We start from the raw sequence: 54,313 nt of genomic DNA on the forward strand, positions 1-54,313 counted from the left end.
GAAGTGCTTGCCTATGAATTATAGGGAAGTACCTGAACATATCTTTGAGTTGTGTCCTCATTCAGTGCATGCTTGTAGTTTCAGCCATTGCATTCCTTTAGGAATACAGGTTCCTCATTATGTTTTCCTTTCAAGCTATGCTACTTGTTACTTTTTAGTTGTAACAAGTTTTCTCTGCTTACCTCTCTCCTTATATAAGGAGGACAGAGTTCAAATAGGCTTTCCCCTATTTTTTTTAATATTACTATTTACTTGATTCCTCAGTGTTCGCTAAACATTCTGTAATTTATTAGCATGTGATGTGTCCTATGCCTCGTCTTATTGGTTTTTGTTAATAAATTATATGTAAGCTAGTTTGTCATTGTAACCTACTGTTTTATTGTTGTTGTGCTTTTTAATTAAGAATAACAATGAATCCATCTTTTGTTTTAGTCTTAAAAAGTGAAAGGTGTATAGATAAGCAAAACAGACAATTATCTTTTCTTGTAAAACGTGACACCAAGATCGCGAAGTGAAAGTTAAAGACATGAAAAGAATTCCTGTTCACAAAATTTAAATCTCAAATAATACTGATGAAAAAGAACGGGTTGAATGTTGAACACTTTCGTTACCATATAACTATAATATAAAATATGATAAAAGGTCATCAGCATGCATTGATTAATCAAATGTTGTAGCAAAAAAACAAAAACAAATTGTGACCAAATTATGTGCTAGTGAAGTATCCAGGGGTGTATTCCAGAAAGCAGGTTATGTGACATGCCCAGGTATGTTTGAGGATAAGTGAGCGGATAACCTCAGCTTTCGGTTCCAAAATCGGAGGTTACTTTCAGGGTAAGTAAGTAACCATAGCAACTTGCTCTCTGAAGATAACCTGCTCCGGAGCAGGTTATGTTCCAGGGTTAGTTCACTTCAGCGCTATCAGAGCATGTATGATCTACTGACGAGCCTTCAGTGGGCGTGACAGATAATATAAGTAATAAATAAGGTTAGCCTATATATTGCTCTAATATGGTTATTATATTTTATTGGCATATATAACAGTTATCTGTATAAATTATAAAACACTATTATGAAAATGTAATGTTTAATTTATTATATTAGCCTATATATATATATATATATATATATATATTACATTTTATATTATCATCTCATACATGGATCGGTATTTTCTATAATGTATTTCTATAATAAAAATACACATCTGATATGACTTAATATATAATTAGCATCAAATAAACAATATAATTCTTATTCTCAAGGATTAAAGATTAAATGGAAAAAAAAAAAAAAATGATTGCAAAACCATCAATTAGGTGGCGATATGCACTAAGCATAAGGCCTACATGACCTTTGAACAGAAGAAGAAGAAAGCAGTATGGCGCGCTTATTCTTAGCATCCGTTTCCATAGTGACTCGTCGATTCGTCGCTCTGTTGAGAATGTCTTGAGTCTTAACCAGGAACATACTCTGAGTTGAATGAACTTACTCCCGGACGCGTTTTTGGAACCACATACCTCGAGTAAGCAAGGTTTGGGGTTAATCAACCGAAAGTTCAGGGTTTATCTGACAGTAAGTTAACCATGCTTTCTGGAATACACCCAGTGTTTCCCCTACCATTATTTTAGGGGGGCGGCCCTAAAATAAATAAATAAATAATTGTATTTAATTTTATTTTCTCTATAGCGCCAGACCACAAAAGAAGTCATTCAGTGTTACCTTCCCTATAATACAGGTGTATACCTTGTTATTTTATTAAACAAACTAAATAGCCTTATGCTATTTATCTTATTTACACGACGGCGTGTCATTTTTGTCTCTGTTACATGGTCGCGCTCTCTGTATCGCTCGCACAGCGGAGTTCCGCCCCGTTTCGCACACACGTAACGTAAGCGCACACACAAGTGAGCACACTCCCAATCCTATTTGTAAATATTAAGCCGCAAAACGTCTATTTAAATATGACTTCTGCGTGTCTCTGTGTTAATGTATGGCGCAGACACGCGGGTTTGTTTACTCATACAGAAGCGCGCGACGCTTGCGGTGATATTAACGTCTGTCGTCTCACTAAATGAGGACATAAATACATGAACAACATCTCCAGAACTGCTCTGAGAGTCGCTTCATGAGCATTAGACAGTTTAATTTGAGGAAAAACTATCCTCATATATACACAGAAATGTAAAGGTATTCACGGCAACCCGTCAAAATAAAAGCATTATGTCTTGTGAGAGCAGAGCAGTTCACATGTCGCTTCTTTTGCGTGCTCAGGTACTTTATTTCAAATGTAGATGTGCCGCAAGCGCGGTCATTATGGAGGATTTTTCATATTATGCACACTATAGGTCAGCACAAACGTCTTTCATTGGCGCGTGAGGAGGGGGATAAGACAGTGAAATAAGACGTTTATTAGTATTGTTTAATAAATTACATCCATTTGGAAAATTACAAACTTCTTATTGGGTGGGCCACAGATGAAAGTGGGGGTAGCTACGCGACTGCTTCGGAGGGAAGAAGCTCGTTTTATCGCTTTCCTACTGATACAGAGATTCTGGGTTCAGACCATAAGGTAAACTCATATTACAATTATTACAGGTAAACGCCACATTTACCGGCTTTCGTGGTGAAAGTGAAACTTTAATGATGCCTAGTGCTTAAAGCCACGTTAAAATTAAATGTTTACGGCAAAATGAAGCTGTTAGAAAGCATATAGATTGAGGATTTTCTAGAAACAAGGATAAAATAACATTTTATGTACCCACCCTAACAAAATTATAGCTGAAATGTGGTACTTTGTTCACTAAAATAAGTTTAATCTTACCATATCCAAAAACTCGCTCACTCTGCTGTTATTTAAAAGATTAAATACGCCGGTATATGTTTTTTAATTAAAATATTCATATTAATCAAGGATTTATTGACTCTTAATGCACCTTATTTCGAAATGTACAGAAATACGTGCTTTAAATGTCCTTTTAGTTAAGATTATTTAATTTATTCACTATACTATTTATTACTAATGTCTCATTTCAGTTTTAGTTTGGCTCTTGTTTTGTATTTATTCCAGTTTATATGAAACTGTTCATGTAGCGTGGATTAAAATTCATATACAGAGTAAATCCTTCACTGAATGTTAAAAATAAGTTTGAAGCAGTTGTCGGGTTTTTTTGTTTTTTTTATTGCAAAAATTGTAGAAATATACAAGAACAGGGAAACAAGACATGAATGTATTCCTACAAAGAACAAACATTTTGGATTTGCGTACATCAAATTATGGAATTATCTATACAGAAAAGTGCAAAAGTAAAATTACATAATTTTAGAAAAACTGTCATAGTGCATCAAAATTTTGGCACTCTTTTTGTTATTTGTCAGTCTTAGAGATGAAACGAGAATCAAATTCAGAAAGAAAGAGGGGGAGAGACGAGAAATTTAAGCCACTTTTGCTTATGAATGAAGAATTTTGCATTCAATATAAGAAAATTAACAACATATTCAACAGGTAGCTTTGGATTTTCATAATAAAAAATAACATCTTTGAGGACGAAGGTATGGGTCACATTTGTAAGGTTAGAAACATAGGTGCTTAAGTCAACCTATAATTTGTTGGTGACACCACAATCAAAAAACAAATGGGAAGCTGTTTCTTCAACAAAACCACAAAACGAGCAAGACTCATGAACTGTTTCATGAACTATGATTGAACACAGAGCTTATTTTTTGCGACTATCCAAAAGCCTATGGAAAAATCCTATTGGCTTTTTGTAGAGGAACCATGCTAACAGCCAATCCGCCAACAGAGTGACGTCATAGTTCCTCCACTCTATTGAGTCTGTCCGGTTACTGCTGCGCAGCATGTTAGTGGAACACTAGGATCTTAGCCCCAAGTGATAGTGTTCAAAAGGGACGAGGCATCATCCTACTCTACATGCGCCACAAGAGACACGCCAAGAGTATACATTTATTAGTGTCACCAAAGACCAGAGATAAGACCCCAACAGGTATCAGGTGTGGAGGGAAGCATCTGACCGCAAATATCCCTGACAACTGATGATGTCATGGCTTCAGGTTTTTTCAATCTTTGTTTTTATGAGTCTTATGATAACTTTGTGTGGTGAATAAACCAAAATGTACATTGCTATTAACTAAAAATATTGACATCTGCACTAGGTTTTCTTGTGGTTTTCTTATGGAATGGATCACATTGTACTTTTAATGGTGCTTTTACATCCTCTTTTAAACTTGAAATCCTTTCATGGAAAAGAGCGACCGATACAATTATTCAGAATTTAAACACAAATTCAGGCAGATTTTGTCATGACATGAGGATAAGTAAATCAAGACAGAATTTCTATTTATGGGTGAACCATTCCTTTAACATCTGCTGTCAGGTTAAGAACGTAATGTTGATATAAAACGCATATTCAGAAACCAGTGTGTGCTGAAATGGCTCTTTTTCACCGAGCGGTACGGGTTGGGACCGAACACCCTGATCCAGCTTGCGTTTCCAATGCCAACAGTACCCTTACTTGATGTATGGCGTGGTGTATGCCGGAAGGTAGCAATTGACAAAGCGCGACGATAAGCACAACTCTTTTATGTCAGTTTTAATGAACAAATTAATAGCCATTATGTAATAGCCTCTGCTGCGCGTCGGGTGGTTCTTCGCCTCCATGTCGTGCATTCAAATCGTTTAATGCACAGCTAGCCGTTGATTATCCCGTTTATGCCATGGTCATTTGCCAGCATTCACATATTAAAGATGTTAATAATATTTGACCGGAACGATAAAAATGACAGTTATTTCGTCTGTATTACTATTCAACTGTAACTGTATGTTACTATGGTTACCAATGTTCATAGGAAGCGCATTAATATAGACCTTTTTCTGAACGCGGAAGTCTCCCCCGATTAGAATGGTGCTTTACATTTCCGGTTTCTAGTCACATTTACATATTTTCAGAACCGATAATATAATGTGAAACCTATGATTAAAATTTTTTTTTTTAAATCATGCGCCGCCATTGTTTCATCATTTTAGTGTCGCAATGACCGTCTTTTTGCAGTAAAGGACCAGTCATAGTTCAATGAGTGGGAAGATGACATGAAGCGATGCGAGGTTAAGCTGCATTGAAAACAGATCGAGTGCACATACAGCTCCCGATCGGGGTGAAGTTCATGGGATTTTGTACACAGAATGATAAGAGCAAACATTATTTTAACATGTATTATTATTTCACACTCAGTATTTTAACTTAAGCACTGCAAGCCATGTATACAGTGCCTGACAAGACAGATACGCAAAACAAGTAATTTAAAGGAATTCCTTAGCTTACTGCCGTTAATGTGGCAGCCAACAACAGCACAGCAACCCTCCGCACATTTTTATATGTAGTTATATTGAAAAAGTTTCAATTTAGTCTATCTTTTTTTTACCCCGTTTTAATGGATTTCTATGGAGACCGGAACACGAGAGCACCCAAACGGAAGTTAGAATCCATCATGGCGCCGCTCATCGGTTATTCAGGAAAAAGGTCTATAGAACGTGATTGAATTGACCTGGAACTACCTGTGCAGTTAAATTAATTTAATCAACACCTGCCAGCCAATCAGAATCGAGTATTCAGGCTGACTATGGCATAAAAAAGTATGTACAAAGTAAAAGAGGCTTATATAAGAGGAAATAAAGACAAAAGCAAACAATTCAGTCAAACGTATGCTACAAAGTCAGCGCTGTATGGTAAAGTTCAAAATAAATATAAAGTTAAACTTTGTGCTCAGTCAAAACGATATGACCAGGAACAAATAATAGATTCATGAGACCAGGAATGCCTGTTAAATATACACAAAACGAATTGTATCTCATGATTAATCACTATAGAGACATCAGAGCCAGCGGCAAATGGGAAGGACTAGCCGAGCGTAAGGCTGCTCGAGGCAGATACATGAGCACTGAGCGCCCGGTGATCGCATGGAGCTCCGAAATCGGCATGGCAAATTTTCAAATAGGCGCTATATCTTTATAAATAAACCGCAGATTTGAGTTTTAAACAACTACATTCTCGCCTGAAAAACTCTTAAAACTACATTTCATGACACAATAACAGTAATATTTTCAAAGTTACGCGGGTTTTTGGGCAATGACGTTTCACAAGTCCACAAGAACGCATATTGAGAAACGGCTATTTTTTGTGTTTGCGCACTCTGATGTAATAAGCCAAACACAGCAGAGCGGAATGAGTGAAGGAGAAGATTTATCCCCTTGTATCACGCACAAGTGACGATTCTAGTCAACCAATCAGCGTTCTGCAGTGAGTTTAACTCCACCCTGTTGGTACCCTTTGCGGTGCTAGGTACCCCAACGAAAGGGCACCAAAAAAGTGGTATGGTACGATTCGCTATTTTGGTACCATTCACAACTTTTGACAATGGAAACGGACATAATTGCGTACCGTACCGAACCGTACCGCTCAGTGGAAACGAGCCAATAGTCAATATCATCACCTCCTTTTTTCTTTGCCCCATCAATCATGTGTCATCAAATGTCAGTTGAAGAATTTTAACTAACATAAAATATAAGGAAGTGCTTGCCTATGAATTATAGGGAAGTAACTGAACATATCTTTGAGTTGTGTCCTCATTCAGTGCATGCTTGTAGTTTCAGCCATTGCATTCCTTTAGGAATACAGGTTCCTCATTATGTTTTCCTTTCAAGCTATGCTACTTGTTACTTTTTAGTTGTAACAAGTTTTCTGTTTACCTCTCTCCTTATATAAGGAGGACAGACTAACCTGTAAGACAGTCAATGAGATTGTGGCTAGTTTTTCAGAGTGTTTTATTAGTATAATTGTTTTACAGTACATACAATATTTACATACCATTTCTAAAATCTTTCTCTATAATGCTGAGCTACATAAACTATAGGCTTATTCTTTTAGATAGTTCATCTTTACTAGTGTAATGGGTTGAATTAATACATTACAAAATAATGAGCTGACCAACTTTTTCCCCAATGTAAAATGTACAGTCTGCCATGCAGAGATCTTAAAGAAATAAAGTGAGACAGAAATTGATATTATTGGATAGATCATTTTGCATGATAACTTTAACAATGCTCTTACAGAAGAAAGACTCCTACATTCCGGTTTTATCTCTGACTTAATCATCATGAGACAGTCTCCATATATCTGCTGCTGCTCATATCTGTCCTTGTCACTGTAGATTACTTTCTGTTGGATTATCAGTCTTAATGTGAAAAAGGCAATATAAGCAAATGCGTGTTTCTCATTCTATTTAACAGCCAGAGCACAAACAACATCTCCCTTAACAGTATCTGCAACAACAACATCTAATACTATTTTTATTATCAACATGTTTTAAATATTTAAAAATAAAACTATGAAAAATATTATCAATATAATAATTTCATATTATTATTATTATTATTATTATTAATTCTTCAAGGGTGTGTTGTCATATTTTAAACTTATTTTAACATGATTTTTCTAAACAATGATGTATGGATCAAGTAAATCTAAGTTGCTTTAGTTCAGTAAATGTTTCTTCAAAAAACAAAAAACAAACAAAAAATTATATATATATATATATATATATATATATATATATATATATATATATATATATATATATATATATATATATAATAAAAACCCTGTTTTTCTGTTTACTTTATACAAAATTGTAAAGATTCCACAGCAAAAAGGTGTGAACCACAAGGTGAAGAGGACATTTATGCAGTTATACTAAAATGCCTTTTACTTGCTATGAACTAGCCATCAGAAGACGTAGTAGATTTTGTACAATAGAGTTAACTGAACTTTACAGTCATTTAATTTAATGCTCTTTTTCTTTATCAGCCATTGCACAAACAACATCTCCAACAACAACAACACTGGCAGGTAATTATGCACTTTTGAATTAGAACCAGATCCATGGTGTGAATTGAACAAACCCTTGAATTGAATAACCCCCCTTTTTTTAAAAAAAATTGTCTACTCAAAACATCAGCTATTTGGATTCAGTTTCTCAGACTATTTCCCCATTAAATACTGTAAAGCTGCTTTGACACAATTTGCATTGTAAAAAGCGTTATATAAATAATGGTGACTAGCAATAGCAAGTATAGCAAATATATCAAAATTTTGGTTTGTCAAACAAAACCTGCAGTCCAAATTCAAAACTGAGGAGAGCTCTCGCAGGTTGCCAGATGGAGGACACATAACAGGAACGAGCACAATGATGAGCCTACGCTGTAAGTTGATGGGTTGATTTATCCGTGTTTTAATATGCCTCTGGTCATAGAGCTTATTAGATTGATACCAAAGCTTTTTTGCCAAGGTCGGGTAGAATCTGTGATCTCTGACCCAAATCGTTTGCAGGCTTTCGCTGTGTTTCCCAACAACTGGCAACCCAGGGAGTTGAAAAATGTTCAAAAGGGGTCCCCCTATACCTATGGTTTCACATAACCACCCCCAAATCCCTTAATGTACACACGGCCACTTTATTGCAAAGTTTTAGCAAATTGTCTTATTCAGTATATGTATATTTCAAGATAGAAATATGAAGATATACTGTATTTACTTAAGCACCCCCCCCCCCACATTTTAACCATTGCTTTCAGAGAAATGTATTAGTGAGAATAATGCATTAATTAATTAACATGCCAGCTGGCATGTTTCATTTCAGATTAAAATGCAAAAGTTGTTTAAAAAAATGTGTACAAATGTATATGTAAATGGTGCTTTTAAGTATTTGGTGTTGTTTGATAAACACCAAAGCAAGTACAAAAATTTGAATAACTGTTTGAAAACACAAATATTGCTTGACTTCCTTTCCTTCCATGACAAGCAGGTGACGAACTACTTTGCAATTTTGACTTCTTGTAATTTAAATTATGATATCTACAATGTGATTATGACTTCATATTTATCCAAAGATTTACACTGGAAAATATTTTCTGGTATTTTCTAGTAGAAATAAGTAAATAAAGATATTTATAAATTGATTTTGTTCTATCTTAATGAAACATTTAAGGATTTTAATAAGTGGATACAAATTGGAAAAATAATTATATAGCGTCTGAGAATATTTATATTTTGACACAAGTGAAGTGAAAACAGCTGTTCTCAAATACTGACTTCTACAACATTCATCCTACTCTTGACAGGTAAACCTTACAATCTATAATCTAAATGCCACATAATTTCTGCAGTCAAATATGTAGATTAACAGGTTATTTTTCTTCCTTCCAGGAGATGTTTTCTCATAAATGAGGGCCTGGGACACAATTAAAATCAGTGCAACTTCCTGCTAAACCACAGCAGGAGCAAGAGCAGCTTAGAAGCAGCTGTCTGAGGTAAGCAAAATCTTTCTCTTTAATGTTACGCTTCAAAAGCCTGTTATATCCTTGATGATTAAAAGTTATAATGTATTTAAAATAAAATCTTACTGACCCCTTAAATTCAATCAAGACTGGCTTTTACTGCTACGACAGATATCACCACAGTGTCTACCAGATGCTCAGAGCTCAAGTTGAGTGGATCATTTGACTGATGGCATGAAAACGTTGTTACAATGAATTTTATATAATTATTTCTCATCATACTTAGGTCAATTGAAGTTTATTGTACTATTTTACAGTAACTGAAGAGTTTTTATAAAGTTTTTAAAAGTCATTAGATAAAAAAAAAAAATCACTAATATTGTTTGATAACCTATTAAGGTGCTATTAATATAAGGAATATGTTTGTCAGATTCCTTATTATAATAGTATACGTTACTATACTTCATGGTGCAATTAAGATGCACATGTTCAATTGTACATACAGCAGTGTAGAGTGTAATGTATGCACAATGCGTACATCATAATCCATCATAAGGCAAACACATGTTCAAAAAATTTTCAGTAATTTAATAACAATTTAATATTGATTATTAGCTGTTTTTGAATGGCTGTAAATGACTCCAGTCAGAGCTGACTGAATTATCTGATTTGTCATAAAGGGTTTTTATTAAGCAGATTCTAGAGTGACACTGCTGTAACTGCATTTATAATAATGAATTATGCTTTAATTCTGTCTGATTACAGAAGAAGGACTCCTAACCTACATTCTGGTTTTATCTCTGACTTCTTCATCATGAGATTGTCTCTGGTTTCACAACATCTGCTGATGTTCATATCAGTCCTGTCACTCAGTAAGGCTTTGTTCCTGTTTGATTTTTAGTGTTAATGTGTTTGTAAAAATACACATATTTCTGAATTTAATAATCTCTCTTTCTCCTTAACAGTCACCGCACAAACATCATCTCCACCACCAACAACACCACCTGCTACAACAACAACATCTGCAACAACAACACTGGCAGGTAATTATGGACCTTTGAATTAGAATCAGATCCGTGGTGTGAACTGAACAAACCCAAGAAGAACCTCAACATTTTTTATGTATCCTTTTTTTATTTTTGGAAAAATGCTGGATTTTGACATCAAGATTTCAAAAGCTTGTGGCTTAAAAGGGCTTAAAGATAGAGATCTACTGTAAATTAGAAAAATGTTGGGCATGACCGAAAGTTCATGTGGGGTGTAAATATACTTATCTAATTTGCATATTATGACATCATCAGGGCGGCCATCTCGAATTTCATAATATTCAGGAAATAGTAGATATTGAATTGATGTTTGAACTTATTTGCATGGGTTTTTTTTTTGTCTTTTTATCCTCATTCCAAATGATCAGAAAAGAGGAAACCAACAATAAAACAGAAGAAAGTACTAATATTGATCTTTTTGATCAGTTCATCAGTAATATTCAGGAAATAATAGGTATTGAATGGTTGTTTGAACTTATTTGCATGTTTTTTTTTGTTTTGTTTTTTTGTCTTTTTATCCTCATTCCAAATGATCAGGAAAAGAGAAAACCAACAGTAAACCAGGAGAAAGTAGTAAATTATTACTATATTACTGTGCCATAGTAAAATGCATGTGCCTATTTTTTGATCAGTTGATCAGGTATCTAGGTGACACTTTTTATAGTTCTTGAGAATATGGTACCTCTCATTGCATGGCACAGCGCACAGACCTACCCCACACTGTCTGCACCTGTACTTTGACTGCCGGCGGCCCTTAGAGCGCGCACGATCAGAACGAAAGTGCTAGTGCTACTTCCAGCCCTATTTCTCCTACCCCTGCTGCCTCTACCTCTAGCAACAGCTCTCCTATGGACACTGCGACCACGTTCACCCCTGCCACCCCCATCCCCGTTGGGTAAAGGGTCGAAATGATCACTTGTTTGTGCTTTGTGAACACTCGCCGTTGCGCTGCAAAGATATACCGGGAGAAGTGCGATTTATTAGACGCCCGATCGTCATTTCCAAAAGGCATATATTCCCCTTCAGAGTCAGAATCGGCGAATAACATTTGCAACACATCCTCACGGTACAACTTTTTATTAACCATTTGGCGATTTTCTCTCACAAATCTCACAATTTACTCGCACGCTATGAACTTGATTGAAATTCATTGAAAAACTTGATTGAAATTCATCAAGATAAAACGTGGAGATAGCTTAATTCTTTACTGATGTGGTTCAGCGTCAGTAGTTAGTCAGTCCACAGGGATCTCTTCACTCAAACAAACCACTCAAATGTGCAATACTGTACATTTTTGGAGAGTTGATTTTGTTTTGACTGCTATTTATAAGATCATAAGTTTTGCGACTGTCAAACGAGATTTCTGCATACATGTTTTATTAACTTTATTTGACAATTTATAACTGTAACTGTACAATTTAACATAGGCTAATGTAATTATGGTAGGTTTGCATTAATTAAAAGATCGGCGTTTGCATTTCCCTGTGTGTTTTATTAATATTTATCTATTTTGTGAAAGATATGTTGCATAAATCATTATCTGTCTATAAGCAGCGCATGTATTTTACGTTTTCTTTTGCATTAATTATCAGATAAAACAAATCTTTAAAATAATCATGTATTAGTTGTATCCTTTTACAGCCCGTTTTTTTTTTCATTTAAAAAATATGTTTGATGCAAATTTAAAATATTAAAATATGTTGAGAAAATGATGATGGAACAAACTGATGTGCACAATTAAGAAATGAATATTTATTCAGACACCTGCGTGGGCCGCGAACGGCGGCTGGTCAGAGTGAGCCGCGGTCGGCGGCGGGCTTGCGTTGGCCGCGAACGGCGGCTGGCTTACGTGAGCTGCGGCTGGTGGCTGGTGAGGGGGGGCCGCGGATGGCGGGCTAGTTCCGGCTCGGGCCCGGACGCTTCCCAGACACCGGTAAATAGCCTCTCTCCAACACAGTCCCGTGGTGTCTGGGAGCTCCATGGGATGGTGGAGATTGGCTCCGAGCCGGAAAAGGTGGAGGATGCCCACGTCTTCCAGCGGCATTCCCCTCGCGAGCTTACAGAACTCGGCCGCATACTCATAGAAATGGAGATCCCGTTGGGCGAGTGCGAAGACCTGCGCGGCTACCTCCATCGCCGTGGGAAACAAAAAACAGGAACAAAAAACTGACAAAAACGTGGAAAACAAAACGGGGGGAAAACGGAAGAGGTTACGGTTTAGGTCAGCTGTTCTGTCACGGTCCTGCGGCCCACGAAGGCCCGCCGCCGTCCGCGGCTCCGTCCCACCAGCCGCCGTTCGCGGCTCTCCCTAGCCCGCCGCCGATCGCGGTCCAGGCAAGCCCGCCGGCAGAGAGTGTGGCAAGCCCGCCAGTGCCTGCCCCACGCAAGTGCCCGCCTGTGCCGGCCCCTCGCAAGTGCCCGCCAGAGCCGGCCCCTCGCAAGTGCCCGCCAGTGCCGGCCCCTCGCAAGTGCCCGCCAGTGCCGCGCTGCCAGAGCGCCCCCCAGTGCCTGCGCCACGAAGGCGCTCCCAAGAGTCCCCGCTGGTCCCGTCCAGCTCCATGCTGCCAGAGCGCCCCCCAGTGCCTGCGCCACGAAGGCGCTCCCAAGAGTCTCCGCTGGTCCCGTCCAGCACCGCGCTGCCAGAGCGCCCCCCAGTGCCTGCGCCACGAAGGCGCTCCCAAGAGTCCCCGCTGGTCCCGTCCAGCACCGCGCTGCCAGAGCGCCCCCCAGTGCCTGCGCCACGAAGACGCTCCCAAGAGTCTCCGCTGGTCCCATCCAGCTCCGCGCTGCCAGAGCGCCCCCCTGTGCCTCCGCCACGAAGGCGCTCCCAAGAATCCGCTTCCCCTGAACCCCAGCCCAAGACCACCTCTAATTTCCCCAGGAAAATTTTGGGGGGGGGTAGTAGGGCTCCTGCCAGAGAGGTCGAGGTGGGGGCTGGGGCCGAGGTCTCGGAGGCAGATCCGCCATGGCCGCCGGACTCCCCTGATCCGCCATGGCATCCCGATTCCCCTGATCCGCCATGGCCACCGGACTCCCCTGATCCACCATGGCATCCCGATTCCCCTGATCCGCCATGGCCGCCGGACTCCCCTGATCCGCCATGGCTCCTGGAACGGGCGCCGCCCTGGAGGCCGTCTGTGTCTCCTGGTCCCTAGAGGCCTCCAGAGCGCCCACCCCCCCTCCCCGTTGGATGTTGCAAGGCGCGGGACGCGCCTTGTGGGAGGGAGGAGTAATGTCAGTCCTGTCTTGTGTTTCCCCTCCTCTCGTGCCCATATTTGGTTTGTTCCTGTTCCTGTCATTATGAGTTGACTAGTCTCCATCCGTGTTTGATTTGCTCCCCACCTGTTTGAGTTCTCCTTGTCTGATTTCCTTGTGTTTATAAGCCCTGTGTTTCCCTGTCTCCGTGTCAGCTGTTAATTGTCATTCTTGTGTTCCGTGGGTCCTGCATTCCTGTTATTTAAAAAATAAAGTCTATGTTGGAAGAAACTCCTGGCCCCCGCGTTTCCCTGGCTCCAGCAGGACCGTGACAATAATCACAATAGAAAAGAGGAGTTTAGTTCTTTGAGCGTGTTCATAGTTCTGGTTGCTTTTCGAATTGAAAGTTTTGAAAGAGTTTTAAAATAAATCCTCAAATCAACTTTGAAGTGGGAGATACTGGGCTTCCTTTCTGACCATTTAAATTTGTGTATATAAAATTACCTAATAATATTAGAAGATTTAGCATAAAAATTTGACTCTTATCCATATATTTTCTACCAAAATAAAATATAACATATCTTTTTCTTATATTAATTTTAGATCCACTCAATCTAGTAAATAAAAATTCAACATCAATCCAGAAAAATTTAACATGCATACATTCAAAAAAAAGATGCATAACAGTCTCTACATCCATTCCACAAAAAAACACAACATTCAGAGAGATCAGCTCGGGATCTCTTGAGAAACTGGTTAGTTGGATAAATTATAGGTATAATTTTAAAGTAAACTTCATTAACTTTATTTGTGACACAGAATTTGTTATTATAAGTCCAAATCAGTTTCCAGTTGATATTCTCAAAATAATTATTCCAGAAGTACTTCCATCTAAATGTTTCAGGGCAATGAATCAAACATCTAAAAAAGTATTACATTTTCTATCTTTTGATATCAATACCGTCTAATAAGATCTCTTTTTTAAAATGTCGATTGTTTAGATTCACTGAAGCCCTTTAAAAGCCTCTCAAATCCTGCTGGAACTGCATCAATTACAATACAATATAGGTTTGAAAAGACTGGTCTGACACCTCACACCCGCTCTGACCGTCTCCGACAGCACAGCCATCCACACCCTCACCCTCCCTCGGGTTACTGCTTCTCAGCCTGTACTCAAGATCTGTGAAGATGATGTATGCAAAGTCTTCAGAAAGCAGAAGATAAGGAAAGCCAAAGGCCCAGACGGTGTCTCTCCAGCCTGCCTCAAAGCCTGTGCTGTCCAGCTATCATCCATCTTCACACTGATCTTCAACAGATCACTAGAGCTGTGTGAAGTCCCCTCCTGCTTCAAATGTTCCACCATCATCCCTGTACCCAAGAAACCAAAAATCACAGGACTTAATGACTACAGACCTGTTGCTCTAACATCTGTGGTCATGAAGTCATTTGAGAAACTGGTGTTGGCCCACCTGAAGGACATTACTGGACCCTTGCTGGACCCCCTACAGTTTGCTTACCGAGCAAACAGATCTGTGGATGATGCAGTTAATACTTTCAACACCATCATCCCGGACATCCTTCAGAACAAACTGACACAGCTCTCTGTACCCACCTCCATCTGTCAGTGGATTACCAGCTTCCTGACAGACAGGCAGCAGCTAGTGAGGCTGGGAAAACTCACATCCAACACCTGCACCATCAGCACTGGAGCTCCTCAGGGCTGCGTTCTCTCCCCACTGCTATTCTCCCTCTACACAAATGACTGCACCTCTAAAGACCCCTCTGTCAAACTCCTGAAGTTTGCAGATGACACTATAGTCATCGGCCTCATCCAGGACGGCGACGAGTCTGCTTACAGACAAGAGGTTGAGCAGCTGGTTGTCTGGTGCAGTCACAACAACCTGGAGCTAAACATGCTCAAAACTGTGGAGATGATAGTGGACTTCAGGAGAAACCCCCCTCCTCTCCCCCCACTCACCATCATGAACAGCACTGTGGCTGCAGTGGAGTCATTCAGGTTCCTGGGCACAACCATCTCTCAGGACCTGAAGTGGGACAAACACATTGACTCCATCGTGAAAAAGGTCCAGCAGAGGTTGTACTTCCTTCGTCAGCTGAAAAAGTTCAACCTGCCACAGGAGCTGCTGAAACAGTTTTATTCAGCTGTTATTGAGTCGGTTCTGTGCTCCTCTATAACTGTCTGGTTTGGGTCAGCCAGCAAATCAGATTTAAGAAGACTTCAACGGACTGTTAGGACAGCAGAAAAGATCATTGGTGTTCACCTGCCCAGCCTTCAGGACTTGTACAACTCCAGAGTGAAGAAACGGGCAGGTAACATCATCAAAGACCCCTCTCACCCCGGACACAACCTGTTTGCACTTCTCCCTTCAGCCAGACGCTACAGATCTCTGTGCACTAGAACATCTAGGCATACAAACAGTTTTTCCCCCCATGCCATCTCCAGCTTAAATAGCTAACACATGGATCATTACCTGTGTTCTGTAATTCATTCTCCATCTTTAATTATTGCCTCTTTCTCAAGTATCATGTAAATACATATACATATCTGTTTATTTATACAGCTGTATATAAAGTAAATAATGCACAAATCTGTACATAAATCTACTGTTCCAGATTCATACACATTATTATTATTATTATTATCTATTGTTAAGTCTTACTATTTAAATGTTTTTTTTTCTGTTCTCATGTCAGATGTGCATGTATGTACCAGGAGCACCTTAAAAAAACCACAACAAATTCCTTGTGTGTTTGCGCACATCTGGCGAATAAAGCTAATTCTGATTCTGATTCTGATATTAACGCGGAGGTATTGGAATACCAAATTTCTCTAAAAATTCAATATATGCAAGTAAATATCCTTCAATATTTATCAACTGTGAGACCATTAGAATATATATATTTTTTTTAACCCAATTAGTATAGAAAATTGATTTGTTCTCATATTTAACATATTTACTATTCCAAATGATCTGCCTATGGGGAGAAAAATTATGTTTGTATATTAGAATCCAATATAAAAGAGCCCGTCTATGAAAATTAGATAACTTAATGGGGAGTTTGTTGACCTAAAAATCACACTTCAAAAGAAACTCTATGCATCCAACTTTTTCAAAAATAAGATTTGGAATTATATACCATATCTCATCTTTGTTTAATATAATGTTTAATCCAGTTCAACTTAAAAAAAATTATTAGATGTAACAAAATCAATCACATTTAAACCTCCTTGATTATACGAATTACATAAATTATTTTTATTTAAATAGTGAGGCTTGTTTTTTTCCATATGAAATTAAATCGAGTTGAAGCAATTGTTTTAAGAAAAGATTTTGGTACATCTAATACTTCAGCAGGATAGACTAAACGAGATAGCCTCTTGGTTTTCGACAAAAGAATCTTACCTTTGAGTGATAAATCCCTCATGAGCCACATCAAATTTCTTTTTAATTTTCAACAAAAGGGGTTGGAAATTAGATGGTACTCTGTTTAACTGACCTTTGCAAATATTGATACCAAGATAAGTTACTTCCTCTCTAATTAGAATACCTTCAAATTGGGTAAAGGGAATACCATTCTCTTTAAGTGGAAAAAGGGTAAATTTTTTTATGTTTAAAAATAAACCTTACGCTTCAGAAAATATATTAAGGCACTTTATAGTTTTCTTAACCTGTGATATATCTTTCAAAAAGATAGCTGTATCATCAGCAAGCTGACAGCATTTAATTTCTCTGTCCCTTATTCAAGATGCCGGAGATATGCAACTAGCCCATAGGAACATTACGTACTTTTGGCCTAGAATCGAAGTACTACATGTCTACAATCTAGTGGTAGGGAATACATTTTATTAAGTATGACATCTTGTCGCAATTTTGCGACTTTCTGTCAGCATGAAACAGAAGTTACGATAGTCTTTCTTCTCTTTCACTCAACTGAGTATCTGAGTGCGTGAAATGGCTTCTCAAACAAGAAAAAATGTAGAGCGGGACTTGATTTTGTCCATTGGGAATTGATTGGATGGTTGTGGTTTGCTATTGGTCGATCTCATGTGAGTAGGCCTATATGAGTGACAGGTTGTTTCGCCCTCACACCTGTAAACGTCATCAGAGAAGAGAAGTTGCTGCTCAGTTAGAGCATTGAAGATGGGTCGAGGCTGGGTCTTCCAACATGACAATGACCCGACGCACACAGCCAGGATAACCAAGGAGTGGCTCTGTAAGAAGCATATCAAGGTTCTGGCGTGGCCTAGCCAGTCTCCAGACCTAAACCCAATAGAGAATCTTTGGAGGGAGCTCAAACTCCGTGTTTCTCAGCGACCGTCCAGAAACCTGACTGATCTAGAGAAGATCTGTGTGGAGGAGTGGGCCAAAATCCCTCCTGCAGTGTGTGCAAACCTGGTGAAAAACTACAGGAAACGTTTGACCTCTGTAATTGCAAACAAAGGCTACTGTACCAAATATTAACGTTGATTTTCTCAGGTGTTCAAATACTTATTTGCAGCTGTATCATACAAATAAATAGTTAAAAAATCATACATTGTGATTTCTGGATTTTTTTTTTTAGATTATGTCTCTCACAGTGGACATGCACCTACGATGACAATTTCAGACCCCTCCATGATTTCTAAGTGGGAGAACTTGCAAAATAGCAGGGTGTTCAAATACTTATTTTCCTCACTGTATATGTATGTATGTGTGTGTATATATATATAAGTATATAATATGAATAGTAATTTCTATTATTATTTTTTTTGTTTTCACAGCCCTCCCCAATGACCCCTGCTATAACTACACTGTTCTGGATGATTTACGGAGAGCCACCAGCAATCAATTACAATCATCATATTACGGACAATATACCTCTAAATTACTGTGTGACCAAAATGTCAACTGGGTCGGCTGGTACCGTCTCTTCATTCGGGGTCAGAGCGTTCAGATGCCAGACACATGTGTTAATCAGCTAAGCTGCGGCACTCATGCCCCACTGTGGCTGAACGGAGTACACCCACGAATTGAGGATGGAGTGGTGACCCGTAGTGTCTGCGGTCACTGGAACAATAACTGCTGTGGTTTCCAGTCGAATCCCATTAAAGTGAAAGCTTGTCCAGGAGGTTATTATGTCTATGAGTTTGTAAGGGCAGTTAACTGCTATTTGGCATACTGTGCAGGTAAGCATATTTAGCATTTGTGTAAAGTATTACATCTATGAGTTTGTTTGATCTGTCTGTTTTTGGCATACTGTGGAGGGAAATACATTAACATTTGCCTATTGTATATATGCAGTTCATGCATCTGTTAATTTTCTTCTTTTTTTTTTTTCCCCCAGACGTTAGGAACATTACTCTCAATAACGATACTGGAACTCCAGAGCCAACCTTGGCAGGTAAATGTAGCATGCTATACCTTCTACTGACTGCTGAAATTAGGATGGAATGTATCATGGAAATCTATCATTTAGTAGGGGTGTGTTTGTTTGTTTCTTTATGTCTTTTGTGTGTGACTTTGCTTATATACACTGTTACATCATTTTGTTCTCAACAAATTACACAATGGTCAATGGAAACCAAAATCATCAACCGATTGAGGGCTGGATTCAAAGTCACACAGAAAATCAAACTAAAAATTGAAAAGAATGTGCATGAATTTCATCAAACAACTCACAATGTAAGTCAGCAGTGTCTAGGCCCGCTCCTGATGAAACGGCAGATGGTGTCCTGGGGATCTCCTGCCAGATTTGAATTAGAGCATCAGAGCTCCTGGACAGTTTGTGGTGCAACTTATGGATGCTTTGATACATAATGTCCCAGAGGTGCTCAATTGGATTCAGGTCAGGGGAACATAAGGCCCTGTCGGTGGCATCACTGTCTTTGTAACTGCCTACACACTCTGGCCACATGGGGTCCAACACTAGGTCTGACAATAGCTCTGAGAATTTCTCCTCCTTGCTGTTGAAACTCTGCAGGGAGACACACCAAACCTCCTTATGATGGCATGTATGAATGGACTACCTGTGCAACCTGATCGGGTTGCAGGTACTGCCTCGTGCTACAAATAGTCACAAAGACCCTAACAAAACACAAAACTAGAGACAAATCAGTCAGGAAGGATAGGAAGAGAGCAATTGTCTGTGAGTGACCACTACTTACAAAACCGTTCAATTTTTATTTATTTATTTTTTTTGCCCCTCCAGGGCACCTGTTGTCACTTTCATTTGCACCAAAGCAGGAGGAACTGATTCAGAATTAGTAAGAGGCATAATGTACAGGTTCTGTATTTTCATTTAGATTTTTATTTCTTCAAGTCTTTAGTTTCATCGAAAAACATTAATATAAACATAATATAGAGAGTTATAGTGGTCAAAAAATGTATCGTCACATCTGACACCCCAAAGGTCATCCTCATCAAAATAAGCCTCACAAATCAGTGTGAAATAATATTTTTTGTTCATTCTATTGACAGCACCGGCAATATTCTACCCATTCGGCTCAGCGGCAGGAGACGCAAACAATACTGCTGTTGAAGACGGAAGCTCTTCTGTTATTCAGCTGTCAAGTCCATTTCTGTTCTTTGGCCGCACATACCGACAGATATATGTAAGAATTTGGTTCCATCTTCATTTTAAATCTAATTGTGAGTGGTGAATTCTTTATAAACTCATCTGCGATCAGTGATTTTGGCCGGCAACCATATCACCCTGTAGCCCAAGACTGGTCACCCACTGAAGCTAAGCAGAGTTGAGCCTGGTCAGTACCTGGATGGGAAACCTGCTGGAAGAGGTGTTAGTGAGACCAGCAGGGGGTACTCATCTTGCAGTCTGTGTGGGTCGTAACGCCCCAGTATAGTGGCCGGGGTCCTGACTCTCTGTCGTCATTAAAAATCCCAGGATCTCTTTCAAAGAGAGTAGAGGTGTGACCACGGCATCCTGACCAAATTTGCCCATTGTCCTCTGACCATCATGGCCTCCTAAGCATCCCCATATACTGATTGGCTTTATCACTCTGTCTCCTCTCCACCAAGCTGGTGTGTGGTGGGCATTCTGGCACACTATGGCTGCCGTTGCATCATCCAGATGGATGAGGAGATACCCCTCACAATGTAAAGCGCTTTGAGTGCTTAGAAAAGCACTATATAAATGTTATGAATTATTATTTGATTTTGACAGTGTTTCTCATGTTTCAGGTGAATAATAATGGATACCTCACATTCAACCAGGCTTCAAACGAATATGTTCCCTACTCATTTCCCACTGAGGGAAGCCAAGATATAATTGCTGGTCTCTGGACTGACCTTGACAACCGCCTCAGAGGTGTTGTTTCATATCGTCAGTACTCCAGTGGAAATGTTCTCACACGCGCCACTCAGGATATAAACACACATTTCCCATATTTGACCTTCACTGCTTCTTGGGTCTTTGTTGCAACGTGGAATAAAGTCGCTTACTATGCTTTGACCAGCACAGTAAGTTTGATATTCTTCTGAAATGTGAATGCTTTTACTATACAATTAAATTTTAAAACACATTATGTGTTCATTATCCAACTTACTACACGGCCTATTTGATTCTAGTGTATTCTGAAAAGGAATGTCACTCGACAGGAAGAACTCTTTGTTTAAATCCAACATCCATACACTTTAGTAAGGATCACTGATCCTCCTCTTTTCTTTGTCTCCTCATGCTCTGTATTTTCAAATGTCTGTAAGAGCTGCAGGAGTTTCAACTAACCAGATCTGTAGTGTGTGAAAAATGAAAGTAAACCTGTAAACTCCTTTTGCTTTAACCAAACTTAAGAAAAACATACTATTACATACTTTTACTTTTAAACACCTCAATATTTTCAGTGATGAGAACATTCAAAAGTAGATTACAATACATAATGTAAAATGTCTTTTAAACATCTTTGTAAAAAAAAAAAAAAAAAAACAGACACGAGGCTTGACATCACATAACCGACACTCAAATAATATCACAATATCATATACCTCATTCTGAAATGTTTAAAAGCATCTTAATACTTTATATGGGCTAATAAGTGCACATAAATGATTGCTAATTGCTAATCTGTTCCAACATGCTGATTTCCTTTTGAATTGCTGGTTACCATTTTTATGTCAAAAAAGCTTCAAATAATTTAATTAACTGTGAATTGTGCATTTCTGAGTAAAATGTTACTTTTATTTGTTTAGTGCACACCTGCTTCATTTAGAAATACAAGTAAAAATGGAATTATTTGCATGAAGTTTAAAACCAGGTAAATTAAATTGCAACATTTGTTTATTTTCTCGTTGTTATTTTTAATGTACTTGCCACATAAGTAAATAATTAGGCTAGATTAGATTTCAGCTCTTTAAACGCAAAGCTTCCGCAAAGAAAAATAGTTCCTAACAAATGGACAGACAAGATGGACAATTAAGGCATAATGCACTGTCATAATCACACAGCTTTTCACCACAATAATAAAGACTAGGACATAAAATGATATTTGAGAAGAAAGATTTTAAAATCTTAAATCCTTAAATTTATTACCGTGTGCAACAATTGTTCTGGCAAACTGATAACCTCAACAATAGTACTGCAGGCCTACTATTAATACTTAAGTTCTCATGTTTTAAGCTTACAGTAAATACAGTCAATTACTGAATTGCTGGCCTCAAATATCCAGATTATTGGTGTTATGCGATGTTGCTAATGATGACGGTTGTTATCAGGGAATAGCATGCCACGACTGACCAATCAGAATCAAGTTTTCTTGAGAGCTGTGTAATAATGCTCATAAACAGTGAACACTAGTGATTATTTTTTTCAATTTTTTCAGGAAACATCGTTTCAAGTGGTTTTAATTTCAGGACGTAATTTTTCATTTATTCTGATGAATTATGGTGATATTGCTGTAACTGGACATCCGGTGCAGGTAAAAGAAACTTTTCAATATTTCGAACAAAATGTTACTATTCACTACTGTTTAAACGTATATGTCCTCTATAAATACTGTTTATATGAATAATATTTTGACACACTTTTAGGCTGGTTATGACACAGCAAACTCCACGGAATACTTTGTGATTCCTGGATCAATCAATGGCAGCTCCATCTCAAACCTCAGGAACTCCAGTAATGTCAATGTTCCCGGTCGATGGGCCTTCAGGGTGGACGGTGGATCAGAGTCAAACAAAGGTAACCTTGCTACTCACTCAATTTGTTCATCGTAAAATGTGCTATACCCGGAAAAGATTATTTTACAAACCAATGTTATGACATGTCTCAACACAGCAAACACGTCAAACCTGATTTCACCCACATATAACTTGTTTCGTTAGGCCGTACTAGAAACCAGTCCATATGCACAACATGTAAACATTCAACAAATAATTCAACATTCTGTGTGTATGTGTTTTTCCCTTTAGAGTACATCATTGGACTTCAAGCAAAACTTTCCTCATTTTCTGACCTAACAGATACTGGAAACCTTCAGACAGTTTTACAGCAAGTAAGACACCAAGACGAATATTTATACAAAATGTGGTGCTAATAGACAACATGGGGAAAGTTTGATGTGTGTCCATTTCTGTATTTTCTTTTTTTTTTCTCCCCCAGATAAAACAGGAGCTGGTCAAGTACGGTCTGCCAAACAGCGTCGAGCTAAAGTTAAGAAAAGCACAAAAGATAAAGCCATAATATCATTCTCCTTCAGGCAAAGAAATAAAATATTTCTGCTCACTTTGCACCTGACAGCAAATATTTAGTAACAATTCAAGTGTGTACTGCCATGTTACTTTTGAAATACACTGGTTACATTTGATTAAACTGAAATTTAAAATGAAAATGTAATTTATTTTTTTGTTTTTTTGCAAAGATAAATGACAAAACATGTTTGCAGTTACATATTAACAAGGTCATAGTCAGGTATATTTAATAAAAACAAGAGTATCAAAACAAAAAGCTTGTATTGTTGTGTTACTTTTGACCCACCTGTGTTACTTTCGTCCCGACTGACGGGGTTCAAAGTAACAATGTGCAACTTATGTTCAAAGTAAAATTATACGGAAGTCATTTTACATTTGTACAAAATACCACCTGATATTGATAGACCACAATTGTAAGTTACTGACCACAGCAAAAATATATCTGTGTATAAAACAGTTTTGAAATGACACTTTTCTGAAAAATGGTACTTTCGTCCTCGCTCTCCACGTGAAGACTAATTAATGTTGTTTGTATTTGAATCTTTAAAAGGAACATAAAACAGCACAAAAGTGGTCTTACAGTAGCTTATAGTGGTTAAGATGTATAACATATTGACATCCACCCAGGATTCCTACGCTTATGAGAGTTCATTAATGTGACAATATCCATTCTGTACATAGTTTTAATGAATCAGTTGGTAGTTAATGACATTAAGTCAAGTCACTATTATTTGTATAGCGCTTTTAACAAGGCAAATTGTAATAAATTTAATTTGTATAGCGCCTTTCCCAAGCTCAAGGACACTTCACAATGACAAAACAATATAAGCAATCAGTACATAGATGGACAGTAGATATTTGCCACGTCTAGGACATGCAGTTGCAAACCATAGTAATAATATAGCAAACAATCAGATGCAGCATTAAACCATAACAGTTTAAGAGGAAACATAGGACCGATAGTATTGGTTGAACAAATATGTTTTGAGTTTCGACTTAAATTCGTGCAGTGGGGTTATTGACCGGAAACACAGGGGCAATGAATTCCAAAATTTAGGAGCCATAACAGAGAAAGTTCTCCCTCCCATAGATGAAAGGCGAGATCTTGGAAAACAAAGAATTTCCCCTTCAGATGATCGAAGTAGACGAGAAGGAGTGTATGGAGAAAGTAGGTCAGAGAGATAAGTAGGTGCAAGACCGTGAAGTGACTTAAAGGTAAGCAGAAGAATTTTATAAATGATACGAGAAGACACGGTAGCGAGTGGAGGTTAAAAAGAATAGGAGTAATATGAGCCGACTGTTTGAGCCGACTGTTTGATGTACGTTAACATTCTTGCAGCAGAGTTTTGAATGTATTGCAAACGGGAGATGGAGCATGCTGGTAATCCAGAAAAAAGAACGTTACAGTAGTCAATCCGAGATGTGATAAATGCATGTACTAGTGATTCAGCATCTTTTGGGCTCATGAAGGAACAGAGTTTGGCAATACGTCGAAGTTGAAAGAATGCAGCTTTGGAGAGTTTGCTAATATAAGCGTCCAGATTTAGTGAAGAGTCAAAAATGATACCTAAGTTCTTGACGGTGGCAGTTGGAAAAATCGATGTAGCTTCAAGGTAAATTTTAGGGGGTTAATTATGTTTTTTGTTAAAGTTGGGGGACCGACAAGTAAAACTTCTGTTTTTGTCAAGTTCAAACTGAGAGAGTTGGAGTTAAGCCAGGTTTTTAACTCGTTGACACATGTCAATAGAGTAGCAGTCTGGTGAATAGAGTCAGGTCGTCAAAAAGTATATATCTGAATATCGTCGGCATAGCAGTGATAATGAAAACCATGGCGGCGAATAATTTGTCCAAGGGGCATAATATAAATGATAAATAATAATGGCCCTAGAACTGAGCCCTGTGGCATACCCTGTTTAAGAGGGACAGTGGGAGATTTGTAATCATGCATGGTGATGTAGTATTGTCTGTCCGTCAAGTAGGAGGAAAACCAGGCTAACGCAGCTCCCGAGATTCCAATTTCTGAGAGGCGCATGAGTAGTAGATTATGAGACACAGTGTCAAAAGCTGAGCTAAGGTCGAGTAATAAGAGTATGGAAAGGTTGCCCGAATCACCAGAAAGGAGGTGGTCATTAGTAACCCTATTATTACAAACCTAATTTGGGTGATTTCTATTTTTGGACCATTTTAAAGACATGCTGCATATTTATGCTGCTTTTGCATTAATTAATTAATTTAAGCCTTAATTCTCATGTGTTTTTTAATTTTTTTTAAATGGGTCCTATTATGCTCTTTTACAAAGTCTTAATTTTGTTTTGGGGGTGTAAAAGAACATGCTCTCATGCTTGGTGGTTCGAAAATCGCATTATTTTTCACATAATTTACATTAGTACAATACCGACTCGATTTGTTTCCGGGTTTGATGAAGGCCCGCCTTCCGAAAAACTAAATGTGTTGTGATTGGTTAGCTGTCCCAGTGTGTTGTGATTGGCGAACAGCTAAAGCCGCGTATTTTTAATGACAAATGTCACCAGTGCATTATTACAAGGTGAGAGCACATTCATGTATTACGAGCGCGCAAATTTCTCGAGATGGGTATAAACGGAGGTCGGAGCCATCTGCAAATGGGTGGGCCAGCCGCAAGTGGGTGGGACTTAAGCTGAAAGTGGGCTGTACAAACCAACAGAATATTTTGATTGGTTTGTTTAATGTCATGTGGGTTGTAGACAGTATCGGTTCACGCTCCTGGTGGTGGTAGTGGGCAATTTTTTTTTTTTTTTTTTTTTTTGCGGTCTGTCAAAAAAACGATCAAGGCGACTTTCAGCGGAGGCATGGTAGATGAGTGGAAGAGATAAGCATGTACAATTTTTGTTTATTTTGTAAAAAGTATTACAAGCTGTGAAAAGTGCATTTTCTTGGTGGCTTTTGTACAACGATTTCTTAGTACCACACACCGCTTACAATCTGTAATGTGCCTGACAATATCTCTTTTTTTTTTTTTTTTCTACAAACAACTAATTTGCTCTCCAGGTTATGGATACCGAAGACCATAAGGAGGTAATGTAATTGCATGGCATTGCAATTTTTTAACACTTTCTATGAAGCCCATATTTATAATACATTATAAGGGTATTCTTAAGGCATTATAAAGAATGCATAATGCATTATAAAAAACCTTGTAATATGTTATATCATCTTATGAATATTCATAAGAACAGTTTTAATGTATTATAATTAGGGGTGTCAACGTTAACGCGTTAACGCATGCGATTAATCTAAAAAAAATTAAGGCGTTAATATTTTTTTTTAATGCAAATTAATCATTTGATAAGGTTTGACCCCAACTTCTTGCCGTCATCGCAGCGCGGAAGGTTATCTATCATTGTGTGATGAGGGTACAGTGAGCCAGTGTTGCCAGGGTTGCGGCACAAGTGGGATATTTTGAAAGTACAGTCGCGGGAAAAATTACAGAGCCGTGTGTTGCGTTTTTTTGGGCTACTTTTATAATGTCCTGCATATACTTCACCGGACATGCCTGCTGAGCACCCTTCAGGATCGCCGATCTGTCTTGCCATCTTAGTACACGGAAGATGAGAGTACGCGGCCGATCGGAGTTTTTCCTTCCGCCGTACACGCGATGGGCCCGGTCGATCTCGATGTCACGGCCTTTCATGGAAGGGATCCACTTGGAAAGATTAGCTCTGAGGAAACCAGCTGCATCGGAGCCTTCCGCCCCCTCTGGCAACCCCACCAGTCACACGTTATTTCTCCTGCTCCTATCTTCAATGTCCGTCATTTTTTCGTTGAGTTTCTCCAGCTGATTTCTTAAGTTTGTGACTGTCCTCCTATCCTCACGTGCAGCTGCTTGAACAGAATCGACCCGATCACGTGTCTGTTTCGCCGCGATGGCTAGCTTTTCAACTTCTGCTTTCAGCTCTTTTACAGAATCGTTGGTCATTTGTATATCCAAATGAAGATCACGGAGTGCTGGGGTCAGTACAGAGTCTATCGCTTCTCTTACAGTTCAAGCCACTACTGAATCGAGAGTACTTTGTTGCTCTTTAAGTGCTAGCTTGATACCGTTAGCTATAGCAGCGTCGAGATCCTCTCTGGAGATGGTGGAATCTTTGAATTTTCTCTTTATTGGCGATTGTTCACTCTCTCTTTTCCGGCTGTCCTTGACTGCTGGGGCACTCATAGTGAGCTAAATAAAGAGTGGTTCAAAATTTACTGACAGGATATATACAATTTCTGACAAAGTGAGCAGAGCGAAGGACTATGTGTGCATTGCCGCCGAAGGGTCACGTCATCTCTGCTCTAGCTCTTTTCTTAAAGCCACTTCACTAATTTGTGGAGCTCAATTATCTTTTGCTGCACATCAGAAATATATTCTTTGGTTTTTCTCATTGTGATGGATGATTAAGGGAATTTGGATTTTGTTTTCCCTCCTATTTATATTTCTGTGAAACAGGAAGCCATGACTGAATAATTTCATGTTCTTAATCACCCTGGAGTGCTCAAAATTGTGAATATGAATGGGAATATACTTCAGAGATATTTTACTCATAAGAATTTCTAGGGGTGCCAATAATTGTGTCCAACGTGTATTTGAGAAAAACATTTATTTCATAATGATATTTCCCCCCATTTTAAATTCTTATTATCCAATGAAAGGTTAGATTTTTTTTTTGCATTTTTAAAATAAAAGAGCAAAAGGATTAACAATGCAGATTAATTTTCACAGCATTCTTTGATCATATTTACCAAGGGTGCCGATATTTTTGGCCATGACTGTCTATGTTCATGCAGGATTAATGGATCATTCCCTTTGTTTGTGTGTGTGTGTGTGTGTGTGTGTGTGGTGCTTTTACATAATTTTGGTGAAGTGTGTCAAGGATGAGACCGTTTAAAATCAGACGTGAAACTGACAGCATTCCTCAAGATGTTTCCTCGTAACCTCAGGTCTGGGAAACTTCCTGCTAAACCACATTTGGTACAAGAGCAGCTTAGAAGGTAAGCAACATCTTACTCTTAATGTTAAGCTCCATAAACTATATTCAATTTGAGCAATTTATGCTTACCTGGTGAATGGATTGTAATCTTAAAAAAAAAAACACTATGTTTTGGTCTTTGACTGTTACAAGTTAAGATGACACAATGTAAATAAGCAAAATTCCAGTGACGTAGCACCTACGTGTAGACGTCATAACGATTTTCTATTGTAATATGCTGTAAAATGTAAATATTCTAGAATGACATTGGTGTAACTGCATTTATAATAATGTGTGATGCTCTCATAATGCTCTCTGATTACAGAAGAAGGACTCCTAACCTATATTCTGGTTTTATTTCTGACTTTATCATCATGAGACTGTCTCTGGTTTTACATCTGTTGGTGTTCATATCAGTCTTGTCACTCAGTAAGGCTGTGTTCCTGTTTGATTTTTTTTTTTTAACTTTGATTTCCTTTACTGACTGTAATTATCTCTCTTTCTCTTTAACAGCCAGGGCACAAACAACGACTGCACAAACAATATTTCCATTAATAACTCTTCATTAATAACAACACATTCAACAACATCTGCCACAATAACACCTGCAACAACATCTTCTCCAACAACAACACCTACAACAACAACATCTTCACCGACGACAACAACATCTGCACCGACAATGACAACTATATCAACAACATCTGCAACAACAACACTGGCAGGTAATTATGGACCTTTGAATCAGAACCAGGTCTTTGGTGTGAATTGAACAAACCCAAGAAAAACCTCTGCCACATTTTTTATTTACAGAAATGTTTTATAATTTAATGTCAGCATGAAACAAATGTTAAATACCGGTAGTATTTTCTTCCTTATTGTGATGTATATCTGAGTGAAATGGCTTCTAGAACAAGAAAAAATGGGGGGCGGGACTTGATTTTATCCATCAGGAATTGACTGGATTGTTGTGGTTGAGTGAAAGGTTGTCCCGTCCTCACACCAGTAAACACTTCATCACAACAGAGAATAGATGTCGCTGCAAAGAGGGAGAGGACTTAAGAGTATGAGGGAACATGAATAATAATTAAAAAAAAAATAATAATGTGCATGGATAAATCATTTATAATAACTATAGCAATAATCCATTTAAAAAGAAATTTGACTTTTATTCTTTTTTTTTTTCTTTAATAGGCATTACAACAACAACAGCAAAGTCATTGACAGGTAATTGCAGAACTTTAAATGAATGAATATACATTAATGTCAGAATTACCAGAGTTATGAAACTGCGACTTGTAAAAACCACTCACATCTTCATTAGATTAGTGTTGGACTTCACAGTGCTGACGAGGTACTTTTGTGGCATTTATGTCAAAGCCTTATCTGATGTTTATTTCAGAAAAGCATTATTGTGGTCTGATCTGAACCATTGATTGGGTTTCCATAGAAGGTTCTAGTGTTTAGGTGATTGAGTTTATAGTTTAATTACCATTAATTAATTGATTAATTGATTAATTGATTTTTTAAATGGCATTCCCCTAAAAGAAGCTATGTAAATGGAGTTTCACCATAGTTTTAGATATTTTCTAAAATGCTGTACTACAATAGTCAATGTCTAATGAGAATTAAAGAAAATAAAGTGAATTTGGGGATGTAATATATATTTTGTCCCACTGTATAGGTGTCTTTAACTACTATATATACTCGTGTCAAAAAAATGGTTAAGTATGATGTATTTATTTATTGTATTCATGTTGTATTGCAAAACACATTTGCCAGCCTTGGTGGTCTGGTTAGGTTTAAGGGTGAATAAAAGGATGGTCAACAGTGTATTTAAATAAATTATTAAAAGCTGTAATTACATGCTAATTAAAAATATAAATACAAAAAGTAAAAACATGCATGTACGCAATAAGTGCATTGGAATAAATTATTAATTTAAATATGATTAAATAGTAGTTAAAGACACTTAATATAAAGTGAACCCCATATTTTTATTTAAATTGTGTAAGGCACATGAGCGTGGATTATCCCACTTATGGTAATGGTTCAATAATGAATGCCTTTAACTGAAAATTGAGTGTTTAATCTTGTCATTTTACATAATTGACACACTCTTTTCCTATTTGAAACTCCTAAAGTTGCTTTGACACAATTTGTATTGTTAAAAGCGCTATATAAATAATAATGACTTGACTTAATTTCATTAACTATCAACTGATTCATTGAAACTATTTGAAACCCAAAAACTATGTACAAAATTTGACTTTACTTAATATTGAAAGCACAGACAAGTTGCAAATTTAACTTCTGTGCAAAATTGGAATATGGCTTAAAAAAAACATAAAGCATCGTTTCCAACCCATGTGTTCAAGAGAACATTGTTACTTCCTGGAAAACTGGCCCAAAATATTTATAATACAAATGGAAAATGTTGCAGTCGGACCACTGTTGCTTTTATTTATTTATTTATTTATTTTGTACATCCTAAAATATTTGCTCCTCAGAGTGTGCAGACAAAAATGACTTTGATTTGATTGGTTTGGGTAGTTCTTATCAAGTTGATGTATATGTTCAAGTTTTTTTTGTTTTTTGGTAGATATTTGCTGCTATAAAATGGGATGTAGCATCATGATTGACAGCTGTGTTTACGTTTGAGTCTGTAGGAGTTTGATGCAAATTTTGGCTTCATTTTTCTAAATTGGAAGGAAGTGGAGACAAAAAATCTGTGATAAGAACTGCAATTATTTTTCTCAGCCCATCAAATCTAACATTCTGCCCACTTTAAATCAGAAGTTAAGGTACATTTATTTGATATCTTGGGGAAAAAAGAGAAGCTTTTTTACTACCCCAGGCACCACAATGTACGAATAGTAATTTCAATTATTTATTTTTCTAATAATTATTTTGTTTGTTTTCACAGACCCCTGCTACAAATACACTGTGCTGGATGATCCTTGGAGATCCACAGACTATCGACATCCCAATATAACCAACTATATGTGTGACGCTTATGTCAGCTGGGTCGGCTGGTATCGTCTCTTCATTAATGGTCAGAACGCTCAGATGCCAGACACATGTGTTAGTCCCCTTAGTTGTGGCACTGGTGGCACAATGTGGCTGAACGGAGCACATCCAACAGTTGAGGATGGAGTGGTGACCCGAAATGTCTGTGGTAACTGGTTGAATATCTGCTGTGATTTCCAATTCAATATTAAAGTCAAAGCCTGTCCAGGAGGTTATTATGTCTACGAGTTTGTGAGCCCACATTACTGCTATCGAGCATACTGTGCAGGTAGGAATATTTTCCATTCACACATGTATGTGTTTGTGTAATGTATTACATCTATGAGTTTATCTGTCTGTTTTTGGCATACTGTGGTGGTAAATACAATAACATAACTTTTGTACATATGTAAATCATATTTGTATATGTTTAATAATAATATTCTTTACTTTTTTTTTTGTGCAGAAGTTAGGAACATCAACAATCTTACTGTCACTCCGGAGTCAGGTAATGTAGTCTGCTCTGCCCTTTACTGACTGCTACAGTTATGACAGCATGTATCATGAAAATCTGTGTTATTTAGTAGGGACTATCTCTGTGTGGCGTTTAGCATGTAGTAGTGTTTATTTCTGTGGGTAAAGACTAGATAAAACAAATTTGAAATTTGCAAATGCAAACATAAAATGTATATTTTGATATTTCATTTTACTGTATTAACTATATATATATATATATATATATATATATATATATATATATATATATATACAGTGAGGAAAATAAGTATTTGAACACCCTGCTATTTTGCAAGTTCTCCCACTTAGAAATCATGGAGGGGTCTGAAATTGTCATCGTAGGTGCATGTCCACTGTGAGAGACATAATCTAAAAAAAAAAAATCCAGAAATCACAATGTATGATTTTTTAACTATTTATTTGTATGATACAGCTGCAAATAAGTATTTGAACACCTGTCTATCAGCTAGAATTTTGACCCTCAAAGACCTGTTAGTCTGCCTTTAAAATGTCCACCTCCACTCCATTTATTATCCTAAATTAGATGCACCTGTTTGAGGTCGTTAGCTGCATAAAGACACCTGTCCACCCCATACAATCAGTAAGAATCCAACTACTAACATGGCCAAGACCAAAGAGCTGTCCAAAGACACTAGAGACAAAATTGTACACCTCCACAAGGCTGGAAAGGGCTACGGGAAATTGCCAAGCAGCTTGGTGAAAAAGGTCCACTGTTGGAGCAATCATTAGAAAATGGAAGAAGCTAAACATGACTGTCAATCTCCCTCGGACTGGGGCTCCATGCAAGATCTCACCTCGTGGGGTCTCAATGATCCTAAGAAAGGTGAGAAATCAGCCCAGAACTACACGGGAGGAGCTGGTCAATGACCTGAAAAGAGCTGGGACCACCGTTTCCAAGGTTACTGTTGGTAATACACTAAGACGTCATGGTTTGAAATCATGCATGGCACGGAAGGTTCCCCTGCTTAAACCAGCACATGTCCAGCCCGACTTAAGTTTGCCAATGTCCATTTGGATGATCCAGAGGAGTCATGGGAGAAAGTCATGTGGTCAGATGAGACCAAAATAGAACTTTTTGGTCATAATTCCACTAAACACGTTTGGGGAACAACCTCCTTCCCTCAGTTAGAGCATTGAAGATGGGTCGAGGCTGGGTCTTCCAACATGACAATGACCCGAAGCACACAGCCAGGATAACCAAGGAGTGGCTCTGTAAGAAGCATATCAAGGTTCTGGCGTGGCCTAGCCAGTCTCCAGACCTAAACCCAATAGAGAATCTTTGGAGGGAGCTCAAACTCCGTGTTTCTCAGCGACAGGCGGTGGTGACAATATATATATATTTACCAAGGGTGCCAATATTAGTGAAGGATGCTGTATTTTTGTTTCATAATTTTGTTACGTGATTAAAGCCACTGTTACCTGGTTCACTTTGTTTCTTCAAAAACATTTGCAAGACCATATAGAGAGTGATTACGGAGTGTATATTTAATTGCCCACTTTGTCGGCAGAGGCTGCACTCACCCTGTCCACCAATGCCTGGCTGAGATAGACAACATTACAAAAGACATTATCATGACAGCAGCAGCAGCAGCAGCAGTGACGTACGAGATTTACATTCATGTGTCCCCTACCAGAGGTCATCATCGTCCTGTTACTAATTAGATTCAAACCTGCGCTGCATAAATAAATGTAAACACCGGTAAACAGGAATGCTTAAAAACTGTTTTTTTGTTCATTCTCTTGGCAGCACCAGCAATATTCTACCCATTTGGTTCAGCAGCAGGAGACACAAGAAATTCTGCTGTTGAAGATGGAAACTCTCCTGTTATTCAGCTGTTGGATCCATTTCTGTTCTTTGGTCGCACATACCGGCAGATATATGTAAGAATTTGACTCCATGTTCATTCTAGGCCTGTATGTGAGTGGTGAATACTTTATAAACTTATCTGTGATCAGTGATTTTCACAATATTTCTTATGTTTCAGGTGAATAATAATAGACACCTCACATTTAACCAGGCTTCATCAGAATATACTCCCTACTTATTTCCCTCTAACAGAAGCCAAGATGTAATTGCTGGTCTCTGGACTGACCTTGACAACCGTGTGAAAGGTGTTGTTTCATATCAGCAGTACACCAGTGGAAACGTTCTCACAAACGCCACTCGGGACATAAACACATATTTCCCAAATCTGAACTTCAACGCTTCTTGGGTCTTTGTTGCAACATGGAATAAAGTCGCTTACTTCAACTCAACCAGCACAGTAAGATTGATACTCTTCAAAAATGTGATTGTTTTCACTTCATCCACATTTTAGTTTCAAAATACTTGTTTTTTTAACAAATCAAACCACAAAGGCAGTGACAGAGAAAAACAAAAACAAAATGAAACCGTAAAAATAAGGTTTGTCAGCCATTAATGCTCAAATAAAATAATATTGTCATAAAAAATGTAATTTAAAAATAAATAAATAAAGATCAGAACAGTGATCGCTAAGTTTAAAGTTATTATATTTATCCAGTTTTTGCAGGAAACATCGTTTCAAGTGGTTTTAATTTCAGGCGGTAATTATTCCTTTATTCTGATGAATTATGGTGACATTGCTGTAACTGGACATCCGGTGCAGGTAAAAGAAACTTGTTTTCTGTATTGTGAACAAAATGTTACTATTCGCTAAAAGAATATGTACTCTATATGAATAATGTTCTTACACACTTTCAGGCTGGTTATGACACAATTAACTCCACACACTACTTTGTGATTCCTGGATCAAACAGCGGCAGCTTCATCTCAAACCTCAGGATCTACAGTAATGTCGATGTTCCCGGACGATGGGTCTTCAGGGTGGACAGTGAACCAGGAAACAACATCTTGAAATGTAAAAGCCTTATCTATAGATGATGTTTTGAAAAAATTCATATAACCCCATATAATGTTTTGTATGATTAGTGTCAACAAATATAAATGAGTATTATAGGTGTTTGTGCTTTTCCCTTTAGACAATGTTTTTGGAATTCGAGTGAGACTTTCCTCATTTTCAGACCTAACACAGAATGGAAACATTGAAATGCTTTTACAGCAAGTATGTCACACTTACTATGAATATTTATACAAAATACAGTGTAAATAGACAACATAGGGAAAGCTTGATCTGTTTGTCCATCTGTGTTTCAGATGAAACAGGAGCTGGTCAAGCGCGGTCTGCCAAACAGCATCGAGCTGAAGTTAAGAAAACTGCAAAAGACAAAGCCATAATTACAGCCTCCTTCAGGAAAATTAAAACCTGTTTGCTTAACATCTGACTGCAAATATCCTTGATGACTGATGATGTAAAAGCTTAAGTTTTTTTTTTTTTTTCATTTACCTTCATTAGATCTATATCTTATAAGGATGCAGACATGTATAATGTACTGTATATTTTAAAAGCAGTGTATGTAGCTTTAAATAAATGCGTCTGCAGAAATGCCTCAATGTCATATTCCATCTCAGTGCATGATTCTTCCTGTTTCTTTCTGTTTGTAAAACATTTTTAATATGGGCATCTTAATTTGTGGCTTAATGGAAATAATACTATAATAATCAAGTCACCTTTATTTCTATAGCACATTATACCATAGGGATTCTTTCAAAGCAGCAGAATCAATGATGAAAACTTTACAGAATGACAATAGTTTCATTATTCAGCTCAGTTCAGTTCAAGATTGATTCTCATTTGATGTGTCAGTGTCAGTGGATTCAAATTAATAATCAATGAATATCAATATTCAGATTTTTGACGTGTAAATCCTAGTAGATTTTATTCCAGCCACTATTCGTGTGAAGTTATGCTCAGTAATGTTGTTTTGAGTCAGTGCTTCCCAAACTGTGGGCCGTAGTGGTATTGCAGGGGGGCCGTGGCTAGGCTAAATTAAAATAATTAAAATATTTTAATTGTTCTAAAATGTGATTTTTTTTTTCTCTGTTTACTTTACAGCTTGCAGTGGTTCATACAGATCTGTATGTTCACAATGGAGCGGTTCATAGAGTTTTATTTTGAACTTGGACTCAAGTATAAAGAAATACAGTCAGTGCTTAGTTTAAGGCACGGTTTTGGGACATTCTTAAATGCTTAATGTGACTTAATGTTTTAAAACAGTGACATTGGAGGACCAAATTCGATAATAGTAAATACTAATAGAATTATTAGGCTAATATTAATAACCTTATTAATAATATTACTATTAATAAAGCAGAATAGCCCAGAATATGAATGCCACACCCTGCACGTTAAGCTTTTTCTCCCCCATAGAAAACGCTTAGGCTATATTAACAAATACGGTGATTAAAACAAAAAAAATCAAATCTGTTTACTACGGAGCCCTTTAAGGGACATGGTGGGAGGAAAAAATATTTTTCAAATGTTTTGTGTTCTCTTGCAAAACTTTTGCGTTCCCTCGCAAAACAAAAGCCACTTTTCCACCATCGCGCTGAACGGTTCTCTTTGCATAACCGGCTGGTACAGTTATGGTTTCCTTTTCCACTGCGGGGCTGATAACGGATCTCTTTGGAATGCAATTCAAATGCGTCAGTCGTTGCCGTGGTAACACAAGTGTTTACATATGATATGAGGTGTAAATAGCCACCGTGTTATGGAGGATGATCAGAAATTTCTTTAGATTTTATTACTAATTTGTGTTTACATTGCTCAAAATAGCATGCTTAGCAAGCTACGGAGAAACTAGCAGCCAGGCAACAGACAAGTGACAGATCCTGAGTGGCGACGTTACACACACGGCTCAGCACGGTTGTCTAACCGTGCCGAGAATTCCGGGCCGAAAACGGTTCGTGCCGGGCTGTACCAGCCTCACGTGGAAATGCAACTGGAAACGTACCTGACAGTTCTTAGAACCGTTCGGCCTGATAGTGGAAAAGCGGCTAAAATGTTTATATATTAGGGGTGGCCCGGTACATGTATTCGTACCGAACCGTCACGGTACGGGCGTCTCGGTTCGGTGCATGAGGCCTTACAACGAATACAGGCAAATCACCCCCAATCCAGAAGGGGGTGCCCGCAGCAATGCAGCGCTGTTTGATAACCGCCAGCAGAAGAACAGCGAATGCCATGAGTAACGCACTTGATAACGGGTGTTTCTCAAACGGAAGGCTGCATTCTACAAAGGTTGCATATCTCGGCTGCCACGTCATCAAACGTCGCTGAAGGCCATCTCAATCGGAAGGATCCTTGGAAGACAGCCTTCGTTTCGCGTCCTTCTTTCAGCTGAATTTGAAGGATGCATGGGATGTATCCTCCGCTACCTTCAATCACCCACAATCCTTTGTACCCATTCCATTTCATGAAAATAAACTGACGAAAAACGAGTCAGTACTGAGCTTGTCTGAATTTAATATGAAATCTAAGACAAAAATAATGTTTTCGGACATGAAAAGATAGATGTTATCTTTTGTTTTGGTGTAAATTACTTACTAAATGCTAAACTGCCAATAATTTATGCCACAGGGAGATCATAGATGGCGGTTTTTCATTGTATTGCATTAATAGAAAGCCAAATAATATAAAGATTTGTAATACAAAGGTTTTTTTCCAAAACGAAGTTTTATTAGTGTTTTTGTGCCGTGACGGTAAGGGCGGGAACATATGTGATGTAGCCACGCGCACTTACTAGAGCGTCTCATTCTAGCGTTTATATGCTGAGGAGGAGTCTAGCCTATAAGACTCTGAAGGACTGAACTAGAAAGGACGCAGCCTCGGTAGGATCCAGCCTTCTGTTTGAGAAACACCCACTAAAGCCGCTTCGCTTCGTGCCTAACAACGCCCTTCAGCCGAGATTTATTCACGATACAGCACGGCCTCTCGTACCTTATTGCTTACATATAATATTTAGTATTACTACTGTACTACTGTCTGTTGAAAATAAATTAAAAGAAATCGAGCATAGTAGATTTTTTTTTTTTCCTGTTGTACCAAATCGTATAGAACCGTGACCCCGAACCGTGACATCTGTGTACCATGCCACCCCTATTATATATATATATATATATATATATATATATATATATATATATATATATATATATATATCTCTGAAAGCTCAAGAAGCTAAATGAAGCCTCAAGTTGGTGTAGGTTTCAATGTTTCACTTGTTTGGCTCAGTTCAGAATCTCCATAGGATCCTATAGGTCCCTCTAGTGGTTGTAACCTTAAAATGCAATTTTATGTAATTTTCCCCCACCAGATGGCATTAGAGACACTCAGTGACCCAGTTCCTGATGTATCATGATGTTTAAAGTAGAAAAGAACTGAAATTGTGTCTTTGTTTTTTGTTTTGTTTTTTGGTGAAAAAATTCTGTTTATTTCATTTGTATCTTTGTTCTATTATGTTTGTAATTTGTTTATTTTCTATGCTGATTTACTCACCTACAAAATCACCCCAATCATTGTTTTTTATTTCTCTCTCTCTCTCTCTCTCTCTCTCTCCAAATCGAGCTATTCAAGTCATCTGGTGACTCTTCCCTCCACCCCCATTTTTGAATGTGATTTTTTTTTTTTTTTACCAAAATTTAATAAATGCTGTAAAAAATATATTGCTTGATGTATTAAATAATGTTAACAAATGTGACCTTATTGTGAACTGTTAACAATATTAATACACAGGTCATAGTTCTACATTCTTAGACATTGTGATAGACTTAAACTTAGACTTTTTTGCATTTGAATGACTGGCAGTGTTCCAATGAAAACACGTTTTCTTCCATTCCAGAAGACGTTGTGCCCTTGGGGGGAGGGGGGTGACATATAAAATCATCCTTCAACACACAGCAGGTGCAAGAACCTCCTAGAAGCGGCTGTCTGATGTAAGTAAAATCTTTCTCTATAACGTTGGGCTGATGGGCTCCATAAATTCTTTTAGACAATTAGTCTAGTGTAATAGGTTGATTTAAAACATTACATACGAAGTTTGTGATCAATTCAACTTTTCTATGAACCTGTCAAACTGTTTCATAATGAATTATAATGGTTTGTGTTAACATTGGGATGAAAATTAAGAGGAACATTGTTAAACATATATGCATGTACAGAGCTGGGTAGATTACTTACAAATTGTAATCCGTTACTGATTCCAGATTACATGACAAAAATTGTAGTCAGTAACGTAATCCCTTACATTACACATTTTAGGTAATATAATCAGATTACTTTTGATTTAACTCGTTTATCACATTGATTTAAATGACATTATCTTGTACCATAATGATGTAAAAAATGCAAAGAGTAAGAAAACGTGTTCCATTCATTGTAATTTATAACATGACGTGCATTAAACATTATATTACATCAAGGTTTCCCAAACTAGGGTTCATAAAGTAACTGCAGGGTGGTTGTGAGTTTAATGAAAAGCTGACAATTAATTAAATCATAAAAAAATGTAATGAAAATAAATCATTTGAAAACAAACTCTCTTTCGTGGAAAGTCTCTTCACTTGGCCGCCATATTTGCAATGCCTCCGGGCAGCTCATACAAGGCCTAGCTTAATGAATGAGGGAATCCTGAAATCTCAAAAACTGCTCACTGAACTCACAATTAAATTACATAATGTCAAATCAGCAACAAAAATCTGAAATGAATTGCACCAAGTTGTTTCTTATGCTCAAATAGTGTTTAAAAAGCTTATTTTTCAGGATAGACCAGCCAATGCGCATGTGGAGTCATAACGTGCTTAAGACTGCGCTTGTGCATTGGCTGGTCTAGTCAGGTTTCTATGGGAAATTTGGAAGGTGGGACTATTCCTCCATATTGTGCGTTGCAGTTTCTCCCATTCATAAGTATAACTTCAAATATCATTCAAGAGTGAACCGTCTTTGTATTTCTGTAGTCTTTGTTTTAAATAAAACACTTACTAAAAAAGATGATTTTTTTTTATTTACCTGCATGCCATCATTAATCAACATCAAATAAACTGTGAACATGCAAATGTGATACTTAATTATTGAAATATTTATTTGAAAATCTCAGGGGTACTTAAAGCAAATATATTTGGTGAATAAGGTTTAGATGACAAAAAGTTTTGGAAGGCCTGCATTACATGTAACTAAGAAATAACGTGAATATGTGCATTTTAATTAGTTATCATTCATAATCCATGGTTAAAAAAACCTATAGAGTAATAATTCAAATAAAAATGAATGTGTTCATCAGTAGTTGATGCAATGTTGAAACACTTCTTAAACCTGAAATGTTTTGTAAATCCAGTGGTCTGTTGGATTACAAATTTATAAAATGTTAAATCTAGGTTCCAATGTAACAGTATATAAACTGAAGAAGTTATATACATTGTATTTAGCATTTATGGTGAAGATGATGACATCAGATGAACGATTTTGTTATACAAAGTTTGTAGCAAGAGGTTCCTGCCAGTTCCTGTTCTCTTATTGTAAGTCAAATGAGACCCTCTCGGAGACTCTCACCTTTTGTTTGTAATGGCTCTTGGTGCTCCTGCCCCAATCTTTGGGCAGTTAGGCTGATTAGATTAGGAGTGGTTAAATGAGGCAGGTTGCTATACCTGAATATTTAATTTGCATGCTTTGTTTAAGGTCGTCACCCAGGTGCTTCGTTTCCATTCCTAAGCACTGCCCCCTAAATGTATATATACTACAATGTATCACTGCTTTAGTGAGACTTGGATGACTGCAGCGACGCACAGCGAGTTCTCAATAAAGAGTAACTTCTGTATGAAATATATCCCAACGTCTCCTGGTCTCTGCTTCGACGAGGAAAAAGTTACCTACAGGTCCAATGCTGTCGCCACCTGACTAATGACTGATCTTTGTATGAATGTCCACAAAACTGGACTATATATACAGTACATACAGTACATAATATATAATCGCTATTTTAGAAAGGAAAATTTAAAAGATGAAAAAGAGAAATTAGGGAGAATCAATGAATTATGAATACTTTATTGCTATTGTTTGAATAATATGTAATCACGTAATCCATAAAAAATTAACTGTAGTCTGATTACGAGTATTTTAAAATGTAATTTACTCTAATTACAAGTACTTAATTTTTGGAATCTGATTACGTAATCCAGATTACATGTAATCAGTTACTACCCAGCTTTGTGCATGTACACATCCATGCATGCCATGTACAATCTTCAGCACATACAATAAATAAAGCGAGACAGAAATTGATATTATTTGCATTTATAATAATGCAAGATATTTTACCAATGCTTTCTGTTTACAGAAGAAGGACTCCTACGTTCTGACTTCATCATCATGACTCTGTTTCCATATCTGCTGCTGTTCATATCTGTCCTATCACTCAGTAAGGCTTTGATTACTGTCTGTTTGATTATCATTCTTAATGTGAAAAAGACAATAAAAGCAAATGTGTGTTTCTCTTTCTATTTAACAGCCAGGGCACAAACAGCATCTCCATTAACAACATCTGCACAAACAGCATCTCCATCAACAACATCTGCATCAACAACAACACCTCCATCAACAACATCTGCATCAACAACAACACCTCCATCAACAACAACTGCATCAACATCAACATCTCCATCAACAACACTGGCAGGTAATACATGCCTTTATTAGAACCAGAATTCTCACAAATTGTTTGTCCACTCGAACCCTCCTCACCTTGTGTGAACCAGCATAACATCTTCAGCTGATTTAACATCTTTCATGATTTAACATTTCTGGCGTCACAAACAGGATCCAACCTGTGTGCTTCGGTGGCTGAAGGTTGTTGTATTTTTGCGTCAATATAAATCACAGTCAGTCTTTACGTGATGTAAAGAAACACGAGTCTCAAAAATCAGTGTGAAATGTAAACGTTTTGTATTTTTTGTGTTGATTCTCAGCAGCATTGGCGATGTTCTATCCATTCGGCTCGGCGGCAGGAGACACAGAACAATTTACTAATTACAATGAAAGCTATGATTATGTTGCCTTCTCCACTCCATTTTCTTTCTTTGGCCGCACGTACAACCACACATATGTGAGAATCCAGTTTTATTGCCAGACTAAATATGAATACGAATGTTGTGATAAGCCAATTCATACTGGATTTGATCTGATTTCTTGAATTCCAGGTTAATAATAACGGACTCCTTACGTTTAACCAACCTTCACCAGAAGCTCAACCTTCCTCTTTTCCCACAAATGGAACTAAAGATTACATTGCTCCGCTCTGGACTAACCTTAATGACTTTGGGATGGGCGTTTATTCATATCACCAGTACACAAACGGAAGTGTCCTCACTCGCGCCACTCAGGATATAAACTGGTATTTCCCTCAGAGGGCTTTCACTGCTTCTTGGGTCTTTGTTGCAACGTGGGACTTTGTTCAAACACGGAATACAAGTGTATTTAATCTTCACTCAGCACCGGTAAATCATTTTCTTATCGTTTCTTTTCAGACACAAGGTCGAAGGCTGTATAGACCATCAATCATAAGGTTTTCTTTTCTTTTTTCAGGCAATCACATTTCAAGTGGTTTTAATTTCAGGAGGTGGTTTTTCTTTCATTCTGATGAATTATGGAGACTGTGTTGCCATATCTTCTCCAGTGGAGGTAAAACAAATATCACAGGATGGAAATTATATTTTGAATGGGCTCTGTATGTATTCATAACATAATTTTTTTTCTTGATTTTAATAGGCTGGATATGACACTGTAAACTCCACAGACTTCTTTCGAATTCATTATTCAACTAATGGCAGCTCCATCCCAATCCTCAAGAACACGACTAACGTAAACATTCCGGGTCGCTGGGCCTTCCTTGTGAACCGTGGATCAGGTAAGAGGATGTGTATTACTATTAGCAGTTGTGTGCAGCTCTGGCTCAAATATATTTGTTTGGATTCCACATGTTGTCATCCTATGTTTATATCCACACATGGATATCGAGGGGATTTGAGTATTAAAGGGCAAGTGGCCCCAAAATCTCTCAAGCTAAGTGAGAGTTTAGTTTAGACACTGTTACCTGGTGCACAGTTTCTTCAAGAACATTTAGAGATTAATTATGTAGTTGTTAATTATTTTACTGTCACATCCACATGAGTCCACCACCAGAAGGCATTGTCAAACATGAGCCTTATAAATCAGTGTGAAATATAAACAGAAATGTAAACACATTTTTTTTTTTTATTCTCTTGACAGCACCAGAAATATTCTACCCGTTCGGCTCATCAGAAGACACAAGAAATACTGCTGTTGATGATGGAGGCTCTTCTGTTATTCAGCTGTCGAGTCCATTTCTGTTCTTTGGTCGCACATACCGGCAGATTTATGTAAGAATTTGGTTCCATCTTCATAATAGGTCTAAATGTGAGTGGTGAATGCATAATAAAGTGATAATTGATTCTGAAAATATTTTTCATGTTGCAGGTTAATAATAATGGACACCTCACATTCACCCAGCCTTCATCACAATATGTCCCCTACTCCTTTCCTGCTAATGGAAACCAAGATATAATTGCTGGTCTCTGGACTGACCTTGACAACCGTGAGAGGGGTGTCATTTCATATCGTCAATACACCAGTGGAAATGTTCTCACTCATGCCACTCAGGATATAAACACACATTTCCCAAATCTGACCTTCACCGCTTCTTGGGTCTTTGTTGCAACTTGGGATAAAGTTGCTTACTTCAGCTTAACCAACACAGTAAGTCTGATATTCTTTTGAAATGTGAATGCTTTCACTTTATCCACAAAGACAGTGACAGAGAAAATAATACATTAAAACAGTAAAAATAATAGTCAGTAATGCTTATAAAAATAATATAATACAAAAATGTAATTTTATTAAAAAAAATATTTGATAAGTGAATTTCTTTTTTTCAATCTTTGCAGGAAACATCGTTTCAAGTGGTTTTAATTTCAGGCCGTAATTATTCATTTATTCTGATGAATTATGGTGACATTGCTGTAACTGGACATCCGGTGCAGGTAAAACAAACTTGTTTTCTGGATTGAAAACTATATGTTACTATTCACTACTGTATAATAATGCATGTTCTCTATGCATACTGTTCATATAAATAATGTTTTGACACACTTTTAGGCTGGTTATGACACAGCAAACACCATGGAATACTTTGTGATTCCTGGATCAATCAATGGCAGCTCCATCTCAAACCTCAGGAACTCCAGTAATGTCAATGTTCCCGGTCGATGGGCCTTCAGGGTGGACAGTGGATCAAAGTCACACAAAGGTAACCTTGCTACTTACTTACACTTTACTATCAGTTTGTTCATCATAATATGTGTTATATCCGGAAACGATTATTTTTCAAACCAATGTTATGACACAACAAACACGTCAAACTTGATTTCACCCACATATAACTTGTTTCGTTAGGCCATACTAGAAACCAGTACATATGTACAACGTGTAAACATTCAGTGAATAATTCAACATTCTGTGTGTATGTGTTCTTCCCTTTAGAGTACATCATTGGACTTCAAGCAAAACTTTCCTCATTTTCTGACCTAACAGATACTGGAAACCTTCAGACAGTTTTACAGCAAGTAAGACACCAAGACGAATATTTATACAAAATGTGGTGCTAATAGACAACATGGGGAAGGTTTGATTTGTGCCCATTTTTTTCCAGATAAAACAGGAGCTGGTCAAGTACGGTCTGCCAAACGTCGAATTGACGTTAAGAAAAGTACAAAAAATAAAGCCATAATGTCAGTCTGATTCGTTCTTTTTCTTTTTCTTTCTTTCTTTTTACTTATTTAAATAGCACATTTAACACAACTTGAGGTTGACCAAAGTGCTTTACATGGTCTACTGCTGGGTTGAGGACATAATCAATCGTGGAGAAAATAGTTATTGTGCAATGGGAGATGTTGTTAATAATTTCAGACAAATACTTAGATTTTGCTGACTTCACAGCTTTCTGAAAATTAGAGAGAGACCCTCACAAGATCATAGGAAATCTGCAATTTTTTTCATATGGACAATCTTTTCAAGTTTTTCAAATCAATCTTCCGCACTAGGTTTCTTTGGATGTTCATGATATTTCTACAATGTGACCAACATTTGTGAACAGATCTGTTATTTAAGTTGAATCCTTTTATTAAAAACAATCATAAACTGGTCTGAATGATTCATTAATTGTCCGGTCCACAAGTTCAGTTCAGTGATCTGGTCTCAAACAGGAAGACTGTTGGTACAAAACATCTTAAAGTGCATATTGCAGGTTTAAAAAAATTTCCAAATGAATATATAAACTTGTATGAAAATACCATATGAACCATTAATGCAGGATTTGAAAATGTTTTACAAGACGTGAGTGCACAAATTTAAAAGAAAAAGTGACGCTTTCCTTGACGGCTCTCAAAAACCGCTTTTTTTCAACATCGCGTCATATTACGTCACATAAGGGAGTAGTGTGCCGCGCGCTGCTGGTATTCAGTGGAGCGGGCGCGAGTCAGTGTGTTTTCGAGTTAATTTTATTTCAATTTATCATTGTCATGGTAAATTGTGTTTGTGGAGGTAACACTAACTCCAGCCTGTCAGGACATCGAGTCCACAGGTTTCCTAACAAGAAATAGGACGGTATCTTCCGGGCCTCGGTGCATTTGTGCAGCTGAAGAGACGGGACTTCACTGATGCATCTGCTTCAAGAAACGCGGTGGGTGCGTAGCTTAACGATCACTTTACACCGGAGGATTATCATCCCGGCGATATGAGTTCCACATGGGATACCGAAGCAAGAGCCTAGTGAGACTCGGTGCACACAGCAGCTTCATCGGGTCCCGGTCCGCCTGTGTTCGGCCTCCGGCGGGAGACATGATGCTCACGGATCCGTCGGAGATGCTGCTCCACGAAAATGTCAACTGTGCACCGTAAGTCTTGTTTTTTAACATTTGCTAACTACCAAATCAGTGAACATAATTATTTAAATAATGAGACACAACGAGATGTGTATAAGTTGTTGAAAATCACCGCAGCTAACGTTAGCTTGTAAGCATTAGAAAAATATTTTTAAAAACCGTGTAAAAATGTTACCGTATGAGAAGGCATAACTGGTAGGTTAAACTCAGTTTGCTAATATTATAACCATCAAGTCTAGTTACAGCTTAGTGTCATTGTTTGTACAACTAATTGGTAATTGTTTGTCATGTGGTGTGTTCATAAGGCTTTAGAAGATGGGAGTGTGAAGATCTGAAGCAGTGGAGGCCAGCTGTTATTAACCACCTCTGCTGGACTGCAGCTTCACTCCTGATGGAGATGCAGATGTGATGGAGGCCGAGTGGAGAAGCATGGTCAGCAGTGAATGTGATCTTAACGTCCCAGACAGCAACATAGTGTTGGCCCAGATCCGGCCCACATCTGGCCCGCGTGAAATCCATGCAGGCCAGATGTGGGCGGATCTGGGCCGACACTGCTTGCTGTCTGGGTTGCTTCTCTCAGCATATGCATCAGGCCTCATGGAGTCTCTGAGAGAAGAATACTGCAGGTCACCTCAGGCTCCACGAGAACACAGCACTGTCTTGTCTTCCACTACACCTGCTCCTCTCTCCAGATCCCTCCAGAGGATCAACAAGATCAGGCTGATGGCGTGTATCTAGCACAGCATTCACCATTTAAAGTTAAAACGTTGTGTTTTGAATTAGGTATTATCAGTGCTATGAAATATTTGTTATAATTTAGTGCTGCATAAATAAAACGAATTGAATTAACCATAAATGCAGATCTGCTTGATATATATATGATGTAAACTTCATAAACAAGTTTTTATACAGTAAAACAATTTGTGATTGTGATTATTTTTTATTGTGACCAAAATGGGGCCATTCAAAATCTTTATAAATTCCTCCTTCCTTTATAAAGTCTTCTAAGGGTTGACACAACAGCTATTGCTTGATGTGCCTGCACAGAACACCACAGGCCCAGCGGACAACTTGCCTGTATGCTGTCTATATTTATTGTGTTATACCAATAGGATCAAGAAGTGTTATTTACTGGTAGTCGTGACCTAAATATAGGCAACCTGTAATTGAGAAAATTATTTTTTAAAAAGTTTAAATATTCAAATCTTTAACTTACTATGTATTTATACATACAAATATTCAGTTCAGACTAATAATTGATCTCTGCCCTAAACATACATGTGTCTTCTGGCCTGGAGAGGTCCATGCTCCTGTCTGAAGTGCATATATAGGCTATCTGTAGCACATACGGGTTCAGACAGCAAGCCTCAAAGCCTGGGTGCAGACTCAGACACTGCACATCAAGTGTGGGGGTCACATTCTCCACTAAGACCCGGTGTGTAACGCATCTAACTCCCTGCAGCACTGACTTTACTCAGCTGTGACCATGGCCTCGCATTTACCACAAGCTACACCTAACGTTAGTGTCGGATATTAACGAGTGTGACGCCTGATCAACGCTTATTAGTTTCTGTTACTAGTAAGTATAAATACTCATAGATGACCAATACTAGCTTTGCTATTGCCTGATTAATACATATCGTTAGTTAAGGTGTGTGTATATCTGTAAGCTGACTGGTCTCTCACCAAGACACCTGTCCTGTTCTCCTCACACATCAAAACTCAATCTGTCTCCTCTGACCGTTGTTCTGTCTAATCCTGACCTGTCCCTGCTCTCTTGGCTGCATAGCAGGCTCATAATTTTATCTGTGGTCCGTCATACGAGTGTAAATAAACATTTAAAATTTCCTCAGCGTCCGAACTGTCATTGCGATCCATTGCTTTCCTGTGGATAACATGCGCCGCTCTCCCTTTTGATGCGTCACTTCCGGTTTTGGCGGTTTTCAGATGCGGAAGTAAAATTCTCTCACAAAAACGACTCCAGAAGCCTTAATAGCGTATTTTAAAGTTTATTTTAAAGAAAATCTAGTTCCTACATTATTTACATCGACTCACTGGAGTCTCTAACCTGGAATATGCCCTTTAAATTTCTCACACAAAGCTATCATATGACTTTAGAAGATGTTATATTAAAAAATAAATTTTTTATATACTGTATATTAGAACCATAAGTTGTAAGGAGACAAAACTTGCTTTGTACTTTAACAGTCATTTGGTGAAATCAAAAAGAAAGTAAAATGTGTGTCTTTAAAGAAAGAAGTACTCTTAACACTATATAAGCTAATCAACTATATTATAGATCAGAGCATGTCACCCATATCAGGTGCTTGCCTAAAAAGACAGGTTTATGATGTGTGTAGTTAATAGATTACCAACTAGTTTTAAGCAACCTAAAAAATCCTCATATTTTAACCATACTTAATACATAGATTTTGTGCACTATAGTGTCGAAAATAACACATAGTAAGAATTAACAATGCAACAAGAATGTGGGAAAAAAGATTATATGAAGTCTTGACAACTTGTTTGATTAATGTCTTAAAATGGTGCTTTTAAGTTTTTGGGTGCTGTTTGATAAAAACCATAGCAAGTACAAAAATCTGAATGGCTGTTTGAAAGCATGTAAATACTGTTTGCCTTCCTTTCTTTTCCATGACAAGCAGGTGACAAGCTATTCTGCAATTTTGACTCGTAATTGAAATTAAGATATCTACAATGTGATTATGACTAGTTACACTGGATATCCAGAATGTATATTATGACTATTCAGAATATGTATTGAAGATATCTACCATGTTATTTTGACTTCATATTTTTCCATCGATTTCCACTAGAAAATAGTTTCTGATATCTACAAATGAGGTTTAAAATAACTAATTAAAGACATCTACAGGGCTCTCAAGTTATAGCGAAAGTTTGGAGTGAGATTAGGGGAGGGGCCACACAAAGGGGAGGAGCAACTCAAATATTTGCAGCACCCAAGTTTTTGCTAGCAGTTCAATTTTACCTATTGTTCGTAATTGACCAGCACAAATAGAAGTTATAACATTTGGTAAATCTGATGAAAGACAAATTCATTCTAATAAAATAAAAAGATTTATGTATTTAAAAATACAAATGTATCAAAAATAAAAATAAATGTAGCCTCAAACGAGCCAACTGAACAGCAGTACTCAATGTACATACTGTACACACATACATTACAGTACTTACCCTGAGCATGTATGTCAAACTGTGTGTGTGTGTGTGTGAGAGAGAGAGAGAGAGAACACATTTCTTTTTTTTCTGTTGTAAATGTTTATTGCACATTTTGATGCCTGATGACAGGGGTAGAGGACTCCCACATAAAGCACTGTCATGATAATAGCGTTCCATCCAGAGCCAAACTGCTTCTAGTTTTGTTCAAACCCACCATGGAAAACACACTGCATCTGAATTTGAATTTGGGGAAGCCAAATATTGGTTTATATGGGAGCCCCCTACCCCTGTCATGAAGATGTGCAACAAACACAACAGAAAAAAATAAAATCATAAGCTGAAATGTGTTTGTTCGTTCGTTCTCTCTCTCACACACACACACACACACACAGAGAGAGAGAGAGCTTGACATACATGTTCAGGACAAGTTCTGTAATCCTACTGTGTGTGTACAGTATGTACATTGAGCACTGCTTTTCAGTTGGCATGTTTGGGGCCAAATTTCTTTGTATTTTTGATCCTTTTTTAAATATGTAAAACAATTTATTTTATTTGGATGAATTTGTCTGTCTTTTATCAGATTCACCAACTGTTATAACATCTCTAGTACTTTCCTTTCAGGAAGCCAAAGCTAAGTTAAAGCTACTGGTTGCAAAGCAGTTGGAGAGGTTTTTATTTTATTTTTTTGACTGCATCAGTAATACTTTAGCGCGAATTTGGCTATATTCCCCAACATCAGCTCTCACTATCTTTTCACAGGCAAGTGATTTCGTAGAGGAATCTTAAAATCGAAAAAATAAATGAAGGGGTTACCTACAGCATTCATCAGATCTTTCTCTTCCAGTTTACACTCCATGTGCGCGCGCATCCATGTTGCTTACGCCGGTGTTACGAGATTTTCGGTTTCCGAGATTTTCGGTTTCAGTGGGCGGAGCATACATGAATATTAACTAGTTTCCCGGACATGCGCGTGGAACTGACAATTTTACGCTCCTTGTATCTCAGCAGGTTTGATGGAATATTTTAAAATATTTTCAGCGTTGTGCAAACGTATGCCTATTTGTTCATCATTTTGTAACGGTTTATAACGTTTTTATTAATTGCACGTTTTGTGCAGTCGTCCCTGACTGAATGATAGCAAGCATTCTTTGTGTAATGTTAGGATAAGCACAGCAAACCTCAGCTAGTTGTATTGAATTCAGTTTGTTGTGCTGTAGCTTAGCTTGCAATGCTTTAAAACTGCTATTGTTATCTTTTGAGTGCAACAGCTGAAATGAACTTGTATCTGTGGACTAATCCTTATTAATCTACCCTGGTGTGATTCTTCAAACTGTTTGACTTATATTTACAAAATGAACAGGAATCCAAGACCACACACATGGATGAAAGTGTTCCTTTAATACATAAGCAAAATTTTGGATTAAACAAATTTGTATGGACAAAAGTGTATAAAGTAGCCTATATTTGGTACACTGTAAATGAGAAAACAAATAGGCCTTCACGGCATTTTATGGAATAGAATATGCAACTAATTTGATGTTAACAAAATTATTTTATTAACAGCAACTCTCTCTCTCTCTCTCTCTCTCTCTCTATATATATATAATTTAATGTATGTCTGTATTATCATTTTTTTCTTTGCACTGGTAGCTCCTGTCACCAAGACAAATTCCTTGTGTATGTAAACACACTTGGCAATAAAGCTCTGATTCTGATTAGCCTACTAAGGCTTTAAGGTCTGTGATGTCAGATTTCAATTTTTCCTCTTCAGTGTCATTTGATCTTTCAGAATTAATTCTAATATGCTGATTTGCTGCTCAAGAAACATTTCTGATTATTATTAGAGTTGAAAATTGTTGTGCTTAATGAAGTGTGGAAACCATTACACAGTAACAAGATTCCTTGATGAACTGAAAGTTCTACAGTATTTATTTGAAATAGAAATATTTTGTAACATTATAAATGTACTTACTGTCATTTTTAATTAAATGCATCCCTGTCAAACAAAAGCATACATTTCTTAAAAAATAATAATAAAATGAAATAATAATAATACTAAAACAACAACAACAACATAGTAATCCCAAAACCTTTGAATGGTAATGTCACTAGTCAAATGCCAGAATCAAGTTTAGAAATATGTTGTTGTTGTTTTACCTCTTACATATGATCTTAGAATAACTTTATTATGTGTCATATTTTTATACAGCAGATCCAAAAAGGATATTTACATCACACTCTTTTCTCCTATGTAGTCTTGTTTTGGTGCATAAATCTTCTTAGTTTGTAACAAGAATTCAATAGTGATTCATACTCAAAACTGAGGAAAACTTATATTAATCACATCCTCCATGACTAAATTTTGAGTGTGAATCATTATTGAATTCATATTTTTAAAAATAAAATGTCACTGTCTCAAATAATATCAAACTTCCACACCAACACACATTATAGCAACATCTAGATATCAAAAGATAGTCAAGGCCACAATCCAATCTTTATTCCACTTTATATTTATAGAAAAGTGCCTCTATTTAAAGCCTAATTAATAATATATGTTTATTAAACTTTATGGCTTATAATGTTGTGCATCAAAATAGATCATGCATTTGTATAAATGATCATCATTGTGTATCATAAGTACAGTGCAACACATGGTCAAAGAACAGATGACAGAGAATAACATCAGTGTAGGTTGCAAAATTCTTCTTAGGCCACTGATATGGTGTTATTTCATTCATTGCCAGAGGATGACCGTTTTAAAACATAAAAGGTAACAGAAGATATAAATAATTGAAATGGTTGTTGGTTCACATGTCTATATCTGCACTACTATTGGAAATCAGTGTAGACATAATCATCCAGGTGTTCTGGGATTCTTGGTTTCACTGTGCAAGGAAACCTTACACCTTTACTTGTGATCATCTTAATTTATATTTGTTTGTACAAATGTTTAAATATTATATATGGGAAACATATATAACAGAGTAAGTTAAGACATGGATCACACCCTATACAAAAATATGTCCACAGATACATTCATATAGGTTTATTTCATTTGTAGCAGATAATGTATTCAACAAATTATAACAATTAATAAGACACAGTTTTAAAGCTTTGCGAGCAACAAATGAACAGCACAATTAACGAACTGAAATCAATGTATACAACTGGTTTGCGGTGATTTATCCTAACATTACACAAAGAATGTCTGCAATCATCCAGTCAGGGACGACTTGAAGGTTTGTGTGAACAAAATACTGCAAACTAATCAAAACTGTTACGAAATGTAGTTTAGGCATAGGTTTATGCAACGCTCTAAATATATTTACCTTTTAAAAATATTCCATTAAACCTGAGATACAAGGAGCGTAAACTGAATTTGTCAGTTCCACGCGCATGTCCGGGAAACTCATATTCATGTATGCTCCGCCCACTGAAACTGAAAATCTCGGAAACCGAAAATCTCGTAACACCGGTTTCACACCGCAAGCGTGAGGGGCGCGTGAGCAGCGCGTATTTTTTTCGGCGCCCATGTTAACAAATGAGTGCATTCACACCGGGAGCAGGAGCGTCGCGTGAGCGGCGCTGCAGCGATGGTTTCGGCGCCGAGTCTATTTTTGCTGCGCCGCTCACGCTCAATTAAAGTGACAGCACACTTTTGATGGACAAAATAAATATTTCACACAAAACGTGCTAAAAATGCACAGAATAAGCATGCCTAGTGTGTTTTAAGACGAATTGGAGTATGTCAGGAAAGAAAATGAACAATTAAAAATGTGTACAATATTTACCCATTTAAACTTGTTTTTCATTTTTAATTGCCATAAGCAAATTATAACTTAAAGCATTTTATCAAACTCACAACGAACAATTCATCTTGCTCAGGATCTTAAGTTACAATGGAGTATATACAGTAGGCCTACATAATAAATTCATTATTCATTCATTATTGACAGCTTCTATAAGAAATGGAGATATGGGTAAAAGTATATATTATTAAAAAATAATAATAATTTAAAAAAAAAAACAGTATAAACAGCACTTTCTATATTTGAGTATGACTGAAACAACATGATAGGAGATGTTTTTGTTGTTGACCATTTACAGGCTAATCCCCAAGACTTCAAAACTTTCAAGTTTATAACTGACCAACTTCTAAAAACTAATTTATAGTTGTCTTTGTAAAGAAATATGTCGCTTTGGAGCCGCTGCTGTGACGCTGAACAAACGCTTCCAGTGTGAATACTCTGGTGAGTCTGCAGATGCAGTGACGCTGTATTTACGCTGACGTGATGCTGCCGCGAAGCTCAAGCTTGCGGTGTGAAACGGGCGTTAGTAACGAACCCGCTTGCGGCAGAATCGCATAATTTAAACGGAAACAACAACATCCTAATTTCTGATTGGCTGGTAGGTGGCATTTAACTCTATAGCTACAGAGTCGAGAGAGCTATGAACTCGGCAGAAAACTTACCTCAATATTCCCTCATCTATTAATGGTATATTAATTGTATAGTAATTGTAGCGGGACAAGTTATCCCTTCTCAGCGTGAGAAATACAAGGTGTGGCGTGAGAGCGTGTGAACTGGTTGAAATGCGTGAGTCTCACTCCGATTGCGTGAGACTTGAGAGCCCTGCATCTATTATTGATTTTGAACTAGGCATAATTCTAATCAGAGATATATGAAGGTATTTTTGGTGCAAAACAACTGAGCGTCTGTGACAGCGGAATTTGTAGTTGTAGAGAATAGCCATACATGTGTATCAGTAAATTTGAAGTCACAGAAAAAGTTGCAAACTTGTAGATTTTTTTCTCTCTACCACAAACACAACACAACAGTTACACCTTCTCGAATCCTTCATTGCAGATACACAAATCCTATTCCATGAATCAGAAATCAAGAAACTGGTACGCTCACATGTTTTGCTACTATTGCTGCGGTGAATATAGTGCAAACAACATTCACACACCTGCATCAAAAATGTTAAGTCACAGACAAATTTTGTACATCCGCAAATCAGTATGTGAATTCTAGCAATGAGATTTGCACACTTGTAGAATGTTTTCTTACATATAGTTTTTCTAGCAGTGTGTGAACAGCGAGTGACATGATATAACTCTTCTGAACAACATTGTGAGCAGACATAGGCAAGTAACCACCTTCTTTTATAACTATAACTTATTAATATTGTGATATTGTGATTGTCAAGCTTAATGACTCGACCCCGTTACATCAAATAAAGATAGAAAACGATTACTTATGAAAATGATCTTTGTTATTTTAACAATATACATGATTTCTTAATATCATGCATACCATGCTCTCCTGTTATTCACTACATTTAAGGCAGGGGCCGTTTTGAGCAAAAAATTACAACCCTATCACACTCAACCCCGTTATTTATTTGATCATAATGGCATTGTG

The 54,313-nt window shown here is 37.4% G+C and overlaps 2 protein-coding genes across 10 annotated transcripts; both read left to right on the forward strand.

Moving 5' to 3' along the window:
* Positions 1-1,412: 1,412 nt before the first annotated feature.
* LOC131551332 (sushi, nidogen and EGF-like domain-containing protein 1) lies at positions 1,413-35,759 on the forward strand. 8 transcript variants are annotated; one of them, XM_058794187.1, is made up of 18 exons: positions 8,691-9,190; positions 9,276-9,379; positions 10,112-10,218; positions 10,312-10,389; positions 18,371-18,775; positions 18,934-18,990; positions 20,067-20,200; positions 20,787-21,065; positions 22,421-22,516; positions 22,629-22,779; positions 31,203-31,574; positions 31,752-31,793; positions 33,570-33,703; positions 33,808-34,086; positions 34,345-34,449; positions 34,545-34,701; positions 34,823-34,905; positions 34,998-35,759. In XM_058794187.1, exons 3-18 carry the CDS (start codon positions 10,161-10,163, stop codon positions 35,076-35,078), a joined length of 2,511 nt encoding a protein of 836 aa, XP_058650170.1. In that variant the 5' UTR covers positions 8,691-9,190; positions 9,276-9,379; positions 10,112-10,160; the 3' UTR covers positions 35,079-35,759. The 8 variants fall into 8 exon arrangements, with proteins under 8 accessions (XP_058650167.1, XP_058650164.1, XP_058650166.1 ...); XM_058794184.1 differs by lacking the exons at positions 8,691-9,190; positions 31,203-31,574; positions 31,752-31,793; ... (4 more) ...; positions 34,823-34,905; positions 34,998-35,759 and adding exons at positions 1,413-1,525; positions 7,881-7,922; positions 8,223-8,275; positions 23,010-23,092; positions 23,200-23,536; XM_058794181.1 differs by lacking the exons at positions 31,203-31,574; positions 31,752-31,793; positions 33,570-33,703; ... (3 more) ...; positions 34,823-34,905; positions 34,998-35,759 and adding exons at positions 1,413-1,525; positions 7,881-7,922; positions 23,010-23,092; positions 23,200-23,536 and having other exon boundaries at positions 9,130-9,190.
* A 2,825-nt stretch (positions 35,760-38,584) lies between these two features.
* Positions 38,585-44,944, forward strand: LOC131551331 (uncharacterized). Of its 2 annotated transcripts, none has more exons than XM_058794177.1 (13): positions 38,585-38,675; positions 41,072-41,152; positions 41,243-41,410; positions 41,700-41,836; positions 41,931-42,227; positions 42,316-42,411; positions 42,499-42,637; positions 43,000-43,130; positions 43,228-43,506; positions 43,695-43,790; positions 43,906-44,056; positions 44,290-44,372; positions 44,459-44,944. In XM_058794177.1, the coding sequence occupies exons 2-13, from the start codon at positions 41,104-41,106 to the stop codon at positions 44,534-44,536; spliced, it is 1,704 nt and encodes a 567-aa protein (XP_058650160.1). In that variant the 5' UTR covers positions 38,585-38,675; positions 41,072-41,103; the 3' UTR covers positions 44,537-44,944. The 2 variants fall into 2 exon arrangements, with proteins under 2 accessions (XP_058650160.1, XP_058650161.1); XM_058794178.1 differs by having other exon boundaries at positions 41,703-41,836.
* The last annotated feature ends 9,369 nt before the right edge of the window (positions 44,945-54,313 follow it).

The sequence above is a fragment of the Onychostoma macrolepis genome, chromosome 12, assembly GCF_012432095.1.
Source record: "Onychostoma macrolepis isolate SWU-2019 chromosome 12, ASM1243209v1, whole genome shotgun sequence".
NCBI lineage: Eukaryota > Metazoa > Chordata > Actinopteri > Cypriniformes > Cyprinidae > Onychostoma > Onychostoma macrolepis.

Bases quoted from the DNA above. Each gene is read 5' to 3' on its own strand.
- LOC131551332 (XM_058794187.1), top strand. From the start codon at position 10,161: ATGAGATTGTCTCTGGTTTCACAACATCTGCTGATGTTCATATCAGTC. The intron at 10,219-10,311 runs GTAAGGCTTTGT...TCTCCTTAACAG, and splicing joins CATATCAGTCCTGTCACTCA to TCACCGCACAAACATCATCT. The intron at 18,991-20,066 runs GTAAATGTAGCA...TTCTATTGACAG, and splicing joins TCCAGAGCCAACCTTGGCAG to CACCGGCAATATTCTACCCA.
- LOC131551331 (XM_058794177.1), top strand. From the start codon at position 41,104: ATGACTCTGTTTCCATATCTGCTGCTGTTCATATCTGTCCTATCACTC. The intron at 42,412-42,498 runs GTAAAACAAATA...TGATTTTAATAG, and splicing joins CCATATCTTCTCCAGTGGAG to GCTGGATATGACACTGTAAA. The intron at 43,131-43,227 runs GTAAGAATTTGG...TTCATGTTGCAG, and splicing joins GCACATACCGGCAGATTTAT to GTTAATAATAATGGACACCT.